Below are 72,089 nucleotides of genomic sequence, written 5' to 3'. Positions count from 1 at the left end.
CTAATACACAAAACAATATGATCAAAACTTAAAAATATTATGCTGAGAGGAAAAAGCCTCACAAAAAGAGTATGTGCTATACTACTCCATTTATACAAAATTCTAGAATAGGGAAAACTAATCTATGGTAGAAAAAATCGAACTGTGGTTGACTTTGGTGGGGGTGGGAGTTGGCAGAGATTGATCGGGAAAGGCATGAAACAACTTCCTGAGCCTGATGGTACTGTCCTATATCCTGAAAGAGGTTTGGGTTATACAAGTTTATGAATTGTCAAAATCAGTGTATATCCTTAAGATAAATTAAGATTTATTTTGTTTGTATGTTATATATCAAAGAAAAAACTGCAAACAAATACTGAACACTACTTAATGTTATGCAAATCGAAATGTTTATAGGGAAGCATACTGATGTCTGCAATTTACTTTGCAATGCAATAAAGAGAAGATGCATTAATGGATTGGTAGAGGGATGCATAGGTGAATAGATACACAATAAAGCAAATATAGTTAAACGTTAGTGGTAGACTCTAGGTGGAGGGTGTACAGGTGTTCACTATAAATTCTCTCAACTATGCTGTAGCTTGACATTTTTCATATTAAAATGCTGGACATGTTTCCAAAAAAAGGGGAGAAAAAACTTTTTTAGAAAAGGGGAAGGGGACAGGAGGGCAGGGAATGAGTAGTTAGGGAGTTGCTCCTTCTTCTTTGCTGTGATTCTTGCTTTATAGATAGAAGAAATTGCTTCTATAAAAACTGATTAAACCAAGATCCCAGTAGAATGTAATTTTACAGGATATCTATATTAAGTGGTTTTCAAATCCTTCCAGAATCGGTCGGAAATGCCCAGGTTCCTGAAGTTGTAGGAGAGTTCCTTGCCTGAATTTGCCATGGCCTGTTCATGGTTGGTGGCCTGTTTGGGACTGAGCTGGGGATCCCCAAATGCAGCACGCCTTGCTTCCAAAGATGCTCAGACTGAGAGATCTGTTGAGAGGATAAGGTCTCCAAATGGACATCTCAAAGGATCTCATTATTCTAAAACAGCTCAAAGAATGTTTCCTACATGGTGCTAAAAGGGATATGAGGGGGAAAAAATCCCCTATACTATCAACTCCAGGGAGGCAGAGATCTATGTATCTTGCTCACCATTTTTTCTCCAGCATTTTAGTACAATGTATAGCACAAAGTAAAGCCCGGTTAAATATTTGTTGAACAAATTAATGAATTGAATGTTGTTCCCTCCTATTGGAAATCTTGGAGTAAATTTCAAAATTCATGATCCACACATTTCAACTGTCCTCTCTACTCAGCATCAGTGGAAACAACTTCCAGCAAAGTCTTGCTAAAGAACAGAATTTTATATCTTTGCCAAAACGGTTAATAGGTTTTTCCAGTAAGAGGACAACCAAGATGAAAATTACTACTGCTACTATTATTTATTAAGCAAGTGCTATAAAGCTAGGGGCTATGTTAAGCACCTTACCTTGTTGCCAATCCCTGCAATAAGCCTGAAAGGTAAAAATGGGATGAGAAAAACAGTGCTTAGCTAAGATAAATAATTTACCAAACGATATGCTGCCTGACTCCAAAGCTTACTTACAACACTTATCACAGTATAAGGTGCACGTGCTCTGTGCAGAATAACACATAAATAAATGTAGAAGACCATTATCTAGTTAGGTTGCTTTTCCCCATGTGCATATATGGAGAATCTACTCTTAGCAAACACCCACTGCACACCATGGGGTGTGTGTGTGTGTGTGTGTGTGTGCGCGCGTGTGTGTAGTAACTGCCTAAACAATTAAAAGAAGGAAGGAAGCACATCCTCCCTGGCCTTTGGCCTCTCCCTTCCTCACCCTCTAGTAAATACAAGTCTGTCCAAATCAGAAAGCTCTTCTACCTCTAGTAGAAATAGTTACCCCAGCATTATTATTCTCTACCCAACAGTTTTTAAAAAGATATCTGTTCTCATGAAAGGATGCTCCTGGGGGTTTGTTGTTTCTCCATGCCCTCAGTGGACACTCCAGAGCCCTGTTCCTCTCTCCAGTGAAGGTCCATTTGAACCCTGGACATGTACAAACGATCCTGCTTTGATCACAACCATTCCTAAATAATAGCACAAGAATAGCACCCATACAGGGACATAGAAACCATAGATCTGGGGAAGAAGCACATCCTGCAGAGAATCAGGAAGTACCAAAGATTTGTCTTCAGTGCAATCCACCATTCCTTGCCAGGGTCCCTCTACTCCATGTTGAAAACCTTCCTACCCAGCTGGAACCTTGTCTAGAAATGAATACCTACTAATAACATGGGACTGAGTTAGGACATGGGATTTCTAGGCCACAGTCACAATGTCACAACTAGACTCATGTTACACAGGTTCAGTATTAGAAGTCAGAGTTCTATTCCTGAAAACACATCATATCATTAGATACGAAAATTGATCAAAAATTAAAATTAAATTAAATTCCTCTTATATTTTCTTTTTAATATGAGGTATATCATAATTCAGAATACTGCATAAGATTTATATCTACAGTTAAAATAATAATTATGTCAATATCCATCTTGATACCCAAATCCCAAAACTGATCCACTTCTGAAAACAATGACCTAATTCAAGAAATTGAATATAGCCAGTATTCCAGGGGCCCCCTCAGGACACTCCCGAATCACATTCTTTATGAAAAATCTTTTTTCACATATTGGAATAGATGGACTGCAGACCTCATCTTTTTTCTGGATAAATCTTCAAATATAAAGCTTGGGTATTCTTCATTGCTGCATGCTGTCTGGAACATTTTCGTTGCACACGTGACTTACAGAAATGTCTTTAAAAAGAAAATGCTGGGTATGCTAACTTCATTCTCTTTTCTCTTTTTCTCTTTTTTTTTCCTCCTTCATCTCCTTCTTCTTTCCTCCTTAAAGATCACTGGAGACCATCTTTGAGGCTGCCTACCACAACTCATTTGACCCTTCCACGATTTGTGAGAACTATTTAGACCACAAGTCACAGATAAGGAAATGAAAGCACAGAAATGTTAATTACCTTAATGCAATACAGAGAGCTAAGAGATGAGAGATGCGAAAGAAAAATCAAGGAAATCTGGAAGATAGGACAAAAATCTCCAATCTCCAATCCATCTAATAAAAATTCTGGAGAGAATAGAGAGTAGAAGAGAGGCAATATTCAGAGAGATTATAGATGAGAATTTTCTGGAGATAGAGAAATAAATGAGACTTCAGGTTGAAGGAGCACACAGGGTCCTGAGCAATATAAATAAACATAAATCTACACCTAGGCTCGTTGTAGTAAAACTACAAACATTAAATTCAAAAAGAAAAATCTTAAAGCTGCAAAGGAGAAAAACCAATTATATCCAAAGACATGGCAATTAGACAGACAGCAAACGTCTCATCAGCAAAAATAAGTACCAGAAGATAATGAAATAATACATTCACAGTTATGAAAAAACTGTGAAGAAAGAATTGTATAACTGGCTAACCGATCATTGAAGATGGAAGGTGAGATAAAGCCATCTTTAGACTAACAAAGGTCAAGGAAGTTTTTAATGCATCAATCCTCATAGAAAAGGATGTACACAAGAAGAAATTGAAAACAGAAGAAGTGAATGCATAAAGTAATGGTGAACACAATGTTGGTAATATGTTATTAAATCTAAATAAGGATAAAAAAATTTTAAAACGAAAACTAATTTTAGAGAATTTAAATTCCAGTTAACATGAAGGTGAAGACTGGGACAGTTTAAAATTAATGCATTCTAAATTCCCATATTATTTGAGAAGAAACTAGAAATAGTGATTAATGTTTTGCTTTGTTCAGAACAGGTGGATTTTCTTATAGAGCATTGTGTTTTTTTTGTTTTGTTTTTGTGGTACGCGGGCCTACTCACTGTTGTGGCCTCTCCCGTTGCGGAGTACAGGCTCCGGACACGCAGGCCCAGCGGCCATGGCTCACGGGCCCAGCCGCTCCGCGGCATGTGGGATCTTCCCAGACCGGGGCACGAACCCGCGTCCCCTGCATTGGCAGGCGGACTCTCAACCACTGCGCCACCAGGGAAGCCCTAGAGCATTGTTTCTAAGTATACCTTTTACATAAAACAACTTTCATGTCTTCTAATTTAAAAAATAATACTATCATGTAGGCATTACACGATGAAGCTCAGGCAGGATATATAGCTTTTCAATGCTTCAAAATCTGATGAGATTTTACATTTGTAAAATCAATATACTTTGAATATTTCATACTTGTGCGAAAAGATTTAACTTTTATTTTGAAAACTCTATTTCCCCAAAAAAGAAATTAAATGATTACGGGTTGAGAGTTCATTATGAAAAAAGTTTAACATTTTGAAAGGCATAAGTGAAACTTTTACAAGCTATAATCTGGAATGGGAGTCTGAACACCTCAGCTTTCTGTGTGATCCTAGGGAAACCACTTTAACTCTCCGGACACTAGTTTCCACATTGAAAAGTAAGAATTAGATGATCTCCAAGAACCCTTCCAGTAATGTGTTTCTAAAGCATTTACTCTTATAAGTTTACTGTTATCAAGGCTGCTGCCAGTAACATTTTTGTGCAGATAGCCTTCTCTTACTTTTGTTTAGTTCAGATTAATTCCTCAGTATAAATTTCCCAGGAACAGGATTAGTAGATATATAAATATTTTTAAGGCTTTTGATACAATGGACCAGATACATTCTCAAAATTGCTTTCCTAAGGCATTGTACCACACATATCAGTTGATAAACTGGCAGTAGTTATTAAAGGCTTTAAAAATGATCTTAATCTTAAGTCTGCCACTCCACCTCTAGGAATAGATCTCTAAAAGAAAGAGAAAAGTGACACAATTATGTTTATCAAATTAATATTTTTACATTTATAAATATTACATATAATATTTTTACATTTATAATGTAAAAAACATGAGAAAAACAATAATCAAACAACAGGGGACTGGTTATTACACATTTAATAATGGAATACTACGTGACCATCAAAAATCAAGATTTAGAAGAGTATTTACTACCATGGGGAAATGTTCACAGTATATTTTCAGTGAAAAAGCAGACTTACAAAATACCATGCATATTATTATCCCATTATATCCTTACATATCTATCTATGTATATATATGTAAAATATACACACATATATACATAAAATATGTATGTTTTGTATTATTAATATTTGGTTTCTAATCATATATATTCTAAATATACACATATATTCTAAATATATATAACATATATATTTAAAATACGTATGTTAAAACCAAGTAATAATAATGTTATTAGGTAGAAAGTAATGTGACTTTAATTTCCTGAATTTTAAAAATGTTGTACAAAGAACATATATTAGTTTTGTGACTTGGAAAAAAAAAGCAGTAAAAAGAAAAATAAAACCAAACAAGTCACTCCAGTTCACCTCATCACTCACAGTGAATGGCTCCCTCATCCAGACTTCATTTTCCTTCATAACAAACCCAGTTTATTCAGGCACAAGGTCCTGTGCTTCATGGCAAAGCCATGGGCTTCGGCCATCCCACCCTTGGTTCCAAGGGCTTCCTGATTGATCTAAGGATAATCCCATCCTCCTTGCCAGTGACTGATTCAGAAATGGCCCGCTCTGACCAATGAGCCATCAGGTGAAGTCCAGGGTATAAGTGGGGATCATTTGCTTGTCTCTGAGAGACAGCCCCACGATGACATGGTTTCTCCTTTTCTTTCTCACACTGTCACGTTTGGACCAACCACAACCATCTTGTTTTCTGTGTGACATTGAAACTGCCACTGAAGATCAAAAGCCAGAGAGATGGAAATAACCTGGGTCTCTGGTGGCATCGCAGAGCTGCTAAAGCCAGCTCCACCTCCAGACTTGTTGTTATGTGAGGTAATACATTTTCTTATTGTTTAAAACAGTTTTTCTTAACTTTCACTGTATATCAGAATCTCTAGGGAGTTTAGAAACTACTGATCCCCGGGTTATTCCAAGGTCAAGTCAAGGTCTTCAGGGGCAAACCCATCTGAGTCAGGGTTTTCTGTTCGTTACACCTGAAAGCACTTTGACAGATAAAGACACCTTTGCAGACATCTCCATTGTTGTTTCTCTTAAACTTCCAAGGCAGGGATTTGCTTTGGGGTTTTCTCACATTGATTCCTCCTGGGCTGAGGTCTTTGCCTCTAAAGTGCACCATTACTGACGTCTGTTTCTTGGGGACCTAACAAAACCCATCCAAAGCCTGTTCCATGTGATTTTGCATATTTGTAACACGTTAACGATCAAGGATGTGGATGAACCTACTCAGTCATTCCGAAAAGTGTTTATGTTTTCATTAACTATTTTGTGACAAGTTACCTTTAACAAAAGTTACACTATATTTTAGTAAATGTTGAGTTTAACTATCAAGTGAATACAATATTTGAATATCTTATGTTTTTGGTTGGTACACTGTGGAAGGTATAGGGTGCTAGAATCTTCATACGTTCCACTCTTATAAATTGCCAATAAGCTTCAAAAATATTTTTCATGCAAGTACATTTATAAAATCACTCTTAGCAAGGAAGCTGTTATAAATAGTACCTGCTTAAAAGAGTTCAACAAGCTCTTGGAAATGAAATCTTCCAGAGCATCAATTCTCAACACAGACCATCAAAAGCACCATATTGGAACAGTTGGTGGGTACAGTAGAGGGGGAAGAGAGAGGGAAACACAGGTATCTCGTGAGATACATAGTGAAAAAAAAAATCACAGCCACAAATAAGAATGACAGCTTTCAAACTGACCCACCACTCTACCTAACCAGGCCCTAGGAAAGCAAACTGGTGTGAGGAGGGACAAGCTTACACCTTTCAGGGACTAACGCTTCCTAGGGATGGCTGTACAATTAACATGAGCTGCGGGCTGCCAATAAAACGTAATAAGCTGGGCCCACACGAGGGCAGGATCCCTGCGGGGACCCAGTCAGGCCCACCACACTAATGGTGGTTTTCGTGCCATTAAACAGCAAGTATGTTAATAATTGTGGTGGTTTATCTCAACACTCCCTGCTGCTTTCAGTGCTTAACTCAAATACAATGTTCATCAGCTTTTGTTAGTAGCAAGAGGGAGAGCTTTATCAGAAAATGTAAAGATCACTTTGTGATTATTATTTCACCTTGGGGCAAGCCTACCCTAAGTGTCCCGGCACGGCTCCTGGTGGGACATTATCTCCTGAAGGTCCTGGAAATGAGTACCACAGTATTTAGATTTTCGTCCATGCCTGCCCCACTCCACCACTGCCCCCATACTTTAAAAAAAATTTAATACTGGGCTGACTTAAGTCACACCAAATGGCAATTGATAAGACACGGAGTAAGCTGTGTTCTCGTCTCGGCATAGCCTGGCTGACCCGATCACCCTCTACTCCACTCCCACCTGGTTCTTGCTGGCCACAGAGCCACTTTCTGTCTTGCCATCCTAAGTCTACTGCACAGACTCTGTTATCTGGTGCGCTCAATGCTCAAGGCAGTCACGCTGTCCCCCTGTATGCACTCAGCACTTTACATACAGTGCAGGGTCCAAGGACGCCCATGGAAGAAGAATCCCAGCAGGTTGTGGAGGTCGGTAGTGGGCTGAGACTAACTTTCAATAAAGTGCCTGGTAGGAGGGACCCTACCAGGGTCCCTCTTGTCCCTTAAGAGAAATCAACAAAGCTTCCACTTAGAGTGAGTCGGTCTCTAGGAATCTCCCCTCACAAGTCAGTGGGTGGAAGGTGCAGCCAGCATCTTAAAGAGAGCAGTGACATCATTAAGCAGTCACATCACAATCTGCCGTGGCAGGGAATGCTCATTGGATTCTCAGATCAGACATTGTCAGTGTTCACATATTTCTGATTGGAAGCTGCATAGAGGAGACCAGAAGAGAAAGAGAATGTCACCTTGAAAACATGTAGTCTGCCACCCACCCAGCCTTGAGCATCTTATCCTGCCCGGGCACACAAACTCCAGAGAGCCTGACAGTTGGAGTGCTAGCTGGCCAATTCAAAGGAAAAGAGACTTTCCTAGATTCTGCTTAGAAATCCAGAATCTTAACTTGATTTCCTCAGCATCCCACCCCAACTGTTGGTTATTCTCCTGAAAAACCCTGTCTCCATAAAATTGGAAGACACTCAAAGACGTAATTACAAGCGTTTTCACCGATTGCTTTGTTCTTACACCATCTCAAAAAGTTCCCAAACAACATGAAGTTAACTATGACAGAAAAGCCCCATATGAGTTTCTGAAGGTCAGGCTAAATCAGGCTGATAAAGAGAGGGGATAGAGAAGATAGTATTGTTACGGGCGCTACCAACATATTTTTCTAATACATCTTATTTTGGGTTGGTCTTGATACCAGTTGGAGTCTGAGGAATGGCACATTTCTCCACAAGCCTAGTGGAGAGAAGTTTCTAACAGGTCCTAAAATATTGACTTTGAGTTTCAGTGCTTGAATCAGCTTCTGGGATTAAAATCTGGATCCACTATTTCTTACTAACTGTACCATTTTGTACAAATAGGTTAACCTGCCTAAACTTCAGTTTCCTCATCTGTAAATTGGTGATAACATTAGCACCTAGCTCAGAGGGTTGTTATGAGAACTATATTTATAACTGCTTAGTACCCTGCCTAGCACAGACTTAAGTTCTTAATTTATCGATGATTACTGTTGTTGTTATTATTACTTCTATGAAATCAATGGAAGTTAGGAGGAGGTGCCATTGGTACACAAGGTAAGGGCCGTTTAGTAGCTATTTGCCCAGAAATGAGACTTACAGTCTCCTTCCTTCTGACAGATGCAGTTTTAATGGCCTTGCCAGGCATCCAGCTGACCATTCTGGAGGGGCACTCAACCTTCAGCAAGCTCACCTGGCAACCTAGCGCTGTAGTGCCAAACCCTGAGTTAGCGGGAAACGCCGAGCCAGCTGGCTGCCACGCTGGGCCTTGACAGGACTTCAAAGCCTCCCTCAGAGGTGACTCTATAGCCCTCCCAATATTAGGGAAACAAATGGTCCTTCGTGGCCACGGCTCCCTGGGGTCCTTCCTCCTCAGGAGGCTCGTGGTTGCCGAAGCTGCAGAAAGTTCAGCCTCCTGACCCATCATCGGTCACCATTCTAATGATCTGGCAGGAAAAGATACCTGCCCTCGGTCCCCCTGGGGTGGACTCGCAGTAATTTATGAGCCAGCAGAGCACCCCTTCCTCGTGACTTAATATGCTTAACAGCTAATTGCATCTGTGTAGGGATTACACTTTACATTGTGCAGCGTTATGGAAACAAACCCCGGGCTTCCTCGGATTCCCTTAAACAGCTCCTTATCTCGGAGAGGGAGATCCTTATCAGGGCCATATGTTAGAGGGCCTGGACTGTTTCCAAATGACCCCAGGAGGGTCTGGGGCCTAATCAGTCTGCAGGCCCAAAGAGGGGCCTTGAACAGAGTCCCAACCTGAACCAGCTGGGAGGCCAAAGCCAAGGGAGGAGCTTCCTCCCTGCCTTCTGTCCTCCATAAACCTGTCAAAGGCCAAGCTGGGGCCCAGATGACCCACATCAGCTCCTCTGCCCCGGTGACCAGGGCTTCCTGTGCTGACCTTCATGCCACGTGGAGCTCGAGCGAGCAAAGCCCAGGGGATTACTGAGCACCTTATCCAAAGTCAAAGCGAAGCTTTTGCCCTTCCAGGGGTGCTGTAGAAGGAATCTTTTGGTAGTAACACTTGGCTTTCTAACTCACAAGCTAGCTAAGCCCCTCCAACCCCCGAGGGAACCAGTCAACGCTACCGCCTTCCTTTCGCCAGGACGGCAAGGTAGGCCCCAGCCGGAGAAACAGCTTGCTTCATACACAATTATTGCAAAGCTTGGGAGATTCCTGCCTTGGCAGACACAGAAAACACTCCTTCCCCTGGGTTACAACAATTTAGTTAAAGACCGAGTCTTAAGGAACTCCTGGGGGAGGCGGGGCCGCCAAGTGTAAAGAGCAGGAAATGTCTCCCAGCGTGAGGAGCCGGGAGCCAGAAGCCAGAGGGGCCCTGCTGGAGTTTTCCAGCCTGTGACTCACGGGGCCACTTCCCTGCTGAACCCGGCCTGCACTCCGGCTCCTTGGCCACTGTGTCTCAGAGCCTCTTCCTGTCTCCAGTCCACCCAGGCCCCTGAACAAAGCAGAAGTCTGGAGTCCACGGCAAACTCTAAAGTGTTGTGTATATATTCGGGCGTCATCTGTGGAAGCAGCTATTTTGAAAACAAAAAAGTAACTTCCCTGCCCTCAGAAGAACTTGGTGAGCTCTTAGAAGTGTCTACGTTAACAATTTGAGACTGAAATCTTGATTACCACCTCTTGCAAAAAGAAAGGAAGACAGAGTACATTCTTTTTCATTGATTCATAATAATAGGTAAGGAACTTATTGAGCACTTATGTGCCAGGCACTCTCCTAAGCCCTTTACATCCATTATTTTATTTAACCCTTATGACAACCCCTGTACGGTTGTTATCTCCATTTCATGAATGAGGAAACTGAGGCTCAGAGAGGTCAGTAACTTGTACGTGATCACACAGCTAGTATATGGTAGAGTCAGGATCCAAACCCGTCTGTCTTACTCAAGCACCCAGCTTCTTGGTCTTTAATATTCTGGGCTGAAACAGGACTTGGAGGCCATCTGAGCCAACTGGTACCCTGATCCTCAACTCTTATAACTCCTCTCCAACAACCTTACAGAACAATCTCTACTTACTCCAGGGAAGGGAGACTCTGCGAGGCACAAAGGAAAGAACACGTGATTGGGCATCAGATGACCCAGGGTCTGCCATTCTCATGGTTTGTATCCATTGGTCTAACTGCCCTTTGGCAACACAAAAGAAAGAGCACTTTCCATGGAAGCTTCCTCATATATTAAAAGACAGCCCTTGCATAACCCCTTAAACCTTCTCCAGTCTAACTAGTTCCAGTTTGCCAACCATTCTGTATGTAAGACCATCCCAGTCACCCTCCTGTGGGTGTGCTACAGCTTGTCAAATTATCTCTTAAGTGTGGTTCCAGGAATGGAGAGTCAGAATCAAGTTGGTCTAATCAGCAAGGAGACTGGGCGGACAAATCCCTCCCTTGATCTCCCCATATTTACACAACTTAAAATTTCTTTCACCTCTTTGGAAACTCCAACGTACCCTGAACATGTAGTCAACAAAAGCCCTTAAGGTTTTTTTTTTTTTTGCTCTTGCTGGTACCTAGGAAACCAAGCTAAAATGCCAAAAATCAATTTGCTGAGAGCCAATTGGCTAAAATTCTATTTACCCAATGACCGATTTTATCATTGCATTCCACAGATATTGAGTACCTACTACTGTCCAGACACTGTTCTAGACACTAGAGATAAAGTAGTGAACAAAATAGACAGAAATTCTTGTCTTGATGAAGCTAACATTCTTAGTATAATGGAATTGCTCCAGCCACTTTTGAGTTCTTATTGCTTTGAATGTCATTTCAATAATGCCTCAAATGGCATATGAGACTTCATCTTGCATTTCTAGCAGCAGTTAGTAAGAAAAAGTCAGCATTTCATATCATTTTGATTAGTCTGGATCCCTTGACAGAATTTATATATCAATGGCAAATATATAATACGATTTTATGCTGAAATTGATGAGTTTGAATGACTCATTGAAAATGATTAAATGTATTAATGGGAAATGTAAGCCTATGTCCATCAACTTTTGAAGAATTGAACTTCCCATAAAATTCTGTTTTGAAGACAGAGTGAAAACCAGTCCATTACAACTTCACAGAAATCTTCACTACAAATGGCTGTAAACTTTATAGATAATTCTTGAAAGTTGGTGTTTATTGACAAGTTTAATTTGATAAGCTCATCATTGGGCAAACCGGTCATCTGACAAACTGATTTTTAGCACATTGGTCATTGTCTAGCTGATTTTTGGCAAACTGATACTTGTTAACCAATTTAAAGTTATTGCTAAGCCATGGTGCCCCATCCCAAAATTTGTGCAGAAAAACTGAATTAAGTTATTTGAGTCACTGACCAGTGAGCTTTTACTGAATCCTGACTCTATCACACTGCAATCTTCCCAGGTGCTTGTCATCCAGCAATTTGTTCTTCATGCTGAGTCCTTATGCCAGTCTTCAAACCTAGGGAACCAGGGACAGCAGAAAGTACCATTGGAGACCTCCAACCGGTTTGTCAATGGTAAGTTAATTAACAATCTTTGAGAACTATCATTCAACAAGCTATAAACCTAACTTCCCTATCCCCAGCAGCATAAGAAAATAGCTACCTTTATTGAATACTTTCCACTTATCAGGTAGTATGGTGGCTATTTTACATACGTATCTCATTTACTTCTTATCCAGCTAAGGAAAAGAAGACTCAAAGAGGTTAAGTAACTTGCTCAAGACCATACAGCTAGTAAGGAACACACTTTCTTCCCTCTGGAAATCAGATGTTTATTGTAACACTAAACTTTTACATTTAGTCAAAGTGGATTTAGCTTGTAGATAAAACTGCCTGAAAGATGGAAATATTTAAGCCAACATATATTAACTAAGACACTTAAAGGTACCAGGTCACCTTCATATGTATCTTGTTTTTGGTTGGTTGATTTATCAGATGAGTCAGCTCACTGCCTTCCATCAGGAGAGAGGATCCCATTCTGGTGCCCATCCCAAATGGGAACATGTCCCCAAGGTATAAGTAGACTGGATTCCATCCCGGCATAACCTTGCTTACCGGGGCTTCAAATTTTAACTGCCAGTCTTCACTTGGAACCTGGTGATAACAGCACCTAACACGAGGGCCCATTACAAGGATTTAATGAGGTAAAGTGTGAGGAGTGCATAGCTCAATGCCTGGCATATGGCAGCGATCAACGATCAAGGTTATTTCTCTGTCCTTCAGGCTACTCAGGTCTGAGTGACTGCAGAGCTACTTGAAATGTCTATCACCATGAAACAGAGAAACATAATGAAAGTTGAATCCATGATATATATCTATCTAAAAATTCTATTACCATGACTAAACTTGTTCTAATATATATGTCATCCAAAATTAATACTTATTGGTACTTCTTTTTAAAGTGAACATTACTAAGTAATTCTGTAAGATTGGACTCAGGAATAGTTTCTGGCATGACATCCCCTTGTCTTGTTCATCAGTCAGAGAAGGAATAAGCTCTCCTGCAGTGCAAAAGACTACAAGAATGAAAGCTGGGCAGAACACTGAAATTTACTGATGAATGAGGTTGATAAAGGAAGAATGAGGATCTTTTTTTTCTCTTCATGACAGGTCCTCAAGGCAATTTGCCAACCATATTAGACAGGAGCAGGGGGAAAAGGCACAGCAATAGATCATGATCTATTCGTGGTGATTGAACTAAAAGAAAATTCTGTTTCTATTGACTTCAAGTATATGCTGCTTAAAAGATTCTCAAGGTGGTTTATACAGGAGTACACTTTGATTTGTAAAACAGATGTATTCATGAAGTGTTGCATGCTACTCGACAATATTTTGAAATACCCAAGGGGAAGTCATTATACACTTAGAACAATCCCTACTGAAGAATTCCTAGTAAAACTAATGGCAATGGTGGAATTTATTCTTTCCGTACTTTGGATTTTCATCCAGTGGAAAAGTTTAAAATGTAGAACAGTAGCATAAAGGTCAAACAATGTTACTTATGACAAAACAAAAGATTCCTTCTATGTTGCCATAAATGCCTGCCAACATGGAATTCTTCTGGGTGCATTAACAGAATCTCCTCTTGCTTTACAAGTGAAATGCAAATTCTTCAAGGTGAGGTGAACCAGACCAAGAAAAGCCTTTCCTCAGCCTTCTGTCAGAAGGCTTCTTATCTGGTTTTTCCCATGAGCATCCTGACTCTGAAGTCAGGTTAAGCGTGGAATCTATACCTAGAAGGGTTCTTGAACTCAGATCTTTATTCAAAAATGACTGAATGAAGAATGACCAATAATTAGAACTATGCTCAATTTGTTAAAGGGGTACCATAAGGATATGTAGAGAGTTCTGGAATAAGATGGGAGTTCCTCCTCTCTAGGGTTCTGCTGATAACCTGTAACCCCAGCAGCCAAGAAAACGGTTTTGACCACTGTCTGCTAAGGTGCCTGGCACATAGTAAATGCCTAACAAACATTTGTAGAAACCATCAGTGAGGATCCCTTTATGTCTCCTACATAAAAGGAGGAGATTGCCACCCAATCTACAGGGTGATGCCTACATCTTGCTTTAGGGTCCCGATTAATTCAATGAGTTAATATTAATAAACTCTTTTCAAAAGAGTGTCTGGCACAATGTAGCATTTTTAAAGTACAGTTAAATATAAACAAACAAATAAATATGACTTGCTTAAAGTTTAGTGTTAAGGGCTGAACCTTTGGTACCTGATTCCTCTGGAGGGCCTCGCTTTTCCCCACTATGTGCTGCAGGATTCCTGTCTGCCAGTTTTCTTCTTACCTTGGGGGATGAATGTGGAATGTTGTTGCTCACTATGTCACCAGCCTGAATTCTCTACTTTGCGTCTGGGTTTTCATTTCCATTTCTGTTCTCTCTGTGGCAATGAACGGAATGTTTTCAATCCCCTTTATCAGGATAAGACATTCAGCTTAAAGAGATTCCATGCAAAGCACCAGGCTCCCATGAAACCTCTCCCCATAACAATGGTTCAGAGGGCTCTTGATGAGTCATTTCTTACCCCATATCCTGTGAAGTACACACGGGATCAGAGTCAGCCACTGAGAGTATCCTTCACACCGAAGAACTCAACTCACTTTGCTGGACTTATTCCACACTCTCTGCCCCCCACAAACGTCACTCCCTGAAGAAGGGAGAGGACAGAGAGCAAAGAATGGAATACAACTGGAGCGAAGGACCGCTTTCTTATTCCCTGCCCTTTTTCTATTCCAGTGTATCTAAAAGTCGAGAGCTTCTAGCAATTAAAGTATAGTATGGGGGTATGCTGTCACCAGTTACTGGTAAGTACACTGATCATAGGTTCTAAAGTACTCGGAATAAACAAAAGGTGAGACTAATGTAAAAAAATCAAACCACATGTTTTCATTCTTTTATTTTTAAACCAAAAGCTATGAGTGAAACTATTGAATGTAATGTTGTTCTACAGGTATCAAGTCACATAAAGGTCATATGCTGTGTTGTAAAGAAAATAAAATCTAAGATACAGTTTGATGTCTTCTCATTAACATTCACTCGTCACGTATCTGTCATAGTTTACTGCAATCCTTGTCTTATCAATAGTCTTCCTTAGAATACTTTTTTCCTAACTCAGAGCTCTTATCTCTGAGTCAGACCTCAGCTGAGCCTGGTATGTTCTACCACTTTAGCTCCAGAACTTCAGGCCAACTTACATTTCTCTCTGAGTTGCTCCTCCCAGATTCTTGTAATTCTCTCCATTCTGATCAAAACTAGAGCAAATGGCTTTATTTTACCTTTTTAACGTCTATTACCTAGGAGCATTCTGTAACTTTCCCCCTCCAAAATCAGATTTAATATTGGTTTCACAAAGACTGCCCAGATTTCCACTTATGTCTAAACCCTTACGTGGGAGAGACTCATGCAGAAATGCAATTTTATAAAAACAGATTGGAACCCCCTTTGATCTGTGCTCACTCCTTACCTGAAAGCATGGACATGACATGCCTACTATCCCTAAGGGACAAGGGCACACAAATGTGGGAAGATTTATATCAAGAGCTACTCACTGAAAGGCTTAAGCTTTCTGGCTTTGCCTACATTTTACCATGTGGGTGATGAATATCTGAGTGAGAGGTAGAAAGAAAGACATACTAGGGGAGACAGGAAAATGGGTTAACTACAAAGTTGTGGATTTGAGATTTTTACTTTTCTTCTTTCATTGAGACAGACATTGATAGGAATAGTTAGTCCAGGGGTAATGAACTTAAACTTCCCACCACTCTCCTCTCTCCTGTGATGTGGTTGAGGAGAAAGGCTGCTGGGGGGAGGGTTCACAGGAGAGGAAGTTTAGTGGAAAGAGAGAAACAGAAGGAGAAGGGACAAAGGGGTTTGAGAAGAGGGAGAAGAACAAAGCAAGCCAAGGGAGAGAATGAGAGAGGTCAGGAGCCAGGGGGAGACAGTTGGCCTCACCTAAAACACCAAATACCTTCAGTGAAAGCCTTGAAAATAAGACCGTGCAAGAAGCACTTTATAAAGCTACAATGTTCTCTTCAATACAGGGGCAAATGAGGAGAGAAAAGGAGCTAAGAACAAGGGGTGTGGAAAACAGAAGAGAGAAGAAGGAGAGGGCCAAACCTCACCTCCTAATTATTCTGCCTGAGGTGCTGAAAGCATTTCTTTATGAAGTGTGAAGTTTCAAATGAATCCAATTTCCTGGCATTGGAAACAGTGCCAGGGGCCGCTTACGAGAAACAAAATCTCTTTTTCCTAAAATGAAGAAAATTCCATTTGTCTATGAGGTCTTCTCCATCTTGAATAACCTAGACTCTTCTGCCATTCATTTACTGGACAACACTGTAACAATGGGAAAGACAAGACCAGGCGTGACCTACAGTTTAACATCTGTCAGAAGACCCTACTCCACTAACTCCAGCCAATGGCCCAATCTGTAAGTGCAGTGCCCAGGAACCACACACACCCGGAGCCACCCTCTTTTCCATCATAAAGTTGTGCAGAATATCTCAGTGAGATGATAGGGTTTGAAAAATGGTACAGTGTGTATTTCCCCAAGCACAGGGGAAAAGAGGTATATTTAATAAACAATGCTGCCATGATGGACAGCCGCTTGAAGAAAACAAAGCCAGGTCCTTACCTCACTCCATATACAAAAATAAATCCCAAATGGATTTAAATGTAATAAAAGAAGGAAGGCAATTTAGGATTTTGCATTATTTTAGAATTGGGAAGACCTTCATCAATATGATTAAAAAACCTAGAAGACGTTAAAAAAAATAATAGGCATATCTTTTGATTATATAAACGTTTCAAAATCTTGTATAAAAAAAAAATCCCACGAAGAAAGAGTAGGACCACACTTTGGTGCCAATGATCTTTGGATAATTCCACTCACTGAATTCAGGCAAAAGTAACCATTTAAAATGGCAATGTTGGATCTGAGGTTCTGACACTGCAAGGATAGAGTAAAGCATTATTGAAAACTATAGATACGTTCCATGCTTCCCTGCACTGCCAGGTCTGGCCACCTGTCTCAGGATCTCTCGCCCCATGATTTTCACGGTTGGCTGTTCTAACAGGCACAGGGGTTACTAGCGAGCCACAAATACTGTTGGACTATTTATCAGGTATCTCTCAGTCCACGTTTTAAGAATCTCAGAAGTGCTTGGAATTTAACAAGAGTGCATGTGTGTGTGAATTATTTGTGTAACGAAGGAGGGGGAGAAGCATTTAAGCCAGAAATATTTACCCTCAAAACAGCTGTGATAGTATTATACCATTGTATTTTTTTTTTTTTTACTAAGAATACATTTATTGGTTTAAAAAGTATATAAACATTTAATGAAGATATCCTTCATAAGAAGAATAAGGGAACAAGTGAAAATAAAAAACAGCCATATGGAAATGATGTCTGATTCCCCCTCCTCCATTCTAGAAGTGAGAGAAATGATAGGTACAGTGATGCAACCTTGCAAAGGGATTACTTCAAGTTTTTCACTTTTTTTTTTTTAATAAAATGACATCAATTGCTAAAAGCTTTATGACCTTTGTTATGCTACATAATACTGATACAAAATGTGATAGTACAAAGTTCATTATATATAATATAAGGTTTTAATATATTACATTTGTTTCTACATAAACAGACTATAAATATATGTGCCATAGCATGTTTTATAGTCATGGTTCCCAGCATCTCACACTATGGTACCAAACGAAAAATACATTTTCTTTTTTAAAAAGGAAAGAACAAGGGCAGAAACCAGTAGAAAGAGCTTTACATGTTAAAAGTCTAAGTAATACAATAGTTGTTATAACTTTGGCTACAAAGTAATTTTGAAATCTGGCTAATAATTACTCAGAGAGTGAACAAACCAGGTCAGCTTTTACTAGGGTGTAGAGGCCAAATTACTAGAATACTGACTGGCTGGGAGGTCAGGAAAATACTGAAGGGAGGGGGAAGGCATGGAGAGGGGAGAAGGAACAAGAGAGTAATATTCTTCCTGAAGCTTTGACACCACAGCTTGATGTTGAATCTACTGCATTCAGGCTCAGACGTATCACATCAGGACAGACATGTCGGTATTCATCCAGAAGAAACCAGAAGCTGGTTTACATAGTCAGAAATCTTCGACGCAACAGAGAGGCTGAGTGTCCTTTCTTTGTGGTGTCCTGAATAAAGGATCAGCCTGGGAGACAAGGAGCCAGAGCTGCATCATTTCCTTCCTGGGGCTTGGCCAGGAGACACGTAAGAGTCCGGAAGGAACTCTCATTAGGAGTCGGAAACAGCACAAGGAACTCTCATTTAGCCCAAATGGGAAGAGCACGCAACCTTCTAAAACCAGTCACCTCGTATGAAGCCTTTACGTTTCCTAACAGACCCTATGTCCACCTCCACCGGAGCCAACGCAATGCATGTGCAGGCTCCAGTGCATCCTCAAAGCAAGCCAGCATCTTCCTTTCCATCAATCCATTCCCCACACATAAGACTTGGCTCAGGACCCATCTCCTAAACAAAGCTTCTTAGATGGACTCAGTCCTAAAGGTCTTTCCCATCTTCAACACCTAAAGCACTTCCATTGCCTGGTTTATCTTCTAGTTTTACAGGTGTCAGCTCCCCCGGTACTGCTACTTCTTGGAGGATGAAGCCATTTCTTGAACTTCTTTTGCTGTAACCCCTGGGGTGACCCACATTAGGGGGCATCAGACATACTTTTTAAATGAATTTTAAAAAGAATAAGGTCAACACCGGGAGAAGACACAAACACATTCTTGGGTCACAAGCATCTTCTCAGGAAATGCCTAGAGGACTGCCTCCCTGCAGTCCGAGGTCCTTGCTTTTGAAATGAAAATCAAATGTGGCTACTTTCTGGTGGTGGAAAGAACAACACTTGAAAATCTGAGCAGCACCTCTCATGTGATTTCTAGGACTGGGGGACATGGGTGCCCCTTTTTAAACAGGAGGGGAGCTCAGTGTGATCCCAGTATCAGGCTGGAGAATCTGAGCTGCACTGCCAGCTTGCGGTCCAATCTCTACCAGCTTTAAAAGTTCCGCCTCCTCGCTGGAGTACACAGTGGTGTCCGTGTCATCGGAGTGATACCCCGACTGGTAGCCGCTCGTCTGGTTTGAGCCTTCAGATGCCACAGACTCCTTGCTTTTGCTGGGCATCATTCCACTGCAGAAGAGATGGCAACCAAATGAGTCGGCAGAGAGAAGGGAGTTCTTTTGCATCTTATCCTAACCCCGTTCCCAACCCCGTGTGGGCTGGCATCTTCCTGGAGACACCAGTCCCTCTCCCTCCCCCTTGTTCATCAACATAGCAGCCTCACTCAGACAATGTCTATTTTCAGGTACTCGCGTGAATCTGGAGTTTCAGATAAGTCGTCTTATTCAGGTCCAAGTCTTTCAAGCCTGAGATGAGATAAAAGGCAGTTCTCCTGAGTTATGTGAAGGCTCCAACCAGTGGAACCTTTTTATGGCCTTGCAGATTGACAAGTTTGTATACAAGGATAGGAGCCAAAGGGACTCTTTCAGGATGTGGAGCGAAACTGGGATGCTCTGAAAGTCCACTAGTGCTTGCACCACACTGTCAAGTAAGGGATTACAAGGCCCATGGGTGGTGTTAATAAAGTTCTTGTGCAACTTTCAACTTTAGTAAGTCGAAGCGTGTGTGTGTAATCAAGCCAGACATGTCAAAAAGTGCTTTTTACTCATCAAAACCACATTCTTTGGAAGGACGGTGGAATCGTGACAGACGGTAATCATGTCCAAGCTTAGAAAAAAAGCTTAAAAAGGCTTTCTGTAGCTTGGTGTAGGCTGTGTGGAGCTTAAGCCATTCTGAAGTGTGGGTTTTTTTGCCCCCTTAGTAGGTGTTTTACCAAGCTATTCATGTTAAAAACTGCAAAAAAAGGATTTGATTAACTCCGTGTTCATATATGGTTTAAAAGTTATTTCAAATGACTAGATATCCATTTTTTCTTTCAATCCAACCTCAGTAAAATGAGCTTAGTGTCTCAGACAATGGCATGGTACCTATTCATTGCTGAACAAATATATTTGAATCAGTGAATGAAACATATGATCGGCTCTCACAGTCTCTCATCCTGGGCCTATGGCAGACAATGAAATGGCACAATGGCACATTTTAATGGGTTTTTTGTGTGTGTGTTTGTTTGTTTTACATGACCATCACTCGGTACCAAGGGTGGTCCCATTTCATCCAACAGTTCGATTATAAGTAGATCAAAGTCTTCTCTATTCTCACCTAGAGTGAACCTGCTAGCAAATAAATAACTACTCTGAATCCCAATATTCTTATAAATACAGAATCTTATTTATTTGTTAAGTTAAAAGCAGGTGTATCTACTCAAAACAGCTACGAATTCCTACAGAATCACATGGAAGAAATATTCAAAACCAAATTCAGCGTTTTTCCCACAATTAAGTACTTAATAATTCAGCCAAAAATATTTAAGTATCTTAAGCAAATAGATAATGGCTTCTTTATACATTATATTTCATAAAGACAGGTGTACCCGTTGCTGTTCAAGTTTGAAAATTCTTCAGAGTAGAGTGCACAAAGATTTTAACTATCTCCACAGTTTTAAGGATCACATCCAATGACCTCTTTTTTACTTAGCCAGTACCACACAAACCACTGACCATGGTAAATATGCTCAAAAATCCCCTAGTATTCATAAACTCTCATGAAAACTGACCAAATCCTCTTAGTTCAGATTCTTTTTTAGACTTGCCAGGTAATTAGTTTGATTTGTTTCCATTCTTTATTAGTTAGGTTGATGCAAATTTGCCCAACCCACGAAGACACAAAAAGGGAAAACTCTGCACCTACACTCTAAGTCCTAGGTTCCTTCCAAAAGTTCCTGTTGAAATTTGTCCTTCTATTTCAGCTGAGCCTTACCTAAAAGATGGGGCTAATTTGCTTCTGTCTTCCAAGGTTTTCAGCTCTTCAGATGCAAGAACCATACCACTGTCCGTCTGGTTGTCCTTTTTAAGAGACAATGAGATGGCATAGTTGATGGTGTACACTGAACAATTACTTAATTAAACTGATTTCCTAACCCATCTATTGGACAACATTCCCACGTTCTGCAGAGGCAGGTAAAGGTATCATAGCCAGAAACCGTGCAGGCTATAAAAGGAAGTAACTGCTTCCAAGAAATAGATGCAGGCCTGGAAGAAGAGAGAAATTTAGGAAGAAGAAGCCGAGGAGACCCGTTTCTATCCCTCTTTCACAATGATGCTATGTTCGCTTGAGGGGAATTGGGCATGAAGCTGGATTGTCTTGAACCTTAGACCGGGGGCTTTGCTTATGGAAAAACCAAGGGGGCCCAATAAGTTCCATTGCTGTAATGACCCCATCACACATACCCTCAAGGACAGCCTTATAATGAGGCTTCAAGTCTCTAATGCTTAGGTTAATATTTATCTAGCTAATGTTTCACCTTTAGTATTATTTCTAAGACTATTTTTAAAAGATGTGCTTACATCTGGGATTACTTTTACTTCTGGTTCTTCCAACGGGATATCTTCAAATGTTTTTACACTGACAGGCCGGCTCTTTCGCTTACTGTTCTGCAGATACTGACTGCAAAAGAACAAATATTTATGTTTTAGTGGTGGTATATTTGGCTGCAGATTCCACAAGTGATACCTAAGTTCATTATCTTTCAACCGCAAGTTTAATAGCGACCTTCAAACATCCTTTGGAAAAAGAAAAACAAAACAAAAATCTTTCTCTGCTAGCACACACTGAAGGCTTAATTTCCTGTGAAAGCCCATTTAAAAGTATAATATAACTGAGGGGGCATAGATGAGCCCCTTTTCCTTTGAATCGTACTTCTGAGGTCCAGGGCTGGACTGAAGACAACAACAGCAGACTCAGTGGTCAGCTGCCTTCTGCTTGGCCTCCTGATTGCCTGTGATTCCTCCACTGAGCTCTCGGCATATTACTGAGTGTTTCACATCTTTCTGGCCATCTCCTAAGCAAGTTTTCTAGACAAGGCCCACAGAACAACCAGTCAATGAAAGATGGGCAGAGGAAACACCTGCAGATCTCACTGAATCTCACCCGGCTCCAGTAAAGGATGCTGAACCCAGCAAGGTCTGGAGACAATCTTCTTCTACATGTAATAGAGGTGTAATGGGTACAGGGGCAGGTGGGCTGAATCTCCTATTGTTAGCCCACAGAGTTGGGGGTGTAGTTCGAGAGTCACAAGGTATTCTATCTATTTCAAAATCTACCACGAACTACACAGACTTGGGAAAGTCACAAATATATTTCTGTGCCCCTATTGCTCCATCTTTAAAATGTACTGGCAAGAGCTTTCCTTTCCTCACTCACAAAGATACCTGGAGGATGAATGAGGTGATCACTGGTGGTTGATAAGGGGGTCTTAGAAAGAATGATGCACCATCAACCAAAGCTTGTTTTCCTCCTTTGAATTCCAAAGGGTACACGTTTCTTTCAGGAGTCCAAAGGATAGGACTTGTCACATCACAACAACACATCACCTGTTCCCTAAGGGTGTTCCTTCCCTACTATGTGACTTTGGGTGAGTCTGATTTTCTGTTAAAACCAGACCAAGTGGAGAGAAGGAAAGTCCTTTTCATGGGAAGGGACAGCAAATTCACTCTTCACTCTTATCCCAGCATACTTCCCACTTTAGACGGCCTTCTGGATATATTATATATTCTGTGTGTTTTCTGTGATCAAGTGAAGAGAGGACTCATTTGGGCAAAGAAGGATAATGGAAACTAAATCTCCGTCCCCTGCCCCAGGAGGCTGGTTCCTCCTCTTACAAAGAAGAGAGAATGGGGTTCACCAATGATGTCCTTACTCAGGAAACTCCACAGGAGAGAGGACATGACATAAAGGAGAGAGAAAAGCCTACTTCTCCTAAGTCCAGTCCCTAAAAGTGGTGGTTACCAAAAATTACTGGTACCATAGTCATTCATTCATGCATTCACTCATTCCGGAATCCTTTACTGAGACTCTCCCACGTGCCAGGCTCTGCTAAATGCTCCTCAACCACTGTCTCATGGCTTCTCCACAAATGGTACCTCTCTAGGTGGGTATCATTATCCCAACTTCAGATGAGGAACTAAGACACGGAAAGGTTAAGGAACTTGTCCAGAATCACATAACTGGAATATCTGGATTATTATCTTGAGGGCAATGAGCAGTCACTGAAGGATTCTAAGCATGAGATTGACAAAGTCAGATACGCCCTTTAGAAAGATGACTCTGGGTTGAGGAGGGTAAGACCAGAGGCCATGAGGCCAATCGGGAGGCTGTTCCAATTATCTAGGAGAAAGAAGAGCAGCCTGACTAAAGAAAGGTGATGCCCACATGGTCTGTGGACAGATTCCAGAGGTATTTGGGCTGTAATGCAGCTGCCTTAGAAAGGCCAGCTCCTTGCTTGCTGAGCCCAATAATAATAAACATGGCTCAGCCCTTCACAGTTGACAAGGCATTTTCATGGACATCACTGCATCTGCTCTTCACAAAACTACAAAATAGGTTTTCATTATTTCCTATTTGGAAATGAGGAAGCTTAGGGAGGAAACAGCTAGAACTGGGGCTCAAACTTAGGTTTCTAGAGCCCATGCAGGGTTGTTTGTTTGTTTTTACCTTATTCCACATTGACGCCCTTGGAAAAGCACTAGGAAGGAGAAGGAAGAAGACAGTAGTGAAGTAAAGATTGTCCAAGGCTTTACTGGGCACCCAGTATGCACACAGCCCTGCTCTCTCCCATGTGTGCACTGACCATGCGGTGGGGCAGGGGTGGGGGGTGGGGGAGGGGGGATAGGGAGGGTGGGAGGGATGGAGATGCAAGAGGGAGGGGATATGGGGATATATGTACATGTACAGCTGATTCACTTTGTTATACGGCAGAAACGAACACACCACTGTAAAGCAATTATACTCCAATAAAGATGTTAAAAAAAAAAAAAGATAGACAAAAGGTGCAGAAAGGACAGTTTCATTTCAAGCAGTCTAACATCAGAGCCAAATTCAGGAAAATCTAGCCAGCAGGCTGTCCCAGGCATCAATCTACAAGGAGCATTTAAATCATTGCTAGCAATTAACGAAAATGAAAAAAAAAAAAAAGCTATGTGCCAGAACCTTTCCCTGGGAGAGAATTGAAAAGAAATCTTTGATAAGCTGCTTGGAGTGGGAGACGAAACTCCCAGGGGAATTGGTGGAGCAACCGCAGATGGTCCCCAAACTGTCCTCCAAGAACGATGAGTCCAATTAAGATGTGTTTTCTTGCAGGAAGCATGCAGACTTGGGGCCAGAGCTGATCCACAGGGGAAATTAGAGACAAACCTAAGTCTAGACACTAGTGGTCCTTCCTCCTCACCCTTCCCCCACATATCTCTCAGCCTCTTCTCTAAATAAATGCTGAACAAATATTTTAAAAATAGTTTAAAGGGGCAAAAAATCAGGAGGTTGGCTCCCACGGGGATGTCTCTGTCCAGCTCTATTCATAATGCAATGAAATAGAAAATTATGAAGAAGCAAGTGAGAAAGACTCCTTGGCTCTTCTCCTTGACTGGCAACATGGAAGATAAGGGCACAAGTTCCTTGAGAGGCACCCCAGCCTCACTTCCTCTTCCCCAGGGAAGCAGAACACAAGAGAGCATCCAATTGAAATGTGCTGTGTGCAGATGCCTCGATTCTGCCTCTCCTTTAACCCAGACGATTAAAATGTGAGCGTGGTGCCTTAGTTTTAGTAAAGGCAAAAAGGTGGGGTGGGGGGGGTCGAGTGGAGATGCAGACAAAAGATTCCAATTTCCATTTTAGTTTTCAAATTACAGCTGGATAAAAGGGAAAATGGACTGGAAAGACCAATTCAAAAATCACAGACAGAAAACAGGAGCCAGGCCTGTGTTGGGAGTGTGGTGTCACATTTGTCCACGCCTCTGGGGATACATGTTGGCAGCCCTGTTTCAGATCCAGCATCGCATTTGGCACTTCCATTACACATATGTGACTTCATTGACTCTCGGCACCACACGCAAAGCGCCTGAGTAAGCCAAGAGGCTGCCGGCTTGGGTCCTCGCCCCACCTGGTCACGGAAGAACCCAAGGAACACAGCTCACCATCAGATGGCTTTCTGATAACACAGAAGGCAACAGTGTTTCGGGAATAATTACCACACCAGAAGGCCAGCTGAACTTGAACAAGGACTTTTTAAACGTTGGGGTGCAACTACAGGTTTTCATTTCATTCCTCTTTCTCTTTGAGGCCCCCTCCTTGGTATGCGAGAAAACAGCCCTGAGTTAGATATCAGAGGAACTGGATTCATCCCATGTGATTTTAAGCAGCTCACTTAATTGCTATCGTTTATTGAGTGTTCTCTAGGTGCCAGGCACTTAGAAACTCATGATACCATGTAATTCTCAAAGTCATCATTTTTGTACAACACCAGTGTCCTTGCCTGGGTCACGGTGAAAATTTGCCCCAGGTCACAGCTGCGAAGGGCAGACTTGGGAATCCAACCCAGTTCCACGTGACTCTAAACTCTGGATCTTTAACCACAATATTGTATTCTCCCCAGGGAACTGCTCTGACACTCACGTTCAACATCTACATCAAAAGATAATAGTATCTACCTTGCCTAACTTTGGCAAAATCTGGTAAGAAAAAGTTCTTTGAAAAATGCTGAAAGTTCTTGACACAAATGGAATGGACAGCTTACGAGTTGGCTTCTTCCCACTCTGAGCTTTCTTCTCTCCCACGGCAGCGTTCCTGCTGCCCTCCCTGTGCGAGTCCACGGGGCAAACTGTCCTGCGTGACTCCCCACCTGCCATCTGGCAACCCGGCCAAAGGCTAGCACTCCGTGGTCCCCGCTGCGGCCACAGCACACTCAAGGGGGGCAGCCTGGGCTCATGCCGCCAGGGGTCTGGTTACAGGAGGAAAACACCCAAGACAAAGCAAAGTGAAGTAGTCACAGGCTTAGTAAAAGGCAATTTTAATATCATATTGTAGAAACCATACCAACTCTTTCCTTATGCACAGGTGCTGGGAGGGAACAAAAAGAAAGCTGCCTTTAGGACCCCTCTACAAATCAGGAAAATACGGCAGTGCATGTGTTTTAAATAAGCCCCGAAGTCCCATTATGCAAATAAAATGCTGAAAATCAGACTTGGGATGGGCTTCTGACGTTGTGCTGCCCAGTCAAACTCAGGACACATCCCCATGGCACACTGTATCCCAGCCAGAGAGGCAAAGGTCTGTTTTCATAAATGCATAGAACTCTTCCTTCCTGAATCTTTCCTAAGCCATATAACTCACATTAATAAAAGAGTACATGGGGATAATTTAAATACAGATGTCTTTGTAAAATTGGTCTCTTTTTCTGGAGATTAACAAACTGTGGCATTCCAGCTATTTGCAGCTGCAGGGCTTAGAATTCTGAAATGAAGAGCTTAGGCAGCAATGTGGACCACAGATGGAAAGAGACTCACCTACCCAGGCGCTCTTCAAGGAGGACCTCTCAGGGCAAAGGGTGAATGTGCAAGTGAAATGCAGCAACTTTATATGATGTCCTTCCTCCATCCCCTTCCCTAAGATGACCTTGAAGCTCCCTCCCCCAGGGGATGTTGACCTTAGACCGTACCTGATTCCTGCTGTGTTGTCATAATGGAATTTGGGGTCACACACTTCCTCTTCCTCCATACAGGAAACAGGTGAGGTAGGCAGAGAGAGTCCCGAATCCTCTTCCATGCTCAAAGTCTCTGATATGGGAAGAACAATGTAGTCTTTGCCATCCTGAAACAATAAACACAGAGTGCTATTGTTATGGCTTCAGTCCTTCAAGAGCCTTTCTATGAAAAACAAAGGCCATTGGGGCTTCTTGTTTATGGGGAATGTGGTTTTCATATCTGAATGTAAAACTTTAAGACAACTTTAAAAATGGCTTGTCAAAAACAAAAGGGCACTCAAAAGCGATGTGTCGATGAAAGTATATTAAAGGATCTAACAAAAAACAAGATGAGTAAGGGGACCACAGAGCACTATGGCTACAATGAAGACAAAACGGGTTGTGGTTACAGATGGAACAACAAAACAGGCAGAGCTCCACAGAGCCGAGAAATCGTTTCTTCACATAGTCCTATCTACACGAGCTGGGTCCTTTAAAGGGCATGTCATCCAATTTTAGTGTCTATGCTTCAAGGCAATGGAAAAACTGATGACAGTCTAAAGAAAAGCAGTAAATGTTCAGGAAAATGGGTCTACTGAGAAAAGGTTGCAGAACTTAACATTATTTCATCAAGAGAAAGAAAGAAAGGGCAATTTGATACAGCAATAAAGGGCAATTTGATACCTCTAAATGTTTGGAAGGTTTTTCGATAAAAATAGATTTGACCCATTGTCCCCCACCTGTTCAAAAGAAAAGCAGGAGGAAATTGACTTCCATTCACTGTAGTAAGAGGTGTTGACTGGAGATTAAGTAACTTTCTAACAGTAAAGGCTACAAGTCTAAAATCCTCCAATGGAAGTTATGAGGGCCTGGGATTTTACAGAGGGAAAAAAACCCCATCAATTTTGCAGGGTTCAGATGTGTTTTTGCTTGAAGAATGTATTTAAAATTCCTTGAAATTCTGTCCACTGTTGATATTCACTTGATCAACTAGGTTTTGGGTTTTTTAGTTTTGTTTGTTGTTTGTTTGCTTTTTTACTTTATAAGAGCCTCTGAAGACACCACAATATACATCAGTAAAAATAAAAGTGATCAGCTCCCAGGTTATGAATTAGGATCTCATCTGTCAAAAAGGTAATTATGACTTTTAGAAAAGCATTACTGCTCAGATCTGGAAGAATATGGCTCCTTGGATTCAGTGGCTGAGAGGACAGTATGGTGGCCATGAGAAGGTCTAGGCAGCAGACGAGCCCTGGACACCTAAGTACTCTCTGTAGAAGCTTCTTGGATGGAGGTCACAAACCTGCTGAGCATTCGCTTGTAACAGATTTCCCAAATGTTCCACCAGCTCTGAAAACGTGGGTCTCTGATTGGGCTCCCCATGCCAGCAGTCAAGCATGGTCTGGTACCTAGAGAAGCAAAACACTGATGTCATTAACCGCCTCTTTCCTCCTGATCTGACGCTGACAATAAGCACTTGAATGAGTAAATATTTATAAAGAGTCCACCATGAGCCAAGATGCTAAAGAGGGATACGAAACTACGTAAAACACAGAACCCTACACTTGGAGCATCAAGTGTGTATCGAAAAGGAAACATCATAAATCAACATCTAGTAAAAACTGACTGGTTGGTATAGATAAAGTGCTGTCATTTCAAGAAGGATGACTCTGTGCTTGATTATCAAGGAGGACCTCAAGGGAGAAGTAAGACACAAACTGGGCCATGAAGGAGGTACCTATAATGGAAAGTCTTCTAGGCAGGGAGAATTTTTGTGAGCAAAGGAGGAAAGAGAAATACTTGTAAAGTCTTACATTTCGGGTGTGGTATAATCAGGAGCTCTCATTCTAGTTCCTTCTTTCAATCTCCTACAAAATTCCTCATCAATCTTTACTCCAGGATATGGAGAAGCACCTAAAATAAAACAGGCATGGGGCATTATTATTTCTTTTTAACATCTTTATTGGAGTATAATTGCTTTACAATGTTGTGTTAGTTTCTGCTGTATCACAAAGTGAATCAGCTATACATATACATATGTTTCCTTATCTCCTCCCTCTTGCACCTCCCTCCCACCCTCCCTATCCCATCCCTCTAGGTGGTCACAAAGCACCGAGCTGATCTCCCTGTGCTGTGCGGCTGCTTCCCACTAGCTATCTATTTTACATTTGGTAGTGTATATATGTGCATGCCTCTCTCTCACTTCGTTCCAGCTCACCCTTCCCCCTCCCCGTGTCATCAAGTCCACTCTACGTCAGCCTCTTTATTCCCGTCCTGAGGAATGGTGCCTTATTGATTTGATTTTCTCTTGCAGAAAGCCCTGAGCCCGATTCTTCAACACCTTCTTCACATATATATCTTTTGTTCCTTTCTTTCTTTCTTTGCTTTTTTAGGTTTTACAACCCAAAGCTTCCAAGTAAGTTTCATCCGATAAAGGCGGAATACAGGAGAGGGAAAGGTGCACTGGGGTCACTGACTTTTATCATTTTATTTGGAGTATGGATGGAGAGACAAAGAGAAGGGACTTACCTAAGGAAAATATTTCCCAGAGCAGGACACCAAAAGACCACACGTCACTCTGAATTGTGTACACTCTGTCAAAAATTGTTTCCGGGGCCATCCATTTCAAAGGGAGGCGAGCCTACAGGGGTAGAAGACAAGGAATGAGAACCTACTTATCAAATATCTGAAGGAAAAGCTTCCATTGTCCCTGGACACAGGTCCTGAGGCTTGCTGAGAGGAGTTTGAATTCTGCAACTTAACAGATCACTGGGTGCATCTCTGAAACTTACATCTCCTTTTCTGACATAATCTGGGTCTTTATAAATATCCCGGGCCAAGCCAAAGTCACAGATTTTAACCACATTCTTCTCCGACAAGAGGATGTTTCTCGCTGCCAGGTCCCTGTGGATACACTGCAAAAAGAATCGTGTGCATTAGGACTCAACATAACTGATCTCTTCCACATCTGTTGTGACCTCATGCTTTAAAAAAAAAGAAAAAAAAAAACAAACCCACATCAGAAAACCAACTGATTAACAAGCACTGGGTTAAACATCTTTTATCAACTCTTCCGGAAGAAAAGTCTGTAAGTTTCATGTGTCAGCACACATCTGCTTATTCCATAAACAGCCCCAGACTCTGGAATTAAATAGTTATGTTATAGCATGCTGATGGAGTCATAAATAGACTTCTCTTGGACACAATTAAGAATGTGTTTCTGGTCACATCCACACATCCCTTTTGCCTGGCACCATATACGGTTAAAACGTGTTATTCTAAGGAGGCCCTAGAATGGAGTTTATTTTGAATGAATGCACGGAAATCAGAAACAAGGGGCTCTCCTTGGTTTGGTGCCCTTTGTTGGTTTCTCTATTCCATACGTAACCGAAGCGGGACAAGCTCTGAGAAACAATTCCCAGTGGGGCTCACCCTGTTTTCAAAGCACTGGCTTATCGTGGAGGTCTGTGAAAGCACTCTCAGCCTCTCACTAGTCAAGGGGATTCTCTGGTACACGATAAAGGAAAAGCGAATTCTCCTTGGCTTTCCTTCTATTCTTTTCTGTTCCTCAGTTTCTCTCTTCTCTGCATCCCCCTACCTTCATGTAACTTCCTACCCTAAGCAGCTTTAACTCCACCTGATAGATTTATAAGAGAACAAGAGTCTCAGGGAACATTGAGAAATGAATGAAAGGCTTAGATGAGAATTCTTATGTCAGTGGAGGAGTGATGTGTGAGCCAGGCATTACGGACCCCTTACACCTCACATCTGTAGAGCACTTTCCTCTGAACGAGGCACAGGAAATATAGCCAATATTTTGTAATAATTGCAAATGGAGTGTAACGTTTAAAAATTCTATTAAAAAAAATTTTTTTTTAAAAGCACATTGTCTGGCGTGATTGATCAAGACAGGAGACTCCAGAAAACACAGTCCTTCCTACTTTGCCCCGAACCGAAGAGCTTCCTTTATTAAGCAACCAGGTGGTATTCAAGAAATTCAGCTGGTAGATGCAAGGGAAGTAAAAAGGATCCCCCTCCACCCCTCATTCCCTTCCCCATCAAAGGAACCCTGACTAAATGGCAGGCTCTGGCCTTTAAAAAAATAATAAAATAAAATCAGAATCTTCAAGAAGGGCAAAGGGTCTTTCTCTTTGGAAAAATCCGCTAAGATCCCACTTCTCTCCCTTCCCCTTGGAAGAGAGAAGACAAGAGCTCTTGGGCAGAAACCTCGGAGATCCTGAGGCTCTGAAAGCGGTGACAAGCTTTAAACTCCAGAAAAAGGCATGCGTGAGGGATTGCACTCTAATTGAGGAAAAAACCACAAAGTAAAAACTTTAAGTCTTTCTCCCACAGGTAGGCTGCAGCAACTGCATTCTGTCAACTGATCATTTTTCCTGATACTTAATCTGAATTTTTCTTGTTTAACGTAAAACCATCCCTTTTACCCTTTCCGAGGGGTGCCTCCACGGTGTTTACAACCTTTGGAATGTTTGTAACTTGTCACGTATCCACCTCAGCCTTTGTTTGGCCTACTTTTCTAATTTTAGCTCTTTCAATCGCTCTCATCTGAAGCCCGTCCTTCCTGGTTTCTAATTATGCTACTACCAAATACTTTTTGATGGATGGTGATGAATATCAAAGAAATGAAAAACAGACTTGTGCCAAGATATGTGCAAGGCTCAGCCCCTCACCTCTTCTAGGCCATTACTCAAATGCACATTCCCCTAAAGCCTTCGGTGTCCCCTTGGTTTAAAATCAATGTACACAAACACAGAGGCATATGTCCACAGGAACATAACGCTCCTGTATACTCTGTAACTCTTCCCTGCTGATTTTTCTCCACAGTACTTACTCCCATCTAGCCTATCAGGCATTTTACTTGTTTATATTGTTTGTTCCACCCACTAGAACATAATCTCCATGAAGGTGGAGAGTTTTGCCTATTTGCTCACACAGTGTCCTTAGCGCTCAGAAGACTGCCTGCATTTAGTAGGTATTTATCACATGAATTAATTTCATGAACTCCTAACACCACTTTAATGAGCAGAAATGGGGCCTCCCCAGTAGAGCTCTCTTAACAGTGCTCCAGCAGTGGTGAATGAATTACAGTCCCAAACAAACACCAATGGCTGGCACTGGACACCTCATTTGCAAATCTGTGATGTGAAGAGATACTCTGTCTCACCTTTCGTGATGCCAAAAACTCCATGCCCTTAGCCACTTGGAAGCTGTAACAGATGAGATGCTCCAAGGTCAGGAAGTTCTTGTACACATCTTCAGAAACTGTCAGAAGATGCAGGAGGACAGAGATTGGTATTTCGGCCAGAAACTGTTTGTAAGTTTGATAGAGCAATCTTCATTTTAAAAATTGGGAGTTAAATTTCAGGAAACAGAAGCAGACAGAAAATGCTTCTATCTTCTGTAAGTATGCTGAATCCTGGTATATTATTAGCCTTCATCATACCCCTTAGCAAAAATATTGGTTTTTCCATTTTAGCCAAATTGGACGAACAAATCCAGGAGGCAAAATGGAGGAAAAACTGGCATAGGTAACAGGGGGGTAAAAGCAGGCTTTTACAAATTTGCTGTTTAAAGTGTTGTGTTTTTTTCATATACCCAGAGGGATAAACAATAGTTTTCATATCAAGAACTCTAAAAATAAAACAACAATATCCAGGGTCACTGAATCTTTTCTCTCCAGGCTTTGTCCCGGGACAAAGGCCAAAGGTCAAACCATAATCTACAATGGCTAACTAAAAATACCAGTAATATATTTACCTCTCTCACTTTTAAACTGAGAAAGGGCTGTAAACACATTAAATCTGGCCTGTGAGAATGCTTTTTTCCTTCAAGGATACGAATGAGAGAAGACAGGAACATCGAGAGGAAGATGAATTTACGTAAATTTGTGGTATTTACTTCTGGGCAACTAGTACAAAGAAACACTAAGACATTAATGAGCGTTTCAACATGATCTCTTAACTTTGGTCCGATAAGATAAGACATGGCTTCTTTCCTGAAGACAAATACCAGAGCAAATGAAAACTCAGTTGTAATAATAACCTTGTAAGTATTAAAAAGACTACGAAACTTTTCCTCAATGACTTTCTATGTTCGGGGCTGGAGGGCTCCCCATGAATAATTAGTGAAACTCTTTCATTTTCCAGATGAAGAAATGGAGGCAAAATTCTGGGCCAATGCCCCCTCTACTCGGACTGACTCCCTCAAGCCCTTGGGTTTCCAGCTCTCTGGCCACCATTTTGTGAGAGAGAGGACAGGGCAGAAGTGGCTCCACTCAGTGTGCACCCAGTTATGTGAGGTCCAGACAACCTCCCCACGCTTTTCTAGACCAAGTTCTAGCCTCACACTGCCTGCTTGGCTTCTATGGGAAAGAAGTCAGTTTTAAGTTCTCTCTGTGGCCTCATGTCAAAGGAAACAGAAGCAGGTTTCTCCCACTATTTCATGATTTAATTCTTCTAAGCTCATGCCTCAAGAAGACCCAAATGTCAGGAAGCCCCATCTCTACCTCCACAGAGCTGTCTCTGCTCCTTCTGAGGGAAGCAGATATACAGTGTATCCTGAAGCTGGAAGAGGTCCTGAAAGTTAGGCTGGGAACACAGCTCCACTCATAAAGAGCACTAAAATATCACTGGAAGCGTAAGCGGATAAAGAAAAGTGTATTGACCAAGACTCTTCTGACGAAATACGGAAGACTTGATAAGCCACTTGGGGTAGAAACAACAGATGCCTACAATGCCTAACTTCAGTTAGGTATGATTAACTGAAGGACTTCTGTTGTGCTGGTGAAGCAGACAAGGTGGGACTGAACCGCTGTGGACAACGGGGAGGCTGGATCAAACACCAGAGAGCCTCCTTTGCCCATCCGGAAGATGGCGCTGAGCCTCTCCTGCTGACAAATGTTGAACCAAGACTTGAAGAGCGTTGGTTTGACTGTTTGCCAACTGCTTAGCCCTCCTGGGGGACCCAGATTTCTCAGGCTAGCCATGCTCTGCCTCACCACGTAGCCTGCTGCTTATTGAGACCTTCCGCCCCTCACTTTTGGGGAGACTGAATGAAAGCCTCCTAGAAATTTAGGTCTCTTTCAAATATTAGGTAATACTGGATTTTTCCAGGACAAAATTCATTGTAACACCCTGTCACCTCGTCTGTTCCTACAAGAGCATGCATTCGGTGCAGAGGAAGCAATGGCAGGTACCTTCCTCTTCCTCCACATCACTGAGGGATTTCTCCTCAACAAATCCGGAGCTGGCTGAGCTCTGGCTACTGGTGATGCTGTCCAAGCGGCGTTTAGGATCCACGGTGATTTCCCCAACGTATTCTTTCCCTTGCCGGAATCGTGCCCCTTTAGTCTATAACGAAACAGTTGAACAAACTCCTTCAACACCAGAAAATCTCTCCAATGTAGGTAAACTACAGAAACAATTGTAACTATTAAAAGAAGATGAGAGACATCAATTTCAGGATCATGGAATCTCTGGGCTGAAATTTGGGGCAAGTGCTCTACATAGTAGATTTTCTTCCATAAAGCCTGTCTCTTTTCTAGCTTAGAGATAAGGGCCTTGTTACAAGTTTCACTCAGACACACTTCCAACATTAGGGCACTTTTGACACTGGGATTGACACTCCATAGGGCCACATATGGCCAGGGCAGAGACAGAATAATCCAGAGCTGTCCTTCCACCTGTCATTCCCTACCCTTAATCACACCCACCTTCCCCTCCTTGGCATCATCTATAATGGGTCAGTAGATCAGAGTCACAAAAATAAAACATGAGAAGTATGTGTCCTCCAGAAGGTAAAAGAGGAAGTTACAACAGCCAAGAGGTAACATGAAAAGATTCCTCACAATTTCTTTGCAGAATTTTACCACTTTGAGTTTTTCTCCATTTTACAGTGTGACCACAGTTGAGTTAGGAAATGACATACCTTGTAGGGGACAAACTCATTTCTCTTGCTCCTTAAGTAAGTTGACAGGTTTCCAAACTTGCAGAATTCCACAATCACCATGAGTGGCCCTGCAGACAGCACAGCATACCAAGAAGAGAAAATGTATTTGTATTTTCACTCGTTTCTCACCAAGTGTTTAAGATATCAATGAGCTAGAAAATATCACAGAAGAGGCTACACCCTTTCACTGGAAACAGGATCATAGAAATCAGCTGGCTGCAATTCCCTTATATTGTAACTTTTCTTTTTCCAAAAGGCAATTCCACAGAAGATGAACCAAAATTTCAGAAGAAAATCCACCCACTTGCTTTTCAACACAATCACCCGAGATGACTCCATTTTAGGGGGCACCACTCTTAAAGTCCTTTGTTTTCAAATTTGGGGGGAAGTTTACTCTTCTCCTCTGAACACCTATTACATAAGTAGCAAACTGTATTATAATGATGTAGTATTTTTTAATTCACGTTCTAGAATAATTTACAGTGCCCATTAAACCTCCATGAAATATATTTATATATAGGAATCTGCCCAAGTTTCCTAAGTTAAGGAAACCAAGGCCATGGGAGTTGGGTGGTTTCCCTCAAATACCAGCAGAAAAGTACATGCCAAAATCCCACAGCCAGAGCCATCTATAGACACTCACCCCCTGGCTTGGTACAGGCACCAAGAAGATTGACCACATTGAGATGGTGGCCAATATGAATGAGGATCTTGAGTTCAGACATGAGGGCTCGGTGTTCGCTGTGTGTTGCTCCTTCTACAAATATAAACAAAGAGGGAAATCATACATGAGGCATTACCTTAGGAGGATTAACGCCGCACTATGTGCATCTGTGCAACTTTCCCTCCAGGGGTAATACAACTGTAACCCAATTGACAGGCTAGCTGCATTAAAAGACAAACATAAATTATATTTTATAATTCTAAATCGAATTCTTTAAGTGCACCCAGAATGTTTGATATTTGAAGGAAGCCACTGTGAGGTCTTTTGCAAAGTGGAGAATACATCTGCAAATGAAATCATGCGCAGATTTTCTCCTTTTACAAAACTGGATTTTCACATATCAGGTTTACTATGCTTCTTAGGGCCTGATTATTTCAGTGCTTCCTCGTAAGGAAGCAACACCATGTATTGCTCATGCGTTAGGGGCTATGCTGGAGTTCCCACCAATCTGTGCCGAGCAGGAAACTTAACAAGGGCCAGCTGGCAAAGCCAGTTGGCACATGAGGCCGATGAGGCTAAGACTGTGAGTTTGATCCTGTACAGACTGGTACACTTCCCTCTAATTCACAGACGTGGTCCACACCTCAGGCCCTGATGAGCCACCTCAAAATTACATGCTCCTCGGCCACAAGGGAGAAAAGGCAAAAGGAGAGAGATGCCTTCAAAATGCACAAGACCTATTGGCGAAGGGTCAGTAGCACTGTCTCCATCCATGAAAGCACGTGAGAATTCTAGCAAAGAGCTTTATACGCATCACCACCCCCCCAAATTAAAACGGCAAGACCAGAATTCCATTACGGTTAGGCTTGACAATTGTTTATGAAATTTTCAATTTTAAAAATGTCCCCCTTAATCCTTTTTTTCCCAGCACAACCATTCTTATTTTGCATATTGCCTTTTATATGTGAGAATCTTTTACGTATTCCAGTTCTAGGGAACATGCTGGTTTTTGCATGCTGCTATTTTTACTTATTACATCAAATTTCTTTTTCCGTTTCTTGATGGTCTGTAATTATCTTACTAATGCACTATAGTACACTAAGAAAACAGTTTTGATGTAACCAAGGTATTTTTTTCCTATAGCCGGACTACTAAATATAGTTGTACAAGCTGTGATCTGTGCAAGGGCTCCCAGGCAAGGTGGGGCGGTAGGGGAGCTCAGACCCATCCCAACTTTGCCTGCCAGGCTGTGGACCCTGACATGAGTCTATAAAAGAGGAAATTTTTATCTAGTTTGTACAAAGGCATCGTATAGTCTGGCTGCATGTTTGGCTCGTGGGCCCACCTAGCCACAGAGCCACTGATACAAGCCTTTCATCATGTTTAAAGATGGGATGAAACAGATAGAGGGATACATCACCATAGAATTTTGCTTTTACCTTTCAACATTTTGACAGCCACTGTCTTGCAGGTTGCTGTCTTGTCAATTCCAAAGGCATCTGCTTCAATCACCTGCCCAAAGGCACCACGGCCAAGAGGCTTACCTAGAGTCAACAACAAAACAGATTTGGACTATTTCACCACCAAAGCGATAGGCAAAGATTCTGACTCGATAGGGTGACCACACATCCCAGTTTATCATGGACAGTACAGTTGACCCCCTTGTCCTGGCTTAATAATTTAATACCCCCCTCTTCACCCTCTAAATGTCCTGCTTTGGGTGATTATACAGGGACCCTACTTCTAAGTGACTAAAATGGACGATTACTCAAATTCAGGAGATGGGATGCATTTTCTGAACCAGGATCCAACATTTAAATAGACCAGATTTGTCACCAGCCTAAAAGAGGAAGAGATGGCCTGGTAAACCCAATATCAAGTTAACATCACTTGAAAACACACCTAGTTTCAGCCGGTCTCTGGGGAATTCCCATTTGCTGGCATCATAAGGCAGGCGTTCACAGTGCTCATCCAGGGGGAGTTCGTCTGGATCCATGACGATGGATAAGTAGCCCGTCTTCAGTTCCCCTCCACTGGCCTGGAAAGCATTGCTCCTTCCGGTCACACACACCCTGTTGTCTGGCTGTTGTTCTCTGTGCTTGTTATTGTTGTTTATAGAAGCCCCATTCTTGGTGTCTCATTTTCTAAATGGCTCATAGTGTGTGAGAGTAGTCCTATTATAATTCTGCTCCCAGTGTCCCCTCGACCCCCAAATGAGCTCAGAATTTAATTCTTAAATCTTAATTACACTAGACAGTCCAAGCCCATTTCTTCTCTTGTTGCTTCTATCAATTAAAGCCCAGTGGTCTAGCCAAAAGCAAGTGGGTAAGAAGGTTATTGTATAGAAATAAAATTGTGCCTGTTGAGCCAATAACAATGGGAAGAATCAACTCAAAGAACCCCAGTCAGCTTTCATTAATCATGAAAACCAACGTGCAAGGGACGGAAGGGAAATGATTTCGTTACCCGCTTAACGGTCCGTAGAACGATGACAAGAAGTAGCCAGAAGAACATGGCAATCACTGCAGTGCCGACTAGAATAATGACTTCCAAGTTTGTCTTTTCCTGGGCACCTGGAAAGACACAAATGAATGAGCATCAACAACTGGAAACTCATACCTTTTGATATAAAATAACAAAGTTCCACACTAAAGCAAAATCTCAATCTTACCAACTCAGGAAAATCCTAGACAATAATAGTCACAAACCTCTGACTTGAATGGAGTTTATAATATTCTTAATGGATAATTTCAAGTTTGCAAAACATTGCTCATGAAAACTTCCAACAGTAAAATTCTAAAGTAATTAAGAGAGAAATATTAATGTCCTAAAAGACAAACAGAAAGCATTTGGAAGAAGAGCAGCCTTTGATGGAAAAAAAAGCCAGATCATGTTCTATAGAGAAGAAAAGTATTCTATTTGGGGAAAACAAATGTTTGGTTTTATGCTGTTGGTCTATATTTTGATCTGTATGGAGTTTGCGGAAGGACTGTTTAAGAAAACAAGTAGGGAAATAAATGCAGTCCTTTGGCCAGAGAGCTATTGGTGACTAGGCACCTACGAGATGCTCTTCACTTTAGATATGTCATGTCACTCAGTCTTCTCGACAACCCTCAGTTTTCAGATGGAGAAGCAAGCTCAGAGAGGTTAAGCTACTTCATCAAGGGCACACAGCAAGTTGATGGAATGGTCAAGAGTTAAACAAGGTCTGTCCAACACTGGCTAACATTTCACTACCCCATCCTTGTGTGGCAAGAGCCTCAGTGAGGAAAGTGAAAGAGCTGAGGTGAGTGCCTCAGGCGTGGCCTGGCAGTATGAGTTTAAACATACTCAGGAAAGGAAAGAGAAGAGAAAAAGCTGGAGGTCAGCAAGGAAAGCTGCAGATGTTCAGGACTCCAGAGGACAGCTCTGAGTGGGGAAGATTAAGCCCAGAGGAAGCTTTCAACCCAGAGTGATTAGCACAGTGGTGACAAGGAAGCAATTACCACTTAGGCTCTCCCATTGGATGAGTGCAGTGTGAATCAAACTGGGCCACAAGCTGTGACAGTGGCTCAGGCAGCCTCAAGAAGACAGAAAGACAAGTAATTAATTAGTTAGCAAAATAAGAGTTATAGTTGAGAGACAAGCACCAAGTATGCTTGGAAGTAGATTTTGTTTCTCTGGTGGTCTTACTGAGGGAATTCTCTATTTATACACAGAGATTTAAAAGTCTGTTTGTTCATAGTAAAAAGTTCAAAGATTCAACTGTCTATATAAGTTGGTGCATTAATATTCCCATATGAACATTTGGGAAAGTAGCAGGAGCATTAAATATTTACCTCTTCCTTTCTTAGTATTCTCTTCTGGTGAGAAGTAAATACAATCTCTGTGCCAAGGTTACCTAGTTAGGCCTCTTGGTAACCAGCTGCAGACAGCTAACAGAGCTGAGGCAAAGCATGGGAGAGAACTGGAAGTCTCCCTTAGGATTTTGCCTAAAACATGTAGCGCTTTGAAAGTGACAAAACCACCGTGTCACTTGAAATCTTTATTTGCAAGTGCAGTTTACAAAATGGTAATAAGCCTATAGATTTGAAAAGAAGTCAAGGTATTGAGACGTAATACTTGGCAACATAGATTTGACAGACTAAAGGAACTAAAATCTAGTCTTTGAGAGACAAATTAGGATGAGTGCATAGAAATACATCAGTTCCTCCATCTATCACCACCCCTCTCTTTTCCCCTTGCATACCATTCCTTCACCCACATAATACAGTTTCATTGTCCCCTGATGGGTTATTTTTAAAAAGACATAGGAATACACTTTTGAAGATAAAATATTCTGTCACAAATTCACCTTTCCCATCTGAGAAAATGCCAGATTCACATCATTCCTGCATACACATTTAGATAAGAACCCAAATTTTCTATAACAGAGAAGCAATGGTCTATTGTTCACAAATGAATGTTAATTATCTTTAGTCCAATAAAAACTATGAACCTTTGTGACTATCTAGATAGCACCGACTTTCATGACTAGGCAGCAATTCTACCTAATAAATATAGAGGCATAATTTTCATAACAAGGTCATTAAGCCATTCATATGAAGAAAGAATCAGGGAGAGGAGGATATTCCACCCGCCTGGCTAAGAATTTTTCCACAGTGAGAACTGCGGGGATAGAAATGTGATGAGAGCAGAATTAAAATAACATTAATTATGTTTTCTGGTTAAAATAACATATAGTAGAAAACATACAAAGTACAAAGAATATTAAAACCACCCATAACCCTCCTGCCCAAAGTATATGAGTATATATAAGATACAAGCTAATTTTTTTTTTTTGCGGTACGCGGGTCTCTCACTGCTGTGGCCTCTTCCGTTGCGGAGCACAGGCTCCAGACGTGCAGGCTCAGCGGCCATGGCTCAAGGGCCCAGCCGCTCCGCGGCATGTGGGATCTTCCAGGACCGGGGCACGAACCCGTGTCCCCTGCATCGGCAGGCAGACTCTCAACCACTGCGCCACCAGGGAAGGCCAGATACAAGCTAATTTTTTTTTTTTTTTTTTTTTTTGTGGTACGCGGGCCTCTCTAATTTTTAAAAACCACCTGATGGTCTATGAATTCCCACTGACCTTCCACTATGAAAAACGCCTCCACTTTTGCACACCCGAGAACACTGCATGCCTGGCAGGTGTACAGGCCTTCATCCTCCTTCCTCACCCTGCGGATAGTTAGGTTCCGGTTCCCATCTTTTAGCACGATGCCTGAGAAAGGGGGAAATGGATGGTTTTTATTTATGATGTGGTCTGGCAGAGTTTTTCAGGACAAAAATCTTTTTAATGTAAATGTTTCCCTTTATCTTGGGCTATTATCTAACTCTAAAAAGAGTCATACAGGGTCAACTGCTGTCTCAGCTCCCCTGGCTTCCAGGAGAATTCAGCAGGCTCTGAATACTCGGGTTCCGAGTCTATGAGATGAGCCAGACCATGGGCAGTAATACTGCTTTCTGTTCTACCTAAAACAAATCAAGAAACCATATGGATTTTATACTGTAGGACACCTCTATGTGGAATCTAAAAAATAAAACAAACTAGTGAATATAACAAAAAAGAAACAGACTCACGGATACAGAGAACAAACTAGTGGTGACCAGTGGGGAGAGGGGACAGGGGAGAGGGAAGCAAGATAGGGGTAGGGGATTAAGAGGTACAAACTACTAAGTATATTTCCAGCTTTCTGCTTGAGTTCTATCCCCCAAGCACAACGTAAACTAAGTATAAAACTAAGTATAAAATAAACAAGCTACAAGGATATATTGTACAGCACAGGGGATACAGTCAATATTTTATAACTATAAATGGAGAATAATCTTTAAAAATTGAGACTCACTATGCTGTCCACCTACAACTTAAATAATATTGTACATCAATATACCTTAATAAAAATAAATAAATAAATAATTTTTTTAAGAAAGAAATCATATGGATTTTAGTTAATATCTCTAGGAAGATTTTGCAGCCAAAAAGAGACCGACATGCTCTATTCACCTGAATCTTCCACAAGCGTCTCATTATCTTTAAACCACGTAATCTGTGGAGGGGGATTCCCAGACGCTGTGCAGGAAACTTCGATGGTTTCACCAATACTTGTTGTCTGGTTCTCCAGGTTTCCTGTGATTGTAGGTGCCATGCGCTCTATGCACACGCACACAAAAAAAATCATAGGACAGTTAGTTATAGGTTTTGAAGTGGTTTTCATATCAGTAAACTATTAAACCATTTAGTAAACTGTTAATTTACTAAGCCAAAAATACACAGAGGTTGATAACTGGAGCATTGTTCATGGCGTAAAGTTAAATGAAACAAGTCAGTCAGTTCAGACAGATTACTGCATCTCTCTGAACATTCATATTAGTGATTCAAGCTGGTAATCACATCGCAAAATAAAAGTTGTCACCCTTGACTTCCCTCCAGATAAATAAATAAATTCTAGCCAGTGACACACAAGAATTCTGCCATGTTTCTCTTGGAAAGTACATAACTTCAGTGTAATTCAACAAAGAATGCCTTATATTTATTTGACACTTTTTACAAAACTCATTTGTCCTATTTCTGTTTTTCACTATCAACCCTATGGTGGGCAGTATTAGCCTTATTTTGCAGATGAAAGGGGTTAAACAACTTACCCCAGTCCTTATAACTAAGTAAACAGTTGAACTCAGAATTTCCACTAAAACACAGACAAAACAATGATAACCTAAGGAAAGTCAAAGATTTTTAAAAAATGAAGCCCATAGGTACTCATTTAAATTTACGGGACAACTTTAGATTTAACCTTTCCTACAAATCATCAAAGTGCTGTGGAAATATCTTGTCCAAACCAACTGAACGTCGAAAAGAATCCTGCTGAGAGAATCCACTTCAACATTTAGCAAAATTAGATTACCTCAATGGTGAACTACGCTGGGGCTTAAGCAAATGGACTCTAGTCTATTTCCAAGAATAATTTTTGGAAAACAACTTGGGAGTCCTTAGAGAGCAAACCAGCTCATTGTGAGCATGTATTTCCTGGGCATGGCAAAGCCAGGAACCTCCTTCACATCTCTTTCTGAATTTTTTCACTAGCTTGAAACCAGACCGGTCACCAAGATGAACAGAAAACCATGATCATATATGGGGTGTGATTTGAAGGGCCTTGGGATGACTTCACTCAAAAACATCTCTTCTTCTGACACCAGAGTCTCAACACTAGCAAAATCTGTCCTAGTGCCTGTTTGAAAATACCTCTTAAAATATGTCAAGGCCTTTGAAAATATTATTCCTCTAAAACTTTGGTATAAATTAGTTTATCTGGGCAGTTCCCCCTTCCTGACAGTTAAAAAAAACCAAAAACAGAACACATGCACCCTAGAAACTAGGAAGGGACACTAGGGAGAGGAGAAAATGGAAGGAGATAGCACTGAGAAACTCCCCAAATTTGACTGATTTCCCCAGAGACAGAGCCGTGTCTGCACGGATTTTGTGCAAGGCGCGGGGTTAGAGGAGGTATAGAGAGTGACTTGGTGTGGGACTTACAAAGCTTTCTTGCACTAAAATGCTCATTTCATTGACCGTGAGCTGTACCACAGAGGTACAGGCACTGAGTGCAGCATCCCTCCCAGAGGCTCTCACAGGTCTTAAACAACCCCATCACCACACTCTTCAGGCAGCAGATGTCTTATCAAGCATGCAGTATGTGCCACTATGTTCTATGCCTGGAGCTCAGCAAGGAGTAAAACAGAAACAACCCCTGTCCTCATGGACACAGAGACCTCACTGTACCCCACAGCCCAGCAGTTGTCTGTGTTCTCACTCTGCCCACCACTATGAACTTCCGGCACCCTCCTAGCTCATGGTAGGCATTCACAAATATGTGTCTATTTAAATAACTGAATGCTCAAGAATGAGGCAGAAACTTCCCTGGTTTAGGGGAATCCCTTGCAGATAGTAGTGAGTGACCCCACCATCAGGGTTGGAAAGAATGGGGCTATTTTCTCTTTTTAATACATCACTTCACCACGATTAGCTTCCTTCTGACTTGAGGACTTTCCACAAGATAAGTGCTCACCGGTCTACTTCATAAGCTGCTAGAGGACAATCTTCACACAGCCCCTGAAAGCATTACATTTACGGCATCCCAACTGCTTCTGGATGGTCCAGAGTTACCTCCCTACCTAGGACTGTAAGCTGCCTGGCCACGCAATGTCTTTTCTTGGTCTTCCTGTCCTGAGCAAAGCAGATGTAGTCTCCTTGGTCCTGCAAGGATGCATTCTGCAACTCCATGATCAAAATGTCATTTGTGCTATTAGAGATCATCGTGGCGTTCATTCTCCAAAGAGCATCCAAGTTCTTGCAAACAGGTGTGGGCAGCTCTCCCACGTGGATGGGTAGAGCCTGTGGGCCAAGTTTGTACCACGTGAGGTTCTCAAACATAGTTCGGTCCGCGGAGCACCACAGAGACACGCTCTCCTGCTCGGTGGGCTGGGTGCCGGGTTGCAAAGTGATTTCAAAACCCTCTGAAATGTAAAACCCATGCTTAGAAGACAGTGATTTAACTTGGGCAGCACACTATTGCTTCCTTGTTGCCCTCAGTCTGTGGTAAAGCACCAAGAGAGGTGAAGCTCTGGCATTCCCAGACGATGGAATACAAGGAGACGACCAAACTGGACAATTCCAGATTCAAAATGTATTATTTTGCCAAAATACATTATTTGGAAATGTAAATGAATTCCTCAGATATATATGAAATCTCCACTTTGAGCTCTAAGCACGGTTTTAAGATTTAACCCCCCCCAATTCAAAGCAGATAATTATAACTTGGGATTTAAAAAATTAATTCCTCATTAATATATAACACTCACTGACAGGAAAGCTATGTTTATTACAGTGAATTAGCTCAGACTGAAATATTTTATTCCATCCAGTCAGCTAAAGCTAGCCATAGAATTAAGATGAACAAAGTTGGTAGTATTGGGAAGGCACTGCTCCAATGTCATTACAATTGCCTCCCAAAAACCCAACCTTGTCAGCTGTCCAACAGCAAGTGCATAAACGTTGACTGAACCTCGCTAAGCCAAGCACTGTGCTGCACTGTGATGACAAAGACAAAAATATCACGCGGGACTTGAGCTTCAAAAGCATGTGTGAACCCATGCTCCCTCTCCTGTGAAGTCAGATGTACTGACTTCACGTGAGCCCAGGAGCTACCTGGGGAACTCTCCTTTATGAACAAAAGCATCAATTAGCCATCCAACTCCCCTTCCTAAAGCCACGCCACTCATGGGAATGGCCAGGACAACAGAGTATCAGACAGCCCAGCCCCTGGAGAGCACTTACTGGTCACGTGGAAGGAGATAACCCTCTCTCCTCGCCCAGCTTTGTTCACCGCTTCACATTTGTACAAAGCGGATACATTGGCTGCTTGGATAACAAGGGTACTTACAGTCTGTGAAAAAAACAAATTCCAGGCCATAAACAATGGAGGCTGTGTTTACGCACGTGCATTCAGACTAAAAGTCAGCATCCCCACCACTGCTGCGACCTGCCTACGCCATTCAGACTCCAGCACTGACCACGCACGCTCAAATCTGTGCAATTATAATTATGCTGGTGCAGCTCACACATCATACAAAACGAGCTTTGGAAACCATGGAATAAAGAATGTGTTTTAATACATCATTACATACCTTTTCTCATTTTCATGTTTATAAAATCAGAATTACCATACATCCCATGTACAGAGTTAATGACATATGTGTTTTATTTTTCTCTGATACAGTAACAGTAAGTCAATGGTGTTTCTAAAAGTTAATGGTGTTTTCAAACTGACTTAACATGCTAGTATTTTATCATCCAATTTATTTGATGATCAATCGCCCATATTCCTCACACATTGATATTATTTTACCCTACTTTCACTCCATCCTTCCATAAAGGAGAGACAGATTTTCAAATTAAAGAACTTCAAACTCACTTTGTTTTTTCCTTCAATTAGGGCAAATTGATTTTTGTTGACTTCGATATTGTTTCCCCCCTGGAAGTCCTCCACGTTTCTCCATTCTTTACAGGTATGTGGGTTTGTCGTTAAGGCAGCTTGGCTATAAGAAAGAGGTAACAGATGATATCATGACTTAATTTTTCTTTAATTCATATCAACAGCAAGGAAAGGAGTCAGACTTTGGTTATTACGTTCTTAGAACTAACTTCCAATGCACCCTACCACGTTACAAGACTTGGCGCCAATTAAAAATAGGCCTCAGCAATGAAGGAAAAGGTTCTAGGTAGATTCATTCAGGATACAGGAGGGAAGCAGCTATTCTGGGAACAAACCTCCATTCATAAATTGGATCGACAAGACAATTCAAGTTAATTTAGTTCAAAGGAAGGCAAGGAAACTAAGAAGCCATTGGGCTTCTTAATCTCCCTGGGACTGTGGCCTTTGTGTAGGAAATGGTCAGCATCTGAGGAAGAAACTAATAGAGGCCATCTCAAAAACAACAACAGGAAGTGAACTGCTTAGGGTGGTGGTGGGTGACTTGTTGTTTTTTTCCTAAGGATGTCTGGACTTGTGTTAGGACCTGATAAGCCGGGCCTGAGGCTCCGAGGTCCTTGCATCCATCAGCACTTCCCTTGAGATGTACCTTCTCACAGATAAGGAGACTGTGGTATTCACCGGTTGATTGGCATAAGGAGAAAAACCAAAGACTGGCAATTAACAAAGTGAGCAAAGAAACTGCATTCAGAGAGATGGACATCAGGGCCAACCCGAAGAGAGAGCTAGCTAATCACAAAGCGGGATACCCCAAGGAACGACATCTCCTAAAGACGTAAGCACAGAGAAAGACGGAAGGAGATTAAGAGTACCACTTGAGGGATAACCTTCTTAGAGATAGTCTTCTTGGCTTAGAATGGTGTCATATCGTAGCTTGGCTATGTCCATCGACAGAGGAATAGATAAAGAAGATGTGGTACATATATACAGCGGAATACTACACTGCCATATAAGGAATGAAATAATGCCATTTGCAGCAACATGGATGGACCTAGAGGTTATCATACTAAGTAAGCCAGACAAAAACTGTATGATATCACTTACGTGTGGGATCTAAAAATAAAACAAATGAATAAATATTTTTTTAAATGCAAAAGAGCAGGAAAAAAAGGATGTGACCCTACTCACATGGGCTGGTAGGTACACTCTGTTTCCAGCTGCCAGTACCACTGGATGTGACTCGGGGGAGGAACGGCATAGACCGTGCACGTCAGCGTTTGGGAGGTGCCGTACTGGTAAGAGTCCACGGGAGAGATCAGAGATTTCTCACCAATCTGGGGTGGGACTGGAGATGGGAAAGACAGCTTTTGAATTGTCAATCAGCTTTGAGGAATGGAAAGTAAAAGTTTTCAGCCATTAAAACCTGTGTTTTTCCAAGCATAGAATTTTTGCCCCCATTTGCTTTTTCAAAGAACATCTAGATTTGGAGACAGGACACCTGACTTCTAGTGATACTCATGATAGCAATAATAATAAACTAGTAAGTTGAGTGACTTTGTGCCAGTCTCACCACCCTGTGCCTCACCTTTTTCTCATCTACATTACAGAGATTGTTCTCCTAATCCTCCCAATTTCACAAGGTCAGACAAGGCTCCAGGAAGAAAAGAGTTGTGAATAATACAGTGAGTACATGTATTATGTACTGAGTATTGTTCTAAGCGCTTTACATCAATTAATTCATTTAATCCTCACAGTCACTGCTATTGTCCTCCACTTAACACATGGGAAAAATTTAAAAGTGAAATGACTTGCCCAAGGTCACCCACCATGCCTGCTTCTCCATTTCTCCCTCCTTCTTCCCCTTCCTTCCTTTCTCCCCTCCTCTCTCCCATCCTTTCTTGTTTTCTTCCCTTCCTCCCTCCATTCCTTCCGTGTCTTTTCCTCCTTCTCTCCCTTTTTTCTCTCTTTCTTTTTTAGGCTCCAAAGTCATTAATGTGAAACTATCTTCTCATCACTACCAGCCTAAAGCCTCAGATTATACTTTCAAACCTTGACTTCTTTCTTTATCTTTGTTTTATAGAGCAGGGTAAATGCTAGGGTGAATCAAACATTTAGTGACTTCCTGGATGAATGAGATAGAGTTATTCACTGTCCATTTTTACATCTTTATTTCTTGTTCCTTTCCTTCTCCCCACCCTACTTTTCAGCTTCCCAGCTTCTCTATACTCCCCAAACTCCTACACCCAAGTGGCTCCTAAGTCACATTTCTGGAACCTGTTATCTTTAAAATACTCCCCGAAGCTGATGTCCCCGCAAAGAAACGAAGCCAAGCTCAGAAGACATACAGAGCTTGGCAGGATATACAGGGAAGCACCTTAATGCCACATGAGAAGATCCTGAAGTTTTAATCTGCCATGACAGTAGAAAGCACAAAGAATTACAAAAGAGAGGCATTTCCCAACCTGTGTTTGGAGCAAGATATTAATGGATGTATGCGGGAGGGGTGCTCTGGTCAAATAAGTTTGTTAAACCTTGGCTACTCTATGTCTCCCACCCACCACTGGAGAATGGCAATATACTATGTCCATCAACTTAGCATCTCCCACATTTACTTGACCATGATGTCCTTTTCCTCCCCACCCAGAGTACTTATTGTAAATAAGTATCTTTCAGTTTGGAAAAATAAAATTCAAACCATTCTTAAATCAAAAACTTAATATCTCCCCCTTTATAGGCTCAGAGTCAGATCCCAGACTCCTGTTGAAAAAAAAATTAAAACACTTCCAACCAGCCAACAGTGTCCACCTACAAAAGCCTTCTGCATTGGAATCTGCCTGTGCATCACTGATACATCAACCCCCAAATCAAACTAGTAGCTTCCCACAAAATTCAAGAAGAGTCTTAAACATTTGCATGCCAGGAGCACAATTCAAAGGTACTGCAACTGGAGCCTGATGACTGTCCCTGTGGGCACTCTCATGTCACAGCATTTAGCCATCAGCTGAACCATCTACTTTAGGCTCGAGTTCGACCACCAACTGCTTCATTCGCATGGCCTCTTAAGCAAACATGTCCAGAGCATACCGCCCCACACCTCACTTCAGCCGCACTGTCCTAGATCATTTTTATACACCAGAGCTACTCATGATGTAAGTGAGGCAGAGACACCAAAGGAACAGTGGCCTGGCTGTTCAGGAGGACATAATCATACTCTAGAGAAGGAAAACTGAATGGACTCACCATTCACAACCAGAGATACCACGTGGCTCTGTTTCTCCTTTGAAATGGGATTGGTAAGGATGACAGTGTAATTTCCTGTATCTTTTTCACTCACTTCCATAATAGTCAGTACGTGCCCCACTTTAATTGTGTGATTGGACTCAATGGGTCTTCCATTTTTATACCTGTGGGGAAAAACAAATCCCAGAAATGAGTCCAATCTAAGGATTTGCTTTCACGTGGAACAAGGCTTTGCATTTACTTCCAGTCGTTACCATTTTATTTCTGGAGGAGGGTAACCAAGGCACTTCACAGGGACTCTGACACGGTCTCCCACGGTGGCTTCCACCAAAGATTCCATGCCACTACCAAAAGCAACAAAAGGTTTTTCTGGAAGAAAATAAAAATAATTTTTCTCATAAATGGCAACTTCTTATAAACGGCCATTTGGTTTAGTTTTTCATCTCAAGTGAAGAGTCAAAGACCTTGGGGGTCTGAGTCACTGCTGTTCAGAGAGTCCCCATCTCACCCTTCTACAGGTCCCACTCCAGGTTCTCCCTCACCTGTGGTCTCTGCGTTAGCTTTTCTCTCTCCCACAGTCTGCTCCACAAGTCTACCGAGCACTCAAATCTCACTCAACTCAAGCATTTGCTTCTCTGTGAAGTTTTCCCTACGTCTCCTCTGCTCCCATGACACCCTATACATACCTCCCATGTGCCCCAGGACTCAGTCCTCGGACCTCTTGTCTTTACCAATACCTTCCTCTTGTCAATTACACATTCCTCCTAAATCTATATCTCCTGCCCCTGACTTCCCTGCGTTCTAGGTTAATATATTAAAGTCTCCACTTGGATATTTAGTGGGCATCTCCAAATGAAGCCACCCAACCCTGTGTCCTATTCCTCTTCCTATCTTCCCTATCTCGGTTGAGAAAACTACCGTTCACTCAGTTGCTCACGCTAAAAACGCAAAGGTCATCTTCCATTCTTTTTCTCTTATATCCCACAGCCAGGGAATCGATAGGCAAACCCTACTGGCTCTATCTTCAAAAATACATCCAGAATCAGGTCACTTCTGACCACCTCCACTTACCACCCTTGTCTAAGCCACCCACCATCTCTCACCTGGATGACTGCAATTAGCCTTCTAACTAGTCTCTCTACTTCTGCCCTTACTTCCCTAAAGTATTTCACATTAAAATAACCCACATAGTGATCCTATAAAAACATAAGCCAGAGCATGTCTCTCTCTGCTCAAAACCCTTCTATGCATTCCCATATTATAAAATCCAAACCCTTATGAAGGCCTATAAGTTGGATGCCATACAAATTATCATCTAAACTGAGACATTTATGTGAATGAAAGAGAATAAATGGGAAGTTAAGTTATTTTCTCAAAGCCCCACAGAAAGTAACTAAATACAGGTTTCCCCAATTGCAAGGCCCATGCTTACTCAGGGAAGCCTCTCAGCCTTGCGATCAAATGAAAATTTAAAAATGATCTTAGATAATAACCCTCTGCTTATTATAGTGATAATAGTAATAGCAACAACAAATAATATGTAGTGAGCCCTTACTACATCAGCTCATCTCATCTTTAAAGTTGGGATTTGAACCCAAGCTACGCTCTTGACCTCAAGGTCAAGTGGCCTTCCTAGCAAGAGCTCAAAAACATCTTCTGAACGAGCAAAATAGGAATCACTAGCTGACCTACATTTATTTAAATCATCTCACTTTTCAAGGCAGAGCATAATTCCAAAGGAAATCTTAGCTTACCATGGACCCTGATGAATGTGCTGTTCCTCTTGGTCATGAGCCCACTGGAAGCGGCACAGGTGTACCACCCTTGGTCACTCCGGGTTACACCATCTATAGTCAAGGTGCTCAAAAACTTCTTCATCTCACTCCCAGACTGGGTTTTTAGGTCCCGGTTTACAAGTTTCTTATGCTGATGCTGAAAAAGAGTTTAGTGAACTTCCAAAGTCCAGAATAACATTCCCTGGTAGCTTCTAAATACCCATAAAAGTCTTGGCCTTTGGTGAACACTATTTAATGCTAATAATAGACACTTCTGAACTTTTATCATCATGCTGATGACAAATACATTTGGTTTCAGGAGAAATAAATAGAATCAACTGAATCAGGCATTTTCAAACCTCACATAATGGGAATGAGATCAATGTAAACTGCAGAAACCCTAGGAAATATGACCACTGTTTAAGGAGAAGTGTGTCTCATGCCACCTCTTGAAAAGAAATTCCCTTAAAAGGAAAATAGATCAAGGACTTTGGAGAACAGAGAAATAATGCAACCTAGAAAGACATAATCCCCTAAAGAAAACTAATCTTCACAGCCTGGACAGAGTTCTTGGTTTTGCATCTTTTTTTCCCATGAGTGCTGTATGTCCTACAGTTCTCTTAAAATGTGTGTGTGTGTATGTTAGTGTAAGTTAAGGCCCTTACATTTTATCTGGCCAAAGAGGTCCCTATCTCTCTGAAGCAAACTTCGTTGGAGCTTATTATCAAAGTATTTGGAGGTCTGGCTTTGAATTGTTAGTGTTACCTTCAAAGAAGGGTATTCCCAGTTGAAGTCAATCCCCACATTTAGTTCAGTTCTTGCTGTACAATTTAAGACAAGCTTCTCTCCAACAGACAGCTCAACTCCGTGAGGGGGGCTCAGAACCACATCATAAATCTTGTACCCTGGAGCAAGTACATTGGAAAAACAGAAAGTGAGAGGGAAACCAAAATCTATAACTTGGCACACATTTTTTCAGACATGATGCAACTTCAAAATGTGTCACATCATTTTTCCCTGAGGGTCTCCCCAAACCTTGGTGAACTCCCAGGAAAATGGTCTACAGAGATCCACAAAGCAGCCCTAAATGGATCTCAAAGATGTTGTAGCCCATTGGACAGAAAAGCAGTAAAATCTGAGAGGTCAATAGTCAATGCGGCCGGTTTTAGAAGGCTACCAAACTTTCCATAAAATAGGTATAATTAAAAGACTTGATGCCAAGCAATGCTCTGAACATTGAATTTTCCAAACAATACGCTCCCATAACAGAACTCTTATTCATTCTTGGTCTTGGTAAGGAAGGAGAAAAACCTCAGTTGCACATAGGTTTACTGGGTAGAGAAGAGCGGATGTAGTGAATTGCTTAACAACAAATCTTGAAATAATATATTTCTCAATATCTCTTGTCCTCCAGAATCTTAATATAAGAAGCTAATCTTTATTGTCTGACATTAATGATACAAAAAGGAATTGTCCTCTTACCTACAACCACAACTATGTACATAATAGACTGGTAACTTTCATCATTAATTTTTGCTTCACAGAAGACCATGCCAGCATAGCTGATCATGTAGCTGGGAATAGTGAAGCCTTTCTTGCTGTCCCAGGAAATTCTGTTACCATCAGGAACAAACCTCTTTTCTGGATACCTCTGGGTAGAAAAAGAAATATCAAATATTTAATCAAGTGCTATCCAAAAGTAAAAACCATGAACACTAAAGAATTCATCTTATTTTAAGAATACAAATTGGTTTTATTTCTTGTCATTTTGACCCTTCCTAAAGTTTCCTTTAAAACTCATTGTTGACTTAATGTTATATAATGCATGTAATATATACATTTATAATATATATGATGTTATAAACAGGCTACCCATCTTAATACTAGCTTAATGTTATGAAAGGGTAAGAGATGAAGAAAGAAGATGTAACTTACTGCACAAAGTGACACATTGAGGTTTGAAATGGTCCCCAGACACGGAATCACCACAGTTTTGTTTTTGTTCTCAGTGATGTATACAACTCCATGTTGGTCGCTGACAGAAGCAATAAACGGAGATCTGTAATCTAGAAGAAAATGTAGTTCCATGAGTTAATGGCATTTACTAGAAAAGTGGGTCATCTTTCAGGTTCATAAACTCTAACCAGAGAAGTAAACTATTGGGAAAGACATTTCACACTAGGCAAAGGAATCCAGAGGTAGGTCTGCTGGTAAATATCTGGCTCCAAGGTTATGCTACAGGAGGGGGGGTGTGTATGTGTGAAAAATCTGGAAGAAAACTCCCGGAATGAGACTGGCTCCTTTTGCACTGATGATCAACAAGTAGAGTGTACTTTATAGGTTCCACATTTAAGCAGATTGATCATTACAGTTTTTTCAAAGTGAGGGAGCACACGTCTTCATTTTCATATACATTTTCATATGCACTATACATCTTTCATGTACATAAGTTTTAAAGTAAATTTAAAGTTAAACCTGTATAGTTTACCTACTGAGTTTTTTGATGTTAAAAACTTCATGTTCTCTCTCTTAAGGCAAATAGTGTAACTGTCATGAAAATAGGTTAATGGCTCCCAAAGATTCTTTAAAGTAAAGAAATGACTAACGATTTTTAATTCAATAATTCAAGACAAAGTTTCACGTGAGTATTTTAAGATTGTGAAGACTAGACATAAGATTCTTTATATAATAATGCTGAATAGTTAAATTGTTTATGTTTCCTGTTTAATTGCATTTAGTTTAAGATTCAGCAATCATTAATATCTTCAATGACAAAAGCCTGAAAAGCCACCATGGCAAAGACTGAGAAAAAAACAAAAGAGATTTTAAGGCCGTTCAAACACTGTTCGTATGATGTTAACACGCTGCTGGGAAACGACTCCTTCTCCCGGAGATAGAGTTGATGGGTGTGAAGCCATGCCTGAAATCTCAGAGAGATAATGGTTCATGCCACTCTCCCCAACACACCTGACCAAGCATTTTCAGAGCTCTTCAGGATGGTTGGTTCAAGGAAAGAAAGAGTTAATTAAACCAAAGGGGAGAAAAGCAGCTAATTCCCTGCAACAGCAGAAGTTTGATTTCCCTCCCAGCTGGACAGCACAGAAAGGCAGCCAATCCAGCCACCACATGCCATAGTCATTATCTTACGAGACCAAGACCCACTTCCCGGCTCCATCCATTGCTGGAGGGAATGGGGTCAGAAGACTAAGGAAGTAAGGTGGGGACCAGAGGGGATATTAAAGGACCATCCGTAGGGAATACTTCAATGTTTTCTTTTCCACTGTTAAACTTCATGACCAAAATCTCGGACAACTCACCTCCTAGAACGCCAGGCTTAGACAGGAAGCAGAATTTGATGGTATACTCAGAGACAGGCAGTGTACAAATAAACAGTGCTGGGGATTGCTACTTCTTCGTATTACCTACCTTTCATCTGCATGCTATGAAATATTACATAGCTTGCTTACAGAGCAAGTCTTTGGAAGCTAAATTAACCCCTTGACGTAAGACTAAAGCTATTCAGTAAATCAATTCTATTTCAGTATCCCAAAAAGAGGAAATAAACAAAAGAAACCCAAACAACCACCCATCCTCTCAAAATAAAATATTTACTGTAACTCATGAAATGAATTTTCACATGTCTCCAGGTTTCCTGACTTGGGGAGAAGGAAATAACGAGATATTATGGGAGAGGTTCATCTTGTAGTATTTCCAGACAGCCTGAAAGCAGGAAATCCTTGCAATCTTCTGAGAAAGCCTGATCTCCCAAGACTGCCAGATCAAAAGGAGCCAGAAATTCTCGAAGATCTGGGCCTTGTCTCTTTCAACTTCTGCAGAGGGGAGGAGAGCACAAAATTCTACCTTGGACTGTGCTTACCCTGGGCAAAAGTAATTCTCAAATATTGTGCAATCCAGGAGTGACATACATTATTCTGATGTGGTCCCCATTCTTCCCTTGCACTGACCATACTGCACTATTGAAACGCAAATGGAGATGTGCAAGTGTGTCTCCCAAAGCTGATGAAATTCCTATTCTGTAAAAGATGCTTCTGGAAAAAAGTCTAAGCCATCTTCACCTGCTTCAAATTCTCTAGGATGTACAGAGGTATGTAAATGTATAAATAAAATGTCTAAAAAGCTCATCTTTACTGAAAAGAAAAATATTTAGTATATCTAAGCAAAATACTATACTATAGACTTATACCCACCCAAGTTATATGATTCATATCTCATTAGTTAAGTCAGGTTTTCTTAAGTTAGCATAAGATTTTTGAAACACGAAGGAACGAATAATTCAGATTATAAATGCTAAATACATGTGACATGGAGTTTACCCTACATGGATGTTAAGTTGGCCTCCACAGTGTAAATCCCAAATTGCAAACTATAGAAAGATGGAGCGTGTCATCCAAGATCTCAGACCACACAAGCAAAGGAAACACTGTCCTCCAAAGGCCTTTTGAGGCAGTGACTTTATTTGCACAAGTGTATGGAAATTGTTTTTTATAAAGTGTAAGTGGGAAAAGAAAAGTTCCTATGAACAAAAAATGCTCCAGAGCCCTTGGCTGACTCCCTGTGCATTCTTGGGGAAATCTCCGAATCTGCTGTAGATAACCTATCTCTCCACAGAAACCTCTCCATAATTCTCTCCTGAATCTTCCTTTTCGAGGATTTCAGGGGTTTTTTTCTCAAATATCAGAAGACTTCTTATAAATCTCCATTGCCAACTGTGAACACAGATTTCCCTTAGAAACAAAGATCAGAACCAAACTAATTGGGCAATAGAGATGTAGCAAGGCCCAAACTGCAGAACAAATCACTGAGTCTTGTACTCAGAGGAGGCCTTGGGAGAGAAGAATTTTGTAGATTCCTGTTGGCAGAGAGCCTTTAGAGCGAGCCTTTGTTGTCCGGATTCTTCTTTGCACCGATTGTGTTTTGTAACTGGTAAATTAACTTGGGAAGTGAATTCCATTTAACCACTTACCTTGAACATACACATAGACGACGGAGGCCATGTCAGTGTCCCGGTAGAAGCACTTGTAGGCTCCAGTATCATTTCCGATCACTTTTGGAATGGTGAGCATCTTACATAAGGCACTGTCACTGCAATTCGTCACCTCCACTCTTTTCTCAGAGCCGCTCTGATTGTTGGGCCAAAGCCAGTCCAAGTCCCTCTGACCCCTGAAAAATTCATTCCAAGCAAGTATTTAAGTGAAATGCCTATGAGGCTGTTTCTAAGAAAATAGAAGGTTTAGTTCTCAAACTTACACAAACTCCTCAACAGACAGATTCATAGCCTTCTACCAACAATGACAGATTATATGGACAAATGACAAAAAGCCAGAGTCTCAGCTTCAGAAATCACTTATAAGGATTCCCGAGTTTTCTATTACTTATTTTATTCAACCAACAAATATTTATTAAGCATGTGCTATGTGTCAAACGTTGTTGAAGACTGGGAATACAGCAGTGAACAAATCAGATAAAAATCATTGCCTTCATGGAACTTGAGTCTAGTTGGAGGAGACAGGCAGTAAAAAAGTACGTAAACTTCAATAAAGCTGAAACTTTTAAAAAGTAAGTAAAATATGTTGTATAAAAGGTGGTGATAAATACTATGAAGAAAGTCTAGAAGAGGCAAAGAAACAAGTGAAGAGTTCTAGAGGGAGGGGGCTTGGTGAAGTGGGCCGTATAGATATCAGGAGGAACAGAGTTTCAGGCAGAGGGAACAGCCAATGTCAAGGCCCTGGGGTGGGTGCCTATCTGGAGTATTCGGGGAATGGCAAGGAAGCCAGCGTAGCTAGAGAAGAGTGGGCAGTCGGGAGAGTAAGAGGTGAGGTTAGGAAGGAAGGAGATGCAACTGTCTAAGGGCCTCGTAGGACCTTGGAAGGATGGCATTAAAGCACAGATTACTTTCATTGCAGCATTTCTCTACAAAGCCCCAAGGAAGACAGTCAACATCAAGAAGAATGTAACATCACTGACCCTTCTTTAAAGAACTTGAAATTTCCACGAAGTTGCAGTTACATTAATGAAGTTACTTTTAACACACTCCATTGTTTTTCTGGGGACATAAGAGGTGTATATATAGAATCTTGGGGAATTTTAAATAACCTTTGTTGTTAAGGGTGGGTAAGAGGAAAATCTGCTGAGAAATGCATCTTGAAGTAGCAAAGCTAGGCAAACAGCACCTGTTACTATGTTTTTTCCCAAGGGTTGGGTATTGGTCCCCTACCCTTGATAAGGCAACTAGGGTATCCTTTACACTCGGCAAGCTAAAACAGATCTGTGTCACTGTGCTGAACACTTGGCATTCATCAAGCAAAAACAATGGCAACAAGCTCCCCAAGGTTCTTTGTGGACCATCAGCACTGTTCTCAGGGGGCAAGATCACCTCTACCCACCTCCTCTGCCAAAACCACACCGGTCCCAAGAAGCCTCTGGCTCTGTCATACATAATCACTACATTAAACCCTAAAGTCTTCTACTTTTCTCCCTGAGGTAGGGGCTGGAAAGCAAAATTTAGACGCCTCCTCATCTTGTCAAAGAGGCCTATTTCCCCAGCTAGCAAAAATCAAGAGCATGACTTCTTGCTAGCTGGTGAAAGAGACATGCCAGGACCTCAGGCCAGAGCTTGACATGCACTCAGCAATATTAATGACTGAATATAAAATTGCAACTACAGTCAGAATTTTTCCATAAAATAAAGTTCTTGAAAAGTGCTAAACAGATGTCTAAGAGCCATTCTGAGTATAACAAATACGTCCCCAAACTTCTTTAACTGTAAAGATTCATTTATTCATTCAATATTTATTGAATGTGTCTTACATAATATATGCTAGGTGCTATACTGGTTATTAGTGTGTGTGTGTGTGTGTGTGTGTGTGTGTGTGTGTGTGTGTGTGTGTGTGTATGTGTGTGTTGGCAGAGGGTAGTAGGAAAAAAATGCCAGCAAAATTGTACAGAATTTTCCAGAGAAGACCTTCCTCATGTTTTCATTATTACATTAGCTCTTAGAAACCTCACTACTTATACACAATTATGAAGACTCTATTATAATTCTGATGTATGGAAATTATTTTTTCTTTAATAAACAATGATATTTGACACAGGAAATCTGAATCTAAAATGTATCCTTACCTGCAAGTAATTTGAAGCGTTGTGTTAGCCATAATTGTAAGTATGTCTTTTTTTATGCTGAGCCTGGGTGGATCAAGAGAAACGCTAGACAAACCTAGAAACAAATTAAATAAATGAATATAATTGCTACTCAGACCCAATAGGAAACATCTTCCATAAACAATGCACACCCTATACTTTAAAACACCTCTTCAGCAATTCATTGTGTAAAACTTGTGAATTTACTTTTCACCATTCCCAGTAAAAGTTCACAAGCTGTGTCATAACAGGAAGAATGGGCAGATGGTCATAAACCAACACAACAGTTCTGCAATTCATTGAGCGAGGGTGGAGTTCCTGTTTTCCTGCATTGCCAACTTCAAGGTCTTACAAAAGGATATGGGACATTGAAACCAAATGAACCTTCATCTGATGATCTCACTCCCCTGGGAAAGGACCCACTGACATTTCTTATAAAACATAGGATGCACACATTTGACGAAATTGCTGATTAATGAATACTACTTAGAGAGATTTCTATATAGTTCATCCATGTACTTTGAGGGGGGTGGGAATGTCCATGACATTGTCTCATTTTCCTTTATCAATTTTCTAGTGCACTTCCTCTGGTAACTGAACTGCCAAGGTTGAAAGACTGTACATTAAAACTAGATGAGAGGAACTGAGGAAAGAAACATGTTCCCATGTCATATAACATGCATATACTTTCCTTCAGAAAACAGAACTTAAAAAGGGTAATGCAGGACTTCCCTGGTAGTTCAGTGGTTAAGAATCTGCCTGCTAGCGCAGGGGACATGAGTTTGATCCCTGCTCTGGGAAGATCCCACATGCCGCGGAGCAACTAAGCCCGTGCACCACAACTACTTAGCCCCCGCTCTAGAGCCCGCGAGCCACCACTACTGAGCCCACATGCTTCAGCTACTGAAGCCCGTGCACCTAGAGCCCATGCTCTGCAACAAGAGAAGCCATGGCAGTGAGAAGCCTGTGCACCACAATGAAGAGTAGTCCCTGCTCGCCGCAACTAGAGAAAGCTTGCACACAGCTACGAAGACCCAGCGCAGTCGTAAATAAATAATAAAGTTAAAGAAAAAATAAGTTAAAAAAAGGGTAATGCTAATGAATTACAACTGGGGAATCTCAACTTACTGATCAAAGCGCTGAGCTTGTCCTGACACCAAGCTTGGAACACAGGAAAAGTGTCTACCTAAATATACCACGGGACAGATTCCTTGCCATGGGTCACTCTACAGCAAGAAGACTGAGTTCTCTGCCAACTAAATGCAAAGAACTACTATGTTGATAAAGCATCAGAGAAAGAAAAACTGTCCACCATGTCAGGGTCTTAACTCATATCTAGATCTTCAAAACACAACCTTAAAAAGTGATTGATGGGCTTCCCTGGTGGCGCAGTGGTTGGGAGTCCGCCTGCCGATGCGGGGGCCGCGGGTTCGTGCCCTGGTCCGGGAAGATCCCACATGCCGTGGAGCGGCTGGGCCCGTGAGCCATGGCCGCTGAGCCTGCGCGTCCGGAGCCTGTGCTCCGCGACGGGAGAGGCCGCAACAGTGAGGGGCCCATGTACTGCAAAAAAATAATTAAAAAAAAAAAAAAAAAAAGTGATTGATGCTGGGTAAGCACCCCAGCTTCTTACGATCCTTGACTCACATCCACTAAGAACAAATGACTCTCTAGGCCTAAACTGGGATTGACATTGTTGGGCAAATAAAAGAGTATTAGCAAATATGAAAGAGTATGAATAAACAGAGTATGAGCAAATATCCAGTGTAAATATGCACAGCATTGAATCTGTGGACCCCAACGTGAACAGCTGCAGGCAGAATGAACAGCTGATGACTCGTGTTCTCATACGCTCACTCAGATGTGTAAAATAGGTTGCTGTAGATTTGTTAATCAATATTAAAAAAATTTTTTTTAACTGGAAATTACTTTATATCAATAAATCTCAGGAACTAATTGGCGTTGGAACTGCCATGGGTTTGGGGCAGTGGTTCTTAGACTTTAGCACGTGTCAGAATGTGCCTAGGCCTACAAATCTGCATTTGTAGGTGACGCGGTCATACATGGTCTACGGGCCACTGTTGGATGGCTATTGGTCTGGGTGGTCATGCTCAGTTAATCAGCAGAGTACTTTTCAATATGAAGGAAATAACTGCTCCCAAAGTAGGCAAACAATAAAGCAAAGTGTTTAAAAGCAAAAGAAAAGTCTTCCAATAAGGGAGCCCCATTTTGTGTCACAGAAGGAAAATGAAAATAATTCATTTGGATGAGCACAGGTATCAAACTTGACTGGGAAACACCAGGTTGAGAAACATGTCAAAAACAGTAACTTAATACAATTCCTATGATGACCCAAATGAGAAAGAACCCATTATTTGGGCACATTCATGTGAGAAAAAAATGGTAGTAAAGACTAAGCTCTAATTAAGCCAAGCTCACCCCATCACAAAAATAAAAGATTCTTGAACCTCTCCTGTAAATCACTGCCACAGATTATCTCACACTCTAGACACACTTTCCAATGTTAAAAAAAAAAGGTTCTCCATTCATAGGGAGCCAAAACAACACCATACTATTCTAGAGACATGTCTCCAACAAAAAACTATTCAACAAGGCTATCAATAATGATAACTTCAAATTCATATATGTAGACCAACACTCAATTTCTTTTTGCTCCAATAAGCTTCATTCATTTTCACTGACAAGTTTGAGTTCTGCTCTTCAGAAAGTTCTAAAGAAATAACTCTAAGAAGTACATACGCTGCTACTCAATAAAAAGCTCTTCTATGTTCAAATTCCATAGCCAAAATTAATTCATTTGTGCACTATTACCCTTCCAGCTCAAAGACAGGAAGGAAAAACAACAGTGCCTCTGTCTCTAGAATTTGATGGCATCAATTATAGCCCAATCCAATTAAGCAAGTCACACACTCCAAAAGGGCAACCTCATCATTATATTCAGGGCAGCCCGATTACGGTTACTACTGCTGTGCTATGAAACACCCCAGGCTTAAAAGCAACTCACTTCTTTGTGGGATACAGAACAAACCACAAGTTCCAGAGCTTCATTCTCTCACCATAAAGGGGAAGAGAGAGGTCTTGTCAGGGACAAATGAGTGTTCCTGGTGGAGCTGGCCTGGATGAACCAAGTCGTCATTCAGAAAATTCAGAAACTATAGACAGATGATCTTGTTACCATATATGTGTGTGGGTGTCTTTAAAAAAAAAAAAAGACATGTGATTCTTTAATTTATAAGGAATTTTCACCTGAATCATTTTACCTTTTCTTCCTTTTCCACCCTCTCCCCTTTCTCACCCTCCAAAGAGTGGAAATCTGTAAATCAACAAACTGGCTACAGGAAAGAGATTAGAGAGAGATGAGAAAGAGAGAGATAAACAGAGAAGGAAATAGGGCTGGGGGAGAGAGAGAATTTATTGCACCAAGGGCATGCGTGTTCCTAATCTTGAAGGAGAGTGAAATTTTAGACGACAAGGAGAGTGGCGAGTGGCGCCCAACCTAGGTACCAAAACCTTCAGAGCAAGTTTTCAGAACGTGAACTTCTGACCTGTGCTTACCCGAAAGACCAAAGCGCTTTGAAAGATGTTAAACTGTTTTACATGAGAAGGTGACTATTACTTGGAGACACTTCGGGAAGCTGTCACAGCCCCAGGTCCAAGCCCAATTCCCCTTTCTCTCTGCGAGGAGAGCGGCGTCCTGCACCAGGAAGAAGAAAAAGTTTCCCTCTCCCCTAGACCCCACCTTATACACTGGGTGTGTACGTGAGTTCGAACCAAAAGGGAACAGTAGACCGGGTTCCCGGTTCGACTCCTACAGAGGCAGAGCTACGCGCACGCTGCCGTCTGCCGAGCCGGCTCGCGGCCCCCTAAGGGTTTCCTTCCCCGCGTCCTGGCTAAGATGGTGCGCGCAGCCGGACAACGTTTCACCGCGTGTTCCCGCCTGCGGGGGCACCTCCTGCCTGCCAGCCACAGGCGCTTTCCCACTCCCGCCTCCTAAGAGCACGGGTGTATCGGCTCTGCAGGACACGCTCCAGCCCAGGCCCTGTCGGAGGCCAGAGTCGCGGAAATGCAACTGGGCTCAGGAGACCACCAACTCGCTGCGTAATCTTAGGCCAGTCACTGAGCTTCAGTTTCCTCTTTGATAAATGAAAAAACACAGTGTGAAGTCACTTTCACCTCTCCAGCTCTATGACTCCCAGTTAGGTCCGGCCTCCAGGTCCTCTCCGCATCCCTATCTCTCCGCCCGTACCCGACCTTCTCCGCTTTCCTTCTAGGGAGTGGGCTCCTTACCCACAGAGGCAGCCCGGGTCTCCACGCAGAGCCACAGAGCAAAGGCCAGCAGCGCCTTGCTCTCCATCCCGCACCTCGCGCCGGGCGCAGTGCCCAGAACTCGACCGGCGGTTCTCTCTCCCTGGTCCTGCTCCGCGAACAAGGCGCGGAGGTGGAATGCGCGCCGCCGCGCAGGGCTCCGACGCTCTCAGGGCGAGGGTGCCCCGGCTTCGGCCGCGGCTGCAGGGGCGTCTGCGGGTGCCAGCAGGAGAGGGTATCCCGACTGCCAGACAGCTTAGGGCTTTCTGTAGCGGGCAAGTGATACCCCCTGCGGGCAGACGAAACGCAACCGTATACCTCCGGCTCTCCCGGGGTCCCGGGATTCAGTGCTGGGTGGGGAGCCAGAGCCGAAACTCTAGAGCGCGGGGGCGGGGCTATGCGGGGCGGGGCTTCCCTTCGCAGCCGGCCCCGCCCCTCAGCCGGGTTCTGTGAGTCGACCCGGTGCTTCCCACGCCCACTACATCTCCCCATCTCCCCACTTGCACCGGACTGCGTCTGGCCCGGAGTGGCCCGAGGGTGAACGTTCCGGGCGCAACCACTCCATTTCTGAAAGAAAACGTAGCCCATAACGGGTTCTGAGCCACTCCAAGTTTCAGTCGGCGGCTGCCCTCCCGTCCCGAGATGTTGGGGAGCAACACTGGGAGTGCTGCGAGGGACACTGCGCCCTCAGGAGGAGCGCCAAAGTTTGGGACGGTCTTAGCTCTGCGCGCCTCTGAAGTGGCTGGGGCACAGGCTGAGGATCAGCGGCAGGCTGAAGAAACGAGGCAGAAGCGGATACTGAGCAGAGGCGAATGCAGGATCGCAAACTGTGACTACAGCCAGTATGAGTGTTTTGCTTGGCCAGCACAGTTGTAGTTTAAAAATCTGAAACTGAATGCCTTTAGTCCGAATACTCACTTGTCCAGTTCTCCAAAGTTCCCACTATTTCCTCTTACACCTGACGGCTTCAATTGTTTTTAAGTTACCTGCCTCGCCCCCCAAAGCATTTAAATTTGAGACCCTCCCCCTCTTACCTGGCTTTCACCAAAAACCTACCTCAGGCCTCCGGGGAGCTGGAAGTACCCAGGGCTCTCGAATATCCGCGGCGCTTGTGGGTTTCCTTGAGAAAAGGTTTTGTCCACCGGGTTACCCGACCAGGAGTCCGTCGCTTGACGCTTCCCGGGCATTTTCAGAGCACAGCTTCCAGCCAAGCTCCCCTTAAGCCGCGGGGAAGGAGGCCCGCAGCGGCGGGCTTCCCTGGAGACGCAATGAAGCAAAGCCCAGACCCTGTCTCACTTTGACAATAAGACAATGAGTTACTGGCCAGACCCTGGGCACCCAGAACACTCTGTACCAAACCTCCCAACTCTCTCAGCAGGTGTAGATTCCATGTGGCTCTGTAGACTCTCTGTTTCCTTTCTAACTACATTTGTTCTTCTTTTTTCTCCATCTGTCCCCACACCTGGGAAGTGACAGATGTCCCCTAACTTCATTAAATGGGATCTTCCAGATCCCTCCGTCTCTTACTTCGCAGGTGCTTTTAAATGACAACTTAAAGGACCACCCTTCAGGGAGATGAAGAGGTAGAAATATTTTATTTCTACATCTAGTCCAAACTCCTCCTCCTGAAATAGACATTAATGTAAAGTGTTTCTTCTCTTTTTTTTTTTTTTTTTTTTTTTGCGGTATGCGGGCCTCTCACTGTTGTGGGCTCTCCCGTTGCGGAGCACAGGCTCCGGACGCGCAGGCTCAGCGGCCATGGCTCACGGGCCCAGCCGCTCCGCGGCATGTGGGATCTTCCCGGACCGGGGCACGAACCCGCCTCCCCTGCATCAGCAGGCGGACTCTCAACCACGGCGCCACCAGGGAAGCCCTAAAAAATCTTTCTAATATGAAAAGGTTTAGAATGAAAAGTCCTTCCTTCGGCAGAGGCAGGCATTTTTACCTTTCCTTTTCTCCCAAGCAAATTCTATGCACATATAGGTATAAGTATATCATGCTCCTCCTTCCACAAAGGGTACCCTTGGTATAAATACTGCTTGAGTGCTGGCTTTTTTCACTTTAAAATATAACTTGGAGGTCATTCTACATCAAGCTTTAGGGCTCCATCTTGTTCCTTTTCACAGTGGCATGGTGTTGCACTGTATAGATGCACTAATATTTAATCTAGGAGGTATTCGTCAGGGCCAGGGGTATACTTAAAAGAAACTCCTCTCTTCCTGCAAGTAAACTTAGCAAGGAAAACAGGATGGGATCTGGCAAAGCTGGATAAGGGGGAGGGAGATGGAACCTGGTTTGGAGCAGGCAGTTTTTCTCCATCTCCATCTCCAAACAATTCTTCTCTCTCAGCTTTATTTACAATTCATGACACTTCCTCTTCCACGTCTCACTTAAGAAGATAGTGTCTCCTCTGAATGCAAACCAGAACCTGCAGGCCCATGGTAATAGCCCCCTTTAGAAGTCTTGGAGGAAATGATGCGTCTTTGATGGCCACAAGACCAGAATTTGGCAGGGTCTCAATAAAATCAGTCTACCACATTCCCTCCCACACAGCACTAAGAAGTACCTTGTGTTCATGAAAAATGACAAAGTCTGGTGGGGTTTTTTTTTTGTTTTCTTTCTTTCTTTCTTTCTTTTTTTTTTTTTAAGTCTGTTCCATGTGCAACACCCTCCCATTATCTGGCACTGCTGCAAAGGAGTGATTTGTGAGTTAATCAGACAGTACAGGTAAGAGCACCATCTATCAAAGTAGGCAAGTGTGTTCAGTGCCCCGTAAATGGTATTCAGACACCTTTGGGGGTGAAGCAGCCAGGAGTGGTGCTAAGTACACAGGGGCCACACTGGCTGGGCTTGCCTCCCAGGTCTACCGCTTTACTATCCACGTGATCTTGACCAACTTACTGGCTGCATATCTATGAAACACAAAAGATGATAATAGAACCTTCTCCCTAGGGTTTTTGCAGGAATGGAATGAGTTACTGCACATAAAGCCTGACCTAATACCTAGTAAGCACAAGCACCTAGCACACAGTAAGCACCCAATGCACATTGGGAAACACTGTGCAAAGATTAATTATACTATCTCCTTCACGTTGCTAAGATCTGAATGGTAAATAAGGCTCATTTCTTCAACAACATTTTCTGGTCCTACTACGTGCTAGATATTACAGGAGAGACTAGGGTTACAGTGGTGAACGTGAGCAGAAATGAGCAGTCCTCACAATAGCTCCACCCAGGGCAAATTTAACTTAATCACAGAGTGCTCTGTATCTCCAGCTGTTTCATCGGGCTTTGTGCACAAAGAATATAAATTGTTCATATCATCAAAGCATACTGCATAAATTACACTCCACAGTGCCAACTTTTGTTCCATTGCCACCAGTATTTTGGACTTCATATCTTAAAAAAGTAAATACGAAGGCTAGCAAAAGGTTAATAACTGAGGAAGTTGGATGATGAGTACATAAAGGTTCATTTTACTATCCTCTCTACAGTTACACATTTAAAATTTTCCATGATTAAAAAAACCTGTTTTAAGTAACTATAATCAAAGTGCTGGCCGGTTTTGTATAATACCATTGACTTTTCCATAGTTGGTCTTGACATTACCTCTGGGAAATGGTTGAAGCAGAGAGGCAAGTGGATGGGAACTTGCACTTTTTACTTCATGTATTTCTATGGCATTTTGTCAAAATGAGAAAGTGTAACTTTTACAAATAAAATATATGGATCAAGATTCAACTCTCCCTTCTAGTGGCTGTTATAGTTTTCAAATATTGCCATTTGTTGATTACATATTTGCATGTCACTTTCTCCTGTTTACTTCCCTTAATTTGTTTCCAATATTTGTTTATGCTCTAACTTACCAGAGCCCTGACTACCTTGCCAGATGTTGGCTGGATTTCATAGCCCATTGTACTCATGACTATCATGCACTGGGAGATCCTGAGCACCCTTTATCTCTCATTATCCACCTTCCTTACACACCTATGTGTATTTTTCTCTCTGTGTGACTTATTTTTAACTTAAACTTAAAACATATTGGTATGTTCAAGGAAAAGAAGGTTTTGTTATCACAAAGCCAGGCTCGCCTTGGATGTTTCTATCAGTGTTTGGCTTCATTCATCAGGTCTTACATTCTAATAAATATAAAACAAACTCCCCATTCTTTTGGTGAGACAAATGAAACAGAACTTCGTTACTTGCCACCTGCACAGGAAAAATCTGTTACTATAAATATGCATGCCTATGTGCCCTCCCCAAACTCACCCATATAGTTGCTTGCTATATCTCACAAGGATAAATATAACAATTTTGTAAATTTATTTATTTTTGGCTGTGTTGGGTCTTCGTTTCTGTGCGAGGGCTTTCTCTAGCTGTGGCAAGCAGGGGCCACTCTTCATCGCGGTGCGCGGGCCTCTCACCGTCGCGGCCTCTCTTGTTGCGGAGCACAGGCTCCAGACGCGCAGGCTCAGTAGTTGTGGCTCACGGGCCCAGTTGCTCCGCGGCATGTGGGATCTTCCTAGACCAGGGCTCGAACCCGTATCCCCTGCATTGGCAGGCAGATTCTCAACCACTGCGCCACCAGGGAAGCCCAAAATATAACAATTTTAAAAAGTGGAAAGCATGCAGGGAATTTAAGTAACCAACTGAAAATCCACATAACACCAGAGAAGGATGTCAGAAAATAATAAAAGTAGCCAACACTCACTGAGCGCATTCTGTGAGCAGGCACTGTTCTGAATGCTTCGCTGCATTCTTTGCTTCATCCTTGCAACATCCCATGATGGCAGCGAGCACTGTTAGCAATTCTCAGTGAAGAAGAAGAGTGAAGACAAGGAATTGCTTATCCTTAAGTAAATGATCCTTTGCCTTCCTAAAAGTCTTGCAAAAAAGAAAAAAAAAAGTTGTTTTATCTCTTTGCAAACAATCAATGCATCGTTTTCTCACCATTAGTTAATGATTGGTTAAAAATCAAGACACTCTTTGTTTTTTTTTTATAATAATAATAATAATAAGTCGATTTTTGGAGCACTTATTATATGCCAGGTATTTTCTTTTGCTTAACTTATTGTAATGTTTACAATAACTCAGTGAAGATACTATAATTATTTTCATATGGGGGTGGGGGATGAGATTTGAAGGTTTAAGTAACTTTTCCAAAGTCCCACAACTAAAAGTAGTGGAATCAGGACTTAAAAGCAGAGAGGTGGTAAACATCCAAGACAGATTCCTCCAAGCATATAGTTTCTTTCTTTCTTTTTTTTTTTTAAGGGAATAGTTTAATATTTTTATTTAACATACTTCCCTTTTTTTTTTTAACATCTTTATTGGAGTATAATTCAAGCACATAGTTTCTTGATGAGGACTGGTCTCCTTCAAGGGGTGAGGCTGAGTCAATAGATACCATTGGCTTCCTCAGCCTCTCCATGATGATGGCTTCCATTTTCCTAGGTGGATGGAAGTCCAAGGGTGACTTAGGAGACTCATCCTGCGACAGACAATCAAGGCAGAATTAAAGGCAGGTAACTAGATCTCCCTCTCCCCCGCCCCAGGAACCCCAGCCCAACTGGATCTTCACCTCCTTACCCCTTCAAAGAGAAGCAGTTGCTCCTATGTACATAATCACTTGGGCATTTGGGGTATTTGTTTTCTGCCATGGATTTTTTTTGTCCTTTAGTGTCTTAGAAAACTTTTATTTGACCTTCAATACCCAGCTCAAATGTCCTTCCCAAGTAAAGTTTTAGCTTTTTATTCAACTGCCTTCTTCAATTGAGATCCTCCCAGAAAAAACAGGCAGAGGTTAAATCTTACTTGAGCAGGTGGTTGTGTAGAAGGATGGTGGTTAAGGTGTAATAAGAATGGTGAAATGCATGATGTTGATGCTTATTTAGTAAAATGTACCCTGTACATTACATACTTATCATGATATGTGTAGTTAAATAGAGCTATCATCAAAAATACTGTGGGGTTCAAATGATATGTACTAGCTATGTAAAATGTACCTTACAAATCATTCTTAACTTCACATTTAAATAATAGTCATACACTTAATAAATATATCCAGAGCTATACTGAATTTATACTTTATCCTAGACCAATTAATTTGGACTATTTTGTTATTCACAGAGCCAGGAAATTACTTTCCTTTTCCTATGTACACACAGCACTTTTATGATATGATATGTGATAATATGACTACGTTTATGTGAATGTTTCTCGTTCAAAAGCAGGAGTTTAGGTCAAATCTATTTTGTATTTTCAATGCCTAGCACAGCCTCTGTGCATCCTCTCTTCTCAATACTTTGATAAAGTTCAAATTATTTTTATTATTTCCATTTCTGTTCTTTGTTTCTTCTTCACTTTTTTCCCCCTCAGAATCACATGCCTCTTGAGTATCCGTCACAATTACCTTTACAGGAAGCAACTTACTGGAATAAATAGAACTATACAACATCAACATAGACACAGAGTGAAAAAGTTCTTAATTTATTAATCAGTGGAGATTGGAGTTGTTTTTTTTTTATTTTGAGTAACAAAGAAAAAGAAAAAGAGCATTTATAAGGTTTGCATGTGCTATACAAAAAATATGTGTCCCGAATTTTATGTCTGTGCCCTTTGCAGGTTGTAACCATTTTCCAGTGAATTAATGTCATCTCCCCTCTTAAAAGTTTCTCAAGTTTTCAAGGAACTGAACAGTGCAAAAACAAATTCTTTTGTTTCCTAGAGAATTATTATAAGTCACTCATCCCTCACAGAAGAATATATCCACTTCCAGTTTAGGTGTATTAGTATTCAGTGCTTTTCACATTTCTCCAGAATAAAGATAGCATTTTCCACTAGTGTCGCTTCACCAGCAATGACAGCTAATCAATGGAAGCAGAAAAGTTTTATGGTCTTTGTATAGAAATTTAGTTTCCAGAGTTTCCAAAACATTGGTGAGGAGTCCCTTGAGGCACAAATAAAAATTCTCTTTCCGTGTGTTTCTGAACATTCATTTCTCATACGTTACTGCTTTGGTGAACATAATAAAACCAAGCAGAACAACTCAGCAAGGAACACCTCACACAGAGAGACAGTTTTAAATAAAGTAAAAAATACAACTTCAGATCTAACTGATAATCATCCCAAAATTAGTCAGGCTGGTTATAGGCAGATGAAAGGCCATAAGGGAGTCATTTCATGCATCTGACCACATAATATAAATAGAAGTTCCAGATGTAGAGAAAATGAGTCTTGTAACAAAGCAACACATAGAAAATATTAGACACTAAAATGGTCTTTGGATTGTATACAAAAACACTTAGATTTCCTTATCCTAAGAAATAAGGACCTTGACCTTGCTTCTTCCTAAAGCTACTTGGTTGTTGGTTACTTTTGCCATTCCTCATTGTAAAAGTTCTGGAAAGTGGGCTTCCCTAGTGGTGCAGTGGTTGAGAGTCTGCCTGCCGATGCAGGGGACACGGGTTCGTGCCCTGGTCCGGGAGGATCCCACATGCCGCGGAGCGCCTGGGCCCGTGAGCCATGGCTGCTGAGCTTTGCGCGTCCGGAGCCTGTGCTCCGCAACGGGAGAGGCCACAACAGTGAGAGACCCGCGTACGGAAAAAAGACAAAAAAAAGTTCCGGAAAGAGAGAGGTGACCCCGCATCTTCTCTTCTCAAATACAATAGCTTCTTCTCAGTTTTGACTCTGCCCAGCATCTCCAGCACATCCATTCCATTGTCCACCCCATCTTAAAGCTCTGTCTTTGCTTGATTCTCATTACACTGTACACGCCTACCTCTCCAGCCAATGCCTTTCACTGGCTTAAGCTCCTTAAACATAGGGAATCTCCAAATCATTCTTGGTCATCATCCTTTTTCCTCTTCCATGACTCTCTCAGGGACCTCATTCCCCCTTGTGCCTTCGACTGTCTTCTTTATGGGGATAACATGCAAAGTTGTGCTTTCCAGCTCTGGTTTCTACCCTAGCTCCAGACTCTAACTTCCAGCCCTTCCTGGATATCTGCCTGTGTACATCCCACCAGGCTCTGAAATTCAAAGTGTACAAAACTGAGCACTGTTTCTCTTACTCCTGTACTGCCTCCTGCAGCACCCTCAAGTGCAGTCCTTCCAAGTGCTTATACTCCATACCTTGCAGCTGTATTACTCCCCTGATGTTTTTCTCCCACCCAAACCAATCTTGTCTACATTCTTTATATCTCTCATATCTATCCCCTATTTTCATTCACCAGACTGCCCTGATTCATGACCATTTTGCCTTTGTCCTGGAATTTTCCAATCCATCCATCACTCTGCTGCCAAAGTTATCTCCCTAAAACACAAGGTGCATCTGTCCTTTATCTTTGACAGTTGGCATTTGCACACAGCATAAAGCCCCAAATCCTAAGCCTGGTGTTCAAAGCTTCATTCCTCGCCTGCTTCCTGTTTTTCCAGCTTATCTTCTAGTATACCATAGACATACTCTATATTCCAGCCATATAGAGTCCACTGGCCACTTCCAAAAAATGCTTTTTACTCTCTCGTCTCCAGGCTTTGCCCGATATATGTTCTCTTTGCTTAGAATGTACTTTATTCCAAGATCTGTCTATAGGAGACTGGCCTCCCTTCAAAACCAGGCCCCAAGAAGTCTCTTCAATCCCTACTGCTGCACCCCTGGCCAACTGAATTACTTGTTCCCTACCTGCAATAGTTAGGATTCCTTGGATTGTAAGCAACAGAAAAAACCAACTCAATCTGGCTTAAATGTATAGGATCATGCTGCTGTAAGTTCTGGGCTGATTTCAGATAGTTTTATCTAGAATCTCAGTGTGTCATCCTGCTATTTTTCTGTATAAGTTTCTCAATTCTGCCCTCAGGCTCACTGTAAAAAAAAAAAAAAAAAAAAGGCTGTATATCTTCACACCACACTCTCCACAGAAAATTCTTTGCCAGAAGGTCTTGAGAAAAAATGAGGAAGACTCTGTCCTCAGCAAACATTCTCTTGCGTCTCATTTGCTCATCCTTATACCAGTTACTAGGGCAGTATCTTAGTCCATTTAGGCTGCTATAACAAGACACCACAGACTGGGTGGCATACAAACAACAGAAACTTATTTCTCACAATTCTGGAGGCTGGAAGTCTGAGATCAGGGTGCCAGCAATGGTTGAGTGAGGGCCCTTTTTGAAGTTGTAGACTTCTTATTGTATCCTCACATGGCAAAAAAGGCTGGGGAGCTCTGTGGGGTCTCTTTTATAACAGCACTAATCTCATTCATGAGGGCTCCACCCTCATGACCTAATCACCTATCAAAGGCTCCATCTACTAATACCATCACCTTCCGGGTTACGATTTCAACATATGAATTTTGGGGGACACAAACATTCAGACCATAGTAGACAAGAAGGATGCCAGTAGGGTTAGGTTAATCAGAGTCCACGCCTGCAATTAGAAGTGGGGTCAATAACATCAAAACCACATCACTGAAATGGGAAGGGACTGTTTCTCAAAGAAAAATCTGAAGGTTTTTATAGAAAGTAGGAGGATATGAATGGTAAGGAGACAACCAACTAATGACTACTATATTCCCCATACTCCAAGAATACATTATTCTATATCTGTTGTAGCTATATGATATCCTGCTTTATATCAGACTTATTTGGTCTGTGTATCTGTCTTCTTCATTATATCGTGAGACTGAGGACCAGTTTAGTGTAGCTTTCATAGCTGTTTTCTCTAACCTTCCAATTAATTGAAGACAAGCCTTTTTGGTCTTCTGGAAATATTCCCCTTTCTTCCAATGTTATCATCATAACGTATCATAAAAATAACTAACATTTAATAAATCAGGCCCTGTTGTAAGCACTTTACATGTGTTGACTCCCTTAATCCTCAACACTGTCTTACAAAGTAGGTACTATTATTATCTTCACTTCCTAGATGTGGAAACTAAGGCTCAGAGAGGTTAAGTAACTTGCCCACTGCCATGTAGCTTGCATGTGGTAGAGCCAGGATTTGAGCCAAAGCAGGATGAATCCAAAGCTACACTCTAAAGCAGACTCGTGCTAGTTCATCTCTCAAAAAAT

The 72,089-nt window shown here is 41.8% G+C and overlaps 1 protein-coding gene across 5 annotated transcripts; it reads right to left on the bottom strand.

Annotated features, from left to right (window-relative positions):
• Nucleotides 1-17,488: 17,488 nt before the first annotated feature.
• On the bottom strand, nt 17,489-62,351 carry KDR (kinase insert domain receptor). 5 transcript variants are annotated; one of them, XM_060012512.1, is made up of 30 exons: nt 62,008-62,351; nt 57,685-57,778; nt 55,529-55,725; nt 52,480-52,610; nt 52,027-52,195; nt 51,310-51,449; nt 50,524-50,701; nt 49,024-49,138; nt 48,770-48,933; nt 46,718-46,874; nt 45,512-45,635; nt 44,875-44,983; nt 43,713-44,054; nt 41,548-41,694; nt 40,633-40,764; nt 37,989-38,095; nt 37,425-37,560; nt 36,962-37,066; nt 35,502-35,615; nt 34,838-34,926; nt 34,107-34,260; nt 32,076-32,173; nt 29,683-29,805; nt 29,420-29,531; nt 28,705-28,804; nt 28,194-28,299; nt 26,867-27,018; nt 21,726-21,825; nt 21,139-21,224; nt 17,489-19,392 (listed from the first exon to the last, which is right to left on the bottom strand). In XM_060012512.1, exons 1-30 carry the CDS (start codon nt 62,072-62,074, stop codon nt 19,170-19,172), a joined length of 4,071 nt encoding a protein of 1,356 aa, XP_059868495.1. In that variant the 5' UTR covers nt 62,075-62,351; the 3' UTR covers nt 17,489-19,169. The 5 variants fall into 5 exon arrangements, with proteins under 5 accessions (XP_059868495.1, XP_059868492.1, XP_059868493.1 ...); XM_060012509.1 differs by having other exon boundaries at nt 62,082-62,279; XM_060012510.1 differs by lacking the exon at nt 62,008-62,351 and adding an exon at nt 60,725-60,799.
• Between the last annotated feature and the right edge of the window lie 9,738 nt (nt 62,352-72,089).

This window comes from Delphinus delphis, chromosome 5 (assembly GCF_949987515.2).
Source record: "Delphinus delphis chromosome 5, mDelDel1.2, whole genome shotgun sequence".
Lineage (NCBI taxonomy): Eukaryota > Metazoa > Chordata > Mammalia > Artiodactyla > Delphinidae > Delphinus > Delphinus delphis.
Note: the sequence above shows the minus strand (reverse complement) of the source record. Positions and strands in the feature narration are given on the sequence as shown.

Bases quoted from the DNA above. Each gene is read 5' to 3' on its own strand.
- KDR (XM_060012512.1), bottom strand. From the start codon at position 62,074: ATGGAGAGCAAGGCGCTGCTGGCCTTTGCTCTGTGGCTCTGCGTGGAG. The intron at 44,055-44,874 runs GTAAGTGCTCTC...TTTACATTTCAG, and splicing joins TATCTCCTTCCACGTGACCA to AGGGTTTTGAAATCACTTTG. The intron at 32,174-34,106 runs GTACCTGCCATT...ATCTTCTGACAG, and splicing joins TGATGTGGAGGAAGAGGAAG to TTTCTGAAGATGTGTACAAG.